Here is a 72089-nt window from a genome sequence, read left to right as displayed (position 1 = left end):
CTCCATAGAATCCTCATTTTCCTGGTCAAGAAAGAAGCAAAAGATCACGTATGAAAGCAAGAAACTTTCTCTACGGCCATGATTTTCCCCCTTTCCCTTCCCAGCTCATGTTGAAAATGGAAATACCAAAAAATGAAGACATGAGGGGCTTACGTGCATATGCAGATACAGTAGAGTCTCTCTTATCCAACTGAAGTAAAGATACTGTTACAGTAGATTCTCGCTTATCCAATGTAAACTTGCCGTCAGAACGTTGGATAAGCAAAAATGTTGGATAATAAGAAGGGATTAAGGAAAAGCCAATAAATGTCAAATTATGTTATGATTTTACAAATTAAGCACCAAAAACATCATGTTTTACAACAAATTTGACAGAAAAAGTAGTTCAATACGCAGTAATGTTATGTTGTAATTACTGTATTTACGAATTTAGCACCAAAATATCATGATATATTGAAAACATTGACTACAAAAATGGCTTGGATAATCCAGAGGCTTGGATAAGTGAGACTCTACTGTATTACAAAATAATAATATTAATATTATATGCATATACAATATACAGTAGAGTCTCGCTTATCCAATGTAAACGAGTCGGCAGAACCTTGGATAAGCGAATATGTTGGATAATAAGGAGAGATTAAGGAAAAGCCTATTAAACATCAAATTAGGTTATGATTTTACAAATTAAGCACCAAAACATCATGTTATACAACAAATTTGACAGAAAAAGTAGTTCAATACACAGTAATGCTATGTAGTAATTACAGTACAGTCTCACTTATCCAAGCCTCGCTTATCCAAGCTTCTGGATTATCCAAGCCATTTTTGTTGTCAATGTTTTCAATATATCATGATATTTTGGTGCTAAATTCGTAAATACAGTCATTACAACATAACATTACTGCGTATTGAACTACCTTTTCTGTCAAATTTGGTGTATAACATGATGTTTTCGTGCTTAATTTGTAAAATCATAACCTAGTTTGATGTTTAATAGGCTTTTCCTTCATCCCTCCTTATTATCCAAGATATTCGCTTATCCAAGCTTCTGCCGGCCCGTTTAGCTTGGATAAGTGAGACTCTACTGTACAATATAATACTAATAATACAATATAATAATATTAATAATATATTACATGTAATAATATTATTAATATCACAATATATAGATATAGTAGAATATGGTGATTTATTGCCAGTATTGTGCTATGCTAATAATATAATATTGTATGTAAATTTAATTTGTAAGCTGCTCTGAGTTTGATGTGTAATAGGCTTTTCCTTAATCCTTCCTTATTATCCAAGATATTCGCTTATCCAAGCTTTTGCTGGCCTGTGTAGCTTGGATAAGTGAGACTCTACTGTACAATATAATACTAATAATACAATATAATAATATTAATAATATATTATATGTAATATTATTAATAATATCACAATATATAGATATAGTAGAACATGGCAATTTATTGCCAGTATTGTGCTATGCTAATAATATAATATTGTATGTAAATTTAATTTGTAAGCCGCTCTGAGTTTGATGTTTAATAGGCTTTTCCTTAATCCTTCCTTATTATCCAAAATATTAGCTTATCCAAGCTTTTGCCGGCCTGTTTAGCTTGGATCAGTGAGACTCTACTGTACTGTATTTACGAATTTAGCACCAAAATATCACGATGTATTGAAAACATTGACTCAAAAATGTGTTGGATAATCCAGAATGTTGGATAAGCGAGTGTTGGATAAGTGAGACTCTACTGTATTATATTTTTCTGTCGATTTGTTGTAAAACATGATGTTTTGGAGCTTAATTTGTAAAATCATAACGTAACTTGACACTTAATGGGCTTTTCCTGAATCCCTCCTTATTATCCAACATTTCCGCTTATCCAACGTTCTGTGGGCCGTTTATGTTGGATAAACGAGACTCTACTGTATATTTTTTGTTATTAGAGAAGAAAGAAGACATAACAAAAAGAAATAAGATGAGGAAACAAGAAGGAAATAAGGAAGGAAGCGCTGAACAACCAAACCTACCTTCCTTCCATCTTCCGCTCCAAAGAAGACGTCACTTCATCCTCTCTCTTCCTTCCGGAGGGGGCGGGGCCTGAAATGACGCCATCATCTCGCTCCTGATTGGCCGCCCGGAAGGCAGGTAGAGTCTGGCTGGCTCTCTCAGCCCCGCCCCGCCCGCCCCCTGAGGAGATCATTTGCATATTTAAAGGGAAAGCGGCCCCTTCCCTCCTTCCTACTGACACACGTTTCCGCGCAGGCGCACACAGGCCTTCCTTTGTGATGTCCCTGTTTGTTTTCATTGCAGCATCAATGCAACAAGCATCCTTGTTTATCAATGAATGCACATGGATTTATAAATTTTAAAAAAACAAACAAAATATAAAACAAGAAAATTATCAAAAGTATTTTGAAAATAGAATAAAATATAAAATAAGAAAATCTAACGTGTGAAAGAACCATACACAGGATTGAATGTATAGGATAAAGGTAAAGGTAAGTATGTATAGGGTAAAGGTTTTCCCCTGACCTTAAGTCAATTCGTGTCCAAGTCTGGGGGTTGGTGCTCATCTCCATTCCTAAACCTATATTATACTAATATTATAATATATTGTATATACATGTAATATTAATAAGAATATTATTATGTAATACAATGTAGTAATTATTATAATTCACTATTATAATTGTATAATTATATTACATGCAATATTACTAATAATATTGCAATATAGTCGTGTAATACATGTAATATTAATAAGAATATTATTATGTAATACAATGTAGTAATTATTATAATTCACTATTATAATTGTATATTTATATTACATGCAATATTACTAATAATACTGCAATATAGTCATATAATATATTGTATGTATATATACTTGTAACCCGCCATTCGGGGTGAGAAGGGTGGGATATAAATGTCGCAAATAAATAAATAAATAAACAAACCGAAGAGCCGGTATTGTCCACAGACTCCTCCAAGGTCATGTAGCCAGCATGACAGCATGGAGCGCTGTTACCTCCCTGTCGGAGCAGTACCTATTGATCTACTCATATTTGCATGTTTTCGAACTGCTAGTTTGGCAGAACCCAGAGAACACTGTGAACCCAATTGATGATGGATTGGGACCACACTTGGCATACACCTCCAACATGGCCAACTTTGAATACTGGTGGAAGGCTATCCAGCCTCTGTTTATTCACTACAGAACGGGAGTGCTGGCATGTTCAAAAGTAGGTTCTGTTATAGCTTTTGTTATTTGCTCAATTTGTTAATTGAGTTGCAGTCAATTACCACACAAATTGATAAGTTTCTAATCAAGAAAATAAAATCTGTTGATAACCATGTTTGTGATGAACCACATGGAGCAGCTACAGAGGAAACCACAAGAATTGTTTATACAGTAAATCTATATATTTAAAAATGTAATGTGTGTTTTTCCCATGGAGTAAACAACAAAACCACTAAACCAAATCAAACCAAATTTGGCCACAAAAGGAATAGTCATCCAATCTATGACTTTCAGCAAAAAAAAAAAAAAACCCTAGAAAAATAAGAGTCCAAATTACAGAGGATGAGGAAGAGTCATTCTCCCCCTGGCTGCCAGTCAGAAAGGTAGCCCCCCCTTTAGACCCCGCTCCCTTCAGGTCATAGCAACCTCCTCAACAACAATGGCACCAGGAGGCAGGCAGGGTTCAATTAGGCCTCTTCTACACTGCTTATAACATACAGATTATCTGATTTGAATTGGATTATATGGCAGTGTAGACTCAAGGCCCTTCCACACAGCTATATAACCCAAAATGCCAATGTATATTCACAAGATTTAGGAAATAACATATACTAACTACCACAAGTTCCTTAATACTTTATTTCCCATACCAGCACACTTTGCCACAGTACCACATGGCCAAGCACAGCTAGTACTATATAGAATGATTGAATAGCATTATTGTCATTGTACATCAAAATTAAATGCTTTTCCCAGCACACACCACAAAAACAACACACCCATCCCTCCACACCCCAACCACTACCCCACAGCCCCCAATGCCACATCAATGCAAGACTGTGGAGTTCAGTATAGTTACAGCTCTGTGATAAAAACTATTTCTTAGTCTCATCTCTCGTATGAAACTTATCTCTATATAGTATTATTATATTATATAGATATTGAAAATCTTATATGGGGTTGGTTTAACCTCCAGCTTGCTAGTTGAACTGAATTACCATGTCACAAAAGGATGCATGGCTAAAAAGTGTGTCACCAACATGAAAAATCTGGAAAGCTCTATCTCTTGGGGGTCAAATACCAATGTTCTCTTCAACATGAATTCTATGTCTATGTAGATTTGAAATCTCAGAAAAGCTCTTTCCAAACATCATACATTCATAGAGTTTCTCCCCAGTGTGAATCCTTTGATGTGACTGTAAATTTGAACGGTGAGTGAAGCTTTTTCCACACTCCAGGCATGTATAGGGTTTCTCCCCAGTGTGAATTCTGTGATGTCTATGTAGATCTCCGCTCTGAGCGAAGCCCTGTCCACACTCCAGGCATTTATAGGGTTTCTCCCCAGTGTGAGTCCTTTGATGTGAACGTAAACTTGAACTGTGAGTGAAGCTTTGTCCACACTCCAGGCATGTATAGGATTTCTCGCCAGCGTGAGTCCTTTGATGTGAATGTAAACTTGACCAATGAGTGAAGCTCTGTCCACATTCCAGGCAAGTATAGGGTTTCTCCCCAGTGTGGATCCTTTGATGTGAACGTAGACCTGAACTTAGAGTGAAGCTCTTTCCACACTCCAGGCATTTATATGGTTTCTCTCCAGTGTGGATCCTTTGATGTGAGCGTAGACTTCCACTCTCAGTGAAGCTCTTTCCACACTCCAGACATTTATAAGGTTTCTCCCCAGTGTGAATCCTTAGATGTGAACGTAGACTTCCACTCTCAGTGAAGTTTTTTCCACACTCCAGGCATGTATAGGGCTTCTCCCCAGTGTGAGTCCTTTGATGTGAACGTAGACCTGAACTATGAGTGAAGCTGTTTCCACATTCCAGACATACATAAGGTTTCTCCCCAGTGTGAGTCCTGAGATGTCTAAGTAGGTTTCCATTCTCAGTGAAGCTCTTTCCACACTCCAGGCATGTATAGGGTCTCTCCCCAGTGTGAGTCCTTTGATGTTTATGTAGATCTGCAGTCTGAGTGAAATTCTTTCCACACTCCAGGCATGTATAAGGTTTCTCCCCAGTGTGAACCCTTTGATGTGAACGTAGACTTCTACTCTCAGTGAAGCGCTGTCCACACATCAGGCATGGATAGGGTTTCTCCCCAGTGTGAGTCCTCTGATGTGAAAGTAGATGTGCACTCTGAGCGAAGCTCTTTCCACACTCCAGGCATGTATAAGGTTTCTCCCCAGTGTGAGTCCTCTGATGTGAACGTAGACTTGCACTATGAATGAAGCTCTTTCCACACTCTAGGCATGTATAACGCTTCTCCCCAGTGTGAGTCCTTTGATGTGAACGTAGGCTTGTACTCTGAGTGAAGCTCTTTCCACACTCGAGGCATGTATAAGGTTTCTCCCCAGTGTGAGTCCTTTGATGTGAACGTAGGGTTCCACTCTGAGAGAAGCTCTGTCCACACTCCAGGCATGTATAGGGTCTCTCCCCAGTGTGAGTCCTATGATGTTTATGTAGATCTGCACTCTGAGTGAAGTTCTTTCCACACTCCAGGCATGTATAAGCTTTCTCCCCAGTGTGAGTTCTTAGATGTTGCTGCAGATGATCCCTTTGAGTAAAACTCTTTCCACATTCCAGGCATTTATATAGGCATTTCTCCTCCATGTCAACAGTGATATGGGTGTTTAATTGTAATACAGATACTTGGATCATCTTTTTTCCTTTGTTATCTGTATCCTTACTGCATTCAAGAGGTGGCTCCATAGAATCCTCATTTCCCTAGTCAAGAAAGAAGCAAAAGATGAAAGTATGAAAGCAAGAAACTTTCCTTACCGCCACAATTTCCCCCCTTTCCCTTCCTAGCTCATGTTGAAAATGGAAATAGAGTCTCACTTATCCAAGACTCCCTTATCCAAGGTTCTGAACTATCCAAGGCATTTTTGTAGTCAATGTTTTCAATATATCGTGACATTTTGGTGCTAAATTCGTAAATACAGTAATTACAGAAAAGCCTATTAAACATCAAATTAGGTTATGAATTTACAAATTAAGCACCAAAACATCATGTTTTAGAACAAATTTGACAGAAAAAGCAGTTCAATATGCAGTAATGGTATGTTGTAATTACTGTATTTACGAATTTAGCACCAAAATATCACTATATATTGAAAACATTGACTACAGAAATGGCTTGGATAATCCAGAGGCTTGGATAAGTGAGACTCTACTGTAATATATAATTAATATTATTATATTGTATTTTAGTATTATATTGTATTACAAAATAATATTAATATCATATGCATATACAATATACAGTAGAGTCTTGCTTATCCAATGTAAACAGGCCAGCAGAACGTTGGATAAGCGAATATGTTGGATAATAAGGCGAGATTAAGCCTATTAAACATCAAATTAGGTTGTGATTTTACAAATTAAGCACCAAAACATCATGTTTTACAACAAATTTGACAGAAAAAGTAGTTCAATACGCAGTAATGCTATATAGTAATGACTGTATTTACGAATTTAGCACCAAAATATCACGATGTATTGAAAACATTGACTCAAAAATGCGTTGGATAATCCAGAACGTTGGATAAGCCTTCGGAGATACAGTCATGAGGCCTTCGGAGATACAGTCATTAATTAATCAGCCCTAGAGAGTTTTTAATAATCTATACTGTATTTATTACGGTCTTACCTTTTATGTGTTTTTAATGTAATTTTTTATCTTGTATTGTTGTTTTAATTGATATATTGCATTACTGTTTTATCTGTTTTATATTGTGATTGTATTATGTTGCTTATATTTTGTCCTTGTGTTGTTTGGGCCTCTGCCCCATGTAAGCCGCCCCGAGTCCCCACGGGGAAATGGTGGCGGGGTATAAATAAAGTTTTATTATTATTATTATTATTATAAGCGAGTGTTGGATAAGTGAGACTCTACTGTATTATATTTTTCTGTCGATTTGTTGTAAAACATGATGTTTTGGCGCTTAATTTGTAAAATCATAACGTAACTTGACACTTAACGGGCTTTGCCTGAATCCCTCCTTATTATCCAACATTTTCGCTTATCCAACATTCTGCTGGATGTTGGATAAGCGAGACTCTACTATATATTTTATTATTAAAGAAGAAAGAAGACATAAAAAGAAGAGAGCGAAGGAAGGAAGGGAGGAAAAGAAGAGGTTCAAAGAGAGGAAGATTAAAAGAAGAAATAGAGCAAATTGAAGGGAAGAAGGAGGAGAAGATGAGGAAACAAGAAGGAAATAAGGAAGGAAGCGCTGAACAACCAAACCTACCTTCCTTCCTTCTTCCGCTCCAAAGAAGACGTCACTTCATCCTCTCTCTTCCTTCCGGAGGGGGCGGGGCCTGAAGTGACGCCATCATCTCGCTCCTGATTGGCCGCCCGGAAGGCAGGTAGAGTCTGGCTGGCTCTCTCAGCCCCGCTCTGCCCGCCTCCTTAGGAGTCATTTGCATATTTAAAGGAAAAGCAGCCCCTTCCCTGTCTCCCATTGACACACGTTTCCGCGCAGGCGCACACAGGCCTTCCTAGACGAAGTCCCTGTTTGTTTTTATTGCAGCATCAAGAGAAAGCCTTGAAGGCATCCTTGTTTATCAATGAATGCACATTGGATTTATAAATTTAAAAAAATAACAAAATATAAAACAAGAAAATTATCAAAAGTATTTTGAAAATAGGATAAAATATAAAACAAGAAAATCCAACGTGTGAAAGAACCATACACAGGATTGAATGTATAGGATAAAGGTAAAGGTATGTATGTATAGGGTAAAGGTTTTCCCCTGACCTTAAGTCAATTCGTGTCCAACTCTGTTGGTTGGTGCTCATCTCCATTTCTAAGCCAAAGAGCCGGCGTTGTCCATAGACTCCTCCAAGGTCATGTAGCCGGTATGACTGCATGGAGTGCCCTTACCTTCCCGCCAGAGCAGTACCTATTGATCTACTCTTGATAGCTTGCCATACTTTATTATTATTATTATTATTGTTATTATTTATTATTTATTATTATTATTATTATTATTATTATTATTATTATTATTATTATATACACAACAAGATTAGTACACAACAAACAAGATGACTATGCTGGCTGTTGTATTGTGATCCCACCAGTTCTTGGTCGCAGGCAGATGGTATTTGTGGCACAAGTTCCAATGAATCATCTGAGCAAGGTGTTATGCCTCTGCTTGTAGTCTGTCTGTGCAATCTTCTTGCAGCAGCTGAGGACGGGATCTATTGTTTTATCTGCTTCCTTGCAGAATCTACATTTGGGATCTGTTGTCGACTTTTCAATTTTGGCTTTGATGGCATTGGTTCTAATGGCTTGTTCTTGGGCTGCAAAAATCAGGCCCTCTGCCTCCTTCTTCAATTTATTATTATTATTATTATTATTATTAAACACTAATAATGAAATTTGAAAAATGTTCTGTTACTGGTTTGAAAGTGTTACGTCCTGTTTAATTGTGCTGTCCTTACTTTGAAAATAATTTTTCTACTCCGGAAATTTTGTTTTTGTGGCTGCCACAAATTATATTGAGTTAGTTGAGATTCAATGAGATATTCATTGATAAAGTAGAGCAAAATGTGCTGCAGGATGTCCTGTGAAAACAAAGTTTTTGCATTTTAACCAATTTCCCCTATGTTTTCATGATAGAACTAATTAGCAAATGACATGTATAACCCAGGAATAAAATATAGTGTAACTAGCCACTGAAACCAGGAGCTTTTGGGCCAAATTAATATGGAATTGAAAGCAAGACTGTTCTATTTCTTTGCCTGCTTTCTAAGTCCTTATATTTGCAGCACACAAACTGTTCCTTTGGACCGAAAGGATTATATGGATAAAAACCGAAGGCCAGATCCAGACACAGAGAAACACAGTTGAGGCACGAAACTCCCTTGTGAGAAAATCATATTGGGTTGGGCTGTGGCACAGGCTGGTTAGTAGCCAACTGCAATAAATTACTACTAACCAAGAAGTCATGAGATCGAAGCCTGGGTCGGATTAAGCTCCTGACCATTTAATAGCCTAGCTCGCCGTTGACCTAAGCAGCTCGAAAGACAGTTGCATCTGTCAAGTAGAAAATTTAGGTACCGCTTTACGTGGGGAGGCTAATTGAACAAATTTACGACACCATAAAACTGCCAGCAGGGTGCGGAAAGGAATGAGGAAGTACTACCATCAAGGACTCGGTGTCACAAGTGGACGATGAAGCAATAGTTCCCCCTGTGGCCGGAATCGAGCCGGAAGCCGGCTTCATGAAGCCGGAAGCTGGAAAATATCAAATTGCCTCTGTGTGTGTCTATATGTTATATGTCTAATGGCAGTGAATGTTTGTCATGTATATGTGCATTGTAATCCACCCAGAGTCCCCTTCGTGGTGAGAAGGACGGAATATAAATACTGTAAATAAATGAATGAATAAATAAATATTGGACCACATAGGGTTGCCTGATTTCCTCCTCCATTAAACACTCAATCTCACATTTTGTGTCATTTATTTGGCAAACCACACAACAGTTTCATATTCATTTTTTTTGGAACAACATTCCCCTTGGAAGAAATCCAGAGACATAACACACCGCGGTAATAAATAAAACCTTATTCAATATATATATATATATATATATGCACAGCAGTATCACAATTCAATGAATTGTAGAACAAGGTGGATCAGAAACGAGAAAACAATACATTCAAAATATGACTTACCTTAGCAGCAGCTGAATCTTTCCCTCCAAGCTAACACATTTTAATTTTTTGTTCAAAGGAGGAAAATCAGCTCCAGTGCTTTTGAAAAATATATATAACCAAACTCACCAACCAAAAGTTCCTGTCCATGCTCATTGCAAAAATTACACGTAATAGAGAAAAAATAAACACAGATCTGAATTCAGCACATAAAACTCTATAAGAATGACCTAAAATTATATCTGATGAAAAATACTTGTTGGCTTGTGTTACATGAATATGATGCGAAATGTGCAAAGTTTACAGTTGTCCGCTGCAATGTACCATTAGTTATATTTTTAAAAGTTGATATTTAAAAATTGATTTAAACACTGCTATTCTCATTTCTGATTATTATAAAAAGTTTTTCTTGGCTTGTGAAACTGAATTTGAGTCTCATCTCAGTTCTGCATTTCCATCAGTAGCTGCCTCTTTTTCGAACCAAATTGAAGGAGTGCAAATTGCCTCGGTTCTGACTTTGTTGCTCTTCTGTTATTATTCAGATGTCATTTACAACTTATGGAGACTACTATAACGCTGGGTTTTCCAGGATTGAGAACACGTGACTTAATGCTTATTAAGTTTCCAAGTTCTCATGGAGATTCGAACTCACATCTCGAGAGTCGTATTCCAATACTCAAAATTATTACACCATGCTAGCTTTTGCTGCTTTGCCGTGCCTTCATTTATGGTGCTATTGTTCCGCTTTAACTGCTACGGAAACCTGGATTTTGTAGCTTTTGAGGCTCCGTATTTTTCCAATCTCCTCTGTGGTTTCTTCTTTTCTGGCTCAGGATTCTTTAATGTTGAATCTGTGACTAAGAATAGCCTCGTCTCTCTTAGACAAAAGAAAAAAGCATCTTTGGCTCTCGCTCACTCAGCTTTTGCTCGACGGCCTTTGGGATCAGATTGTGCCACAAGCTGAAAACAAAAAGAGGCATGAATGTAGACCTTCCTGCAGCACTTTTCTGACGTTTCCAATAAAGAAAAGATCATGTTGAGCTCTCTCATCCCAAGTGAGACATCCCAGGATATTGTAGGAAAGGATGTTAGGCACAGACAGTCTCCAACTGTTAACCCTTCCTTATACAATCCAAAGCTAGGCATGTGCAAATTTTTTGTATCTCATCATCCGTCGGAACTATTTCGTTAGTTTTGTACTTACGAGGCAATATCCGACACGTGGGCATGGATCATGCCAAAAACTTAAGAATCAAAACTTATTGGGTTTTTTTGTTTTAAATTTGTAATGTTTGGAAGCCTCTCAAAATCAGTTTCATTTCATCATCATCATCATCATCATCATCATCATCATCATCATCATCATCATTATAATAAACTTGAACACGCCTATCTGTATTTTATAATGTGTTTTATGAATGTTTTATGTAAGTTAATTTTTAACTGATTTATAGTGTACTAGCTGTGCCCGGCCACGCGTTGCTGTGGCAAAGTGGTGGTGGTATTGGTTAAAAATTGTTGTGTAATTTTTATTTGACTTTATTTGCATTTTTATTCATTTTATTGTAAGTTATATTTTTATTTATTATATTTTATTATTTTCTTGTATTATTTTTAGTTATTTTCTGTTATTATAGTATTTTATTGTATTAATTTTTTAGTGTTTTTTATTATTTTTTATTGGGTTGCTCGGAGACCAAGTTGGAGGAGCTTAGCCTTCTAACTGGCAGCAATTGGATAAAAGCAATTATTCCTCTCTCTCTAATTAGGACTTTATTTTTCTTTTCTTTTTGTTGTATCAACCTAGAGGCGTGGATGATGGGTTGTGTTGTCAAATTTCGAGGTTGGGGGGCCTGTAGTTTTGTTGTTTTGTTGGTCGCCATGATGCCATCACTCTTTTATATATATAGATTGTACAGGTTTTATATGTGTGTTTTATTGTAAGCCGCCCTGAGTCCGCTGTTGGGTGAGAAGGGCGGGATATAAATGTTGCAATAAATAAATAAATAAATAAATAAATAAAATTATTATTATTATTATTATTATTAGTGACACAAAGACATAACACAGCAAACGAAATCTATATGCTGGATTTCGTATCAAAAAAATCACAAGTTGAACACTTCCCAAGTGTTTAGGACTGTGTAATGTATTTTCGGATGATGCGTGCAGATCCCAGTAAGGTGGCCTTTTGCAGTTGACATTATTATTATTATTATTATTATTATTATTATTATTATTATTATTATTATTATTAGCTATGTGCCCGGCCACACGTTGTTATGGCGTGGTCTGGTGGTATGGAAAATAAAGTCATGAGAATCAGCCAGGCTTTGAAGCTGCAAGGATATTCATTCCTGTTTATTTGTTTAGGTTATTTTGAGTGGAGGTCAGACCTTGGATTTGTTGGTGTATTGTGGCCAAATTTGGTGCCATTTGGTCCAGTGGTTTTGTTGTTAACTCGGTCCTACAAACGTACATTATATTTTTATATATATAGATTATTGTTATGTTTTTGAACTGCTAGTTTGACAGAAGCTGGAGCTAACAACAAGAGCTCACCCTGTCCCACGAATTTGAACCGCCGATCTTTCGGTCAGCAAGTTCTGCAGCTTAGTGGTTTAACCCGCTCTGCCACCACAACCCAGACATTATTATTATTATTTAATAAATCCTTGTTTTGATACCACTGTGGCTATCGTTTATTTTGATAGACCCCATATTCATGGTATCACTGACTCGGAGTACGGTGGAAATAATAATAATAATAATAATAATAATAATAATAATAATAATGCAATTATAGCAATCATATAATTATTAATAATTATTAATAAATATAATAGAATCATCAGTCATATTAATAATATTAATATCATCATCAACATCATCATCATGCGCCATTTCTTCTCTCTTAAAAAGTTACCATAAAATTACATTGTGAAACCCATATCCTTAGTTTCACTAACTTGCACCATGGTGGAAATAATAATAACAACAACAATACAACAACAACAATGTGTCACTTTCTCTCTCTTGAAAGAGACTTAAAGCAGACTCCTTAGAAATTTGTTAGGTCTTCAATGTGATTCTTTTCCAAACCATAGAATTGCATTGTGGAAGCCATATCCATGGTTTCACTGACTTGCAGCGTGATGGAAATAATAATAATAATAAGGACTTATTAATATAAAAATAAAAAATAAATGATTGATTTATTATTATATAATTTTGCCATCTTTGGAATTCCCCCATTGCAAGGCTAAGCTGTAGTTCATTCCTGATTGTTATCCAATATGCCAACCCTAAGGCCATAAACGTTTTACAGAACAACAACAACAACAACAACAGCAACAAGAATAATAATGTGCCACTTTTTCTTTCGTAATTGACACCTTGAGCTAATAATAATAATAATAATAATAATAATAATAATAATAATAATAATAATAATAATAATGAAAAGCAGATAAGGACAAAACCTGGCTCTGGCTCACGAATGGGACCCTGAAGAAGGAGACAGAAGGCCTGATCCTTGCAGCCCAGGAGCAAGCCATCAGAACAAAGGCAATTCAGGCCAAGATCGAAAAATCAGCTGATGACCCAAAATGCAGACACTGCAAGGAAGCTGACGAAACCATGGACCATATCCTCAGCTGCTGTAAGAAAATCACACAGACAGACTACAAACAGAGGCACAACTATGTGGCCCAAATGATCCATTGGAACTTATGCCTCAAGTACCACCTCCCAGCAGCAAAGAACTGGTGGGATCACAAACCTGCAAAAGTCTTGGAAAATGAGCACGCAAAGATACTGTGGGACTTCCGAATCCAGACTGACAAAGTTCTGGAACACAACACACCAGACATCACAGTTGTGGAAAAGAACAAGGTTTGGATCATTGATGTCGCCATCCCAGGTGACAGTCGGATTGATGAAAAACAACAGGAAAAACTCAGCCGCTATCAGGACCTCAAGATTGAACTTCAAAGACTCTGGCAGAAACCAGTACAGGTGGTCCCGGTGGTGATGGGCACACTGAGTGCCGTGCCAAAAGATCTCAGCCGGCATTTGGAAACAATAGACATTGACAAAATCACCATCTGCCAACTGCAAAAGGCCACCCTACTGGGATCTGCACACATCATCAGAAAATACATCACACAGTCCTAGACACTTGGGAAGTGTTCGACTTGTGGTTTTGCGAAACGAAATCCAGCATATCAATCTTGTTTGCTGTGTCATACAACGTCGTTGTGTTGATAATAATAATAATAATAATAATAATAATAATAATAATAATATGCCACCCAAAGCAGGTTTTTAAAGAATTTGTTAGGTCTTCAACGTAATCCTATTGTATCCTTCCCCGAAAGGAGGATCTAACCAATTATTAAACAACATCCAGAGGTGCGGAAAGAGAATATTTTATTCTATTGTGGACTGCAAAGCCCAGCATCCTCCAGCTGCCTGACAAAGCCACTTTCCCAAAGGTCAGGCTCCATTACCATACATTATAAAGACCTCTACATTGAGGGCTAAGTACCTACTAGACGTCTACGGTCATGAAAAGAAGGACAAAACTCACAGAAGAAAGCGAACGATGAGAAAGGCCCAGATTCCTCTTCGTCTATAGCCTCCAATGCACGAAAGACGGTGCCCGATTTGCCAACTTCTTAAAAATGAAAGTAGAAAATTTCTGGAATTCCCCCATTGCAAGGCTACGACAAAGTTCATTCCTGGTTGTGATCCAATATGCCAAACCCAAGGACATAAACACTTTATAGAACTGATATAAATATGGCAAAGGCTGCCTGACTTTCTGGGAAGTGGTCAAACTGTAATTTGCAATGGCGTTATGATAGTATTTACGGCAGATTTTCATTTAACAGGAACTTAAGCAACCCAATGGGAAATGGTGGTGAAATGTGACTTTATTTCCAAAGTACCCATTACAAAATACAGTAGAGTCTCAAAGTAGTTCAATATGCAGTAATGCTATGTAGTAATTACTGTATTTACGAATTTAGCACCAAAATATCACGATGTATTGAAAACATTGACTACAAAAATGCATTGGATAATCCAGAATGTTGGATAAGTGAGACTCTACTGTATTTAAAAAAATATTTACAGATTAGTTAAAAAAATCACCACAAAATTGCCACAAAATAGTTACTAATTATTTACAAATTATTTACAGATTAGCTACAAAATTGCCACAAAATAGTCACTAAAATGTTACTAAATATTTACTAAATAGTTACTAAATGGTTGCTAAATGGTTACTAAATACAAAATAAGGTATCCAAAAGTATTAGAATAAAAATATAAACATATAATTTGAGTTCGATTTTCCTTATGTATGGTGGTTGTACAGTAAAACGTATATACAGTAGAGTCTCACTTATCCAACATTCACTTATCCAACGTTCTGGATTATCCAACGCATTTTTGTAGTCAATGTTTTCAATATATCGTGATTTTTTGGTGCTAAATTCATAAATACAGTAATTACTACGTAGCATTACTGCATATTGAACTACTTTTTCTGTCAAATTTGTTGTATAACATGATGTTTTGGTGCTTCATTTGTAAAATCATAACCTAATTTGATGTTTAATAGGCTTCTCCTTAATCTCTCCTTATTATCCAATATATTCGCTTATCCAACGTTCTGCCGGTCCATTTATGTTGGATAAGTGAGACTCTACTGTATTTATTATTTCTCTGAATTTGCTTCTAATGACTGTATTTCAATATTAGGTCAATACAGAGTTATGGTATGGTGTAGTATGGGATGTAAATATGAGTTTGGCTTATTTTTAATAGTCAATCTCAAGCAACCAGAAACGACATTTATCGGAAACCGATAAATAAACTGGTACCCTGTTAGGAATTGTGGGAGTTGAAATCCAAAACACTTGGAGGGCCGAAGTTTATCCATGCCTGGTCTGCTGTATTCATTTAATTTCTATTTTCAAAAAATGATGAATGGATGCTTCTCATACAACCCAAAAAAGCAATCAAAACCATCTAAAATATTTTGAAATCAATTGAAGTATAATTGCTACAGGCATAGACGCAACAGTCAGAAAGCATTCGGCAAAATGCTTCCTGTTCAGAAAGTGCAATTTTCTGTGCAAATGTATAACAGCACAAGGATTTTGGATGAATGGATTTTAATCATATGTTTTATATTTTTATATTGTTTTAATTGGATTTTCATTGCTGTTTTAATTATGTGTAGGCATCGAATTTGTTGCCAATTTTGTACGCCGCCCTGAGTCCCTTCGGGTGAGAAGGGCGGGATATAAATGTTGGAAATAAAAACAAACAAACAAATAAATAAATAATGTGACAATTTTATTTATTTATTTATTTATTTATTTATTAGCGACATTTATATCCCGCCCTTCTCACCCCGAAGAGGACTCAGGGCGGTTTACAAGTATATATACATACAATATATTATATTATACAACTATATTGCAATATTATTAGTAATATTGCATGTAATATAAATATACAATTATAATAGTGAATTATCATTATTATTACATTGTATGACATCATCATATTATAATTAATATTACATGTATATACAATATATTATAATATTAGTATAGTATAATATTATTATATATCATTATATCATTAAATTGATACAGCAGACATGGTGGAAAGAAATTTTGAAAATTTTGCACAGAATAAATCCCAAATTACAAACATGGAATCTCCTCTCCAAGGCTTCCCAATTTTTTTACAATTTTGCCATCGAAGCATGTGCAGAGTGCATGCATTTCAAGATCCGGCACGATACTCAAGTCCGATTATATGCAACAGCATACTACAATTTAGTCACATATATTATATATATTTTTTATTTTTTAAAAAATTATTTTTATATTTTATATATTTTATAAAATATATAAATATACTAGCTGTGCCCGGCCACGCGTTGCTGTGGCAAAGTGGTGGTGGTATTGGTTCAAAATTGTTGTGTAATTTTTATTTGACGTTATTTGCATTTTTTTTATTAATTTTATTGTAAGTTATATTTTTATTTGTTATATTTTATTATTTTCTTGCATTATTTTTATTATTATTATTTATTTATTTGCGACATTTATATCCCGCCCTTCTCACCCCGAAGGGGACTCAGGGCGGTTTACAAGTATATATACATACAATACATTATATTATACAACTATATCGCAATATTATTAGTAATATTGCATGTAATATAAATATACAACTATAATAGTGAATTATAATTATTATTACATTGTATTACATCATAATAACATAATAATCAAATACAGTAGAGTCTCACTAATCCAAGCCTCGCTTATCCAAGCCTCTGGATAATCCAAGCCATTTTTGTAGTTAATGTTTCCAATATATCGTGATATTTTGGTGCTAAATTCGTAAATACAGTAATTACAACATAACATTACTGCGTATTGAACTACTTTTTCTGTCAAATTTGTTGTATAACATGAAGTTTTGGTGCTTAATTTGTAAAATCATAACCTAATTTGATGTTCAATAGGCTTTTCCATGATCAGTCCTTATAATCCAAGATATTCGCTTATCCAAGCTTCTGCCGGCCTGTTTAGCTTGGATTAGTGAGACTTTACTGTAACATCATTTTAGTTATTTTCTGTTATTATAGTATTTTATTGTATCAATTTTTTAGTGTTTTTTATTATTATTTTAATTGGGTTGCTAGGAGACCAAGTTGGAGGAGCTTAGCCTTCTAACTGGCAGCAATTGGATAAAAGCAATTATTCCTCTCTCTCTAATTAGGACTTTATTTTTCTTTTCTTTTTGTTGTATCAACCTAGAGGCGTGGATGATGGGTTGTGTTGTCAAATTTCGAGGTTGGGGGGCCTGTAGTTTTGTTGTTTTGTGGGTCGCCGTGATGCCATCACTCTTTTATATATATAGATAGATTTCATATTTATATTTTATATATTTCATTATATTTATTTTTATTATATATCCTCTTGCCAGCACTAGCAGACAGCCAAGAGGATGAGCAATGGAGCCCCCTCATGGCCAGTCTAAGTACTGCAGGCAGACCAAAGCTCAGCTCGTGTTTCCTCGCACTATCTTCCACAACCAGGTCTTCTCTTTCTGATGCAATCCATGCCTTCAATCTCTCTGTGCTTTCCTCACGTTCTCGGCTTTGATTTAGCCGCTGCAAAAGCCCCTTCCCGGCCACCTGCCCCTTCTCCTCACCTGTCATCTGCAGCACTTGCATCCAGGCAGAGGCTCTGCAACATGAAAGTGAAACTTTACTCGAGTTGCAAGAAACAGGCAATGCTTTGCCGGGAAATCATGTGTCCTCAGACAGGACGGTTGCTTTGATGTTTACTATTCAAAGAAGCCTAACCGATAATGACACCCAGCTCTACTACTCTTTTATTTGATATGTTAATTGGGTTTTTATATCGGGATATGATATTTTAACTGATTATGTATTGTGGTTGGATGCATTTGTATTAATTTTATATGTTGTACACAGCTTTGAATCCCACCCATGGGAGAAAAGTGGGATATAAATTTTATTATTATTATTTTATGACACAGCAAACAAGATAGATATGCTGGAATTATTATTATTATTATGGAACTGGACAATTTGAACAGAAAATCAAGAAAATTTGGTGGCAGAGGACTCTTACAAGTAAAACAAGCAGTCAAAGAAGAAGAACATGCCCTGGCAGAATATGTCAAGCAAAGTGAAGAACCTGCTTTGATTGAAGTCAAAAATCAGAAACTCCTCAAAGCACAGCAAACAAAAAACCAGTACAAGAAAGCCGCACTACAAACTAGAGCTGACAGCTGGCACCACAAAACATTGCATGGAAGGTTCCTTGACAAATAATAATAATAATAATAATAATAATAATAATAATTATTATTATTATTATTATTATTATTATTATTATTATTATTATGGCGCCTCTGTGGCGCCTTTGTTCCCGCCCAGCTCTCCAACTCTTTCAGCTCAGCCTAAAGGGATACTAAAGAAGAAGAACATGCCCTGGCAGAATATGTAAAGCAAAGTGAAGAACCTGCATTGATTGAAGTCAAAAATCAGAAACTCCTCAAAACACAGCAGACAAAGAATCAGTACAAGAAAACCACACTACAAACTAGAGCTGACAGCTGACGCCACAAAACATTGCATGGAAAGTTCCTTGACAAAATTGAAGGAAAATCTGGTAAGGAGAAGACCTGGCTCTGGCTCACAAACGGGACCCTGAAGAAGGAGACGGAAGGCCTGATCCTTGCAGCCCAGGAGCAAGACATCAGGACAAAGGCCATTCAGGCCAAGATCGAAAAATCAGCTGATGACCCAAAATACAGACTGTGCAAGGAAACCGACGAAACCATTGATCATATCCTCAGCTGCTGTAAGAAAATTGCACAGACAGACTACAAACAGAGGCACAACTGTGTGGCCCAAATGATCCATTGGAACTTATGCCTCAAGTGCCACCTCCCAGCAGCAAAGAACTGGTGGGATCACAAACCTGAAAAAGTATTGGAAAATGAGTACGCAAAGATACTGTGGGACTTCCAAATCCAGACTGACAAAGTTCTGGAACACAACACACCAGACATCACGGTTGTGGAAAAGAAAAAGGTTTGGATCATTGATGTTGCCATCTCAGGTGACAGTCGCATTGACAAAAAACAACAGGAAAAACTCAGCCGCTATCAGGACCTCAAGATTGAACTGCAAAGACTCTGGAAGAAACCAGTGCAGGTGGTCCCAGTGGTGATGGGCACACTGGGTGCCGCGCCAAAAGATCTCAGCCGGCATTTGGAAACAATAGACATTGACAAAATTAAAATTGACATTGACACCATTAAAATAGCTAACATTAAAATTACTCGAGATATTGTTGGAGGGGATGTTAAGAAGTGGGAACATATAAACATATATGGTGGCAATGTAAATATTATTATTACTATTATTATTATTATTATTATTATTAAATTAATGTGGAAATTGTATCTAACACCATTAAAATAGCTAACATTAAAATCACTCGAGATATTGTTGGAGGGGATTTTAAGAAGTGGGAACATATAAACATATATGGTGGCAATGTAAATATTATTATTATTATTATTATTATTATTATTATTATTATTAAATTAATGTGGAAATTGTATCTAACACCATTAAAATAGCTAACATTAAAATCACTCGAGATATTGTTGGAGGGGATTTTAAGAAGTGGGAACATATAAACATATATGGTGGCAATGTAATTATTATTATTATTATTATTATTATTATTATTATTAAATTAATGTGGAAATTGTATCTAACACCATTAAAATAGCTAACATTAAAATCACTCGAGATATTGTTGGAGGGGATGTTAAGAAGTGGGAACATATAAACATATATGGTGGCAATGTAAATATTATTATTACTATTACTATTATTATTATTATTAAATTAATGTGGAAATTGTATCTAACACCATTAAAATAGCTAACATTAAAATCACTCGAGATATTGTTGGAGGGGATGTTAAGAAATGGGAACATATACATATAAACGGTGGCAATGTAAATATGTACGGTAAGTAAATTTTGGAGAAATGTATTTAGAGAAACAGAAGATATTATGAAGATAAAACTGAAAAGAAGTCCTAGTATTGCTTTATTATCGTTGTGTAATGCTAAACAATTAAAAAAAAACATGAAAAAGATTGTGGGCGTTGAAGTCCAAAACACCCGGAGGGCCAAAGTTTGCCCATGCCTGATATATCCTATTATACTGGTGTTACTGCATTGCTTTGCTTTGTCTCTTTTGTCCGGTAGATCGGGAACAACGTGCGATTCCGTTTGTTTATGATTTATTCATCTTTATGTCATTTCATGTATTGTTTTCAAAAAACAAACAAATACAAAATTTCTCGTTAAGCCTCGTTGAGTCCCGAATAGGAAGCAATGGTGCCTTCTGTTGTTTTGAGGCCGAGCAGACTTTTTCCAAGGAAGAAAAGAGTTGCACACTGTGAGCATGAAGTTGCATTGCATCTCCTCCATGTAGTAGAGCATCAACCATAGTTCTAAGCCTGGAAAAAAACACCTTCAATGGGTGTTTTCCTTTGGTTTGGTGCAGGTTTTCCTTGCAAGGTGTCTTCTATAGCGCCGTCTTCAAGAAATCGATCAGCAAAGAGTGTGGAAAAGCAAAGTCCAACTGGATAATGAAGTAGCCCTGGAAAAGGAGGCAAAAGAGGCAGCAAAAGGGAGATACAGCTGCTATTATTAGTCATTTTCATTATTATAAATATTACTATTAGTGACATTATTACTACTACAGTAGAGTCTCACTTATCCAAGCTTCACTTATCCAAGGTTCTGTATTATCCAACGCAGTCTGCCTTTTAGTAGTCAATGTTTTTGTAATAAATGTTGCAATGTTTTGGTGCTAAATTCGTAAATACAGTAATTACTACATAACATTACTGTGTATTGAACTGCTTTTTCTGTCAATTTGTTGTAAAGCATGATGTTTTGGTGCTTAATTTGTAAAATCATAATGTAATTTTATATTTAATAGGCTTTTTTCTTAATGTTTCATTATCCAACATTTTTGCTTATCCAATATTCTGCCGGCCCGTTTACGTTGGATAAGTGAGACTCAACTATATTGTCATTAGTATCATTATTATTATTAGGGTTGATATTATTGTAAGGAGCCCCTGATGGCGCAGCAGATTAAACCACTGAGCTGCTAAACTTGCTGATCAAAAGGTCGCCAGTTCAAATCCGGGGAGTTGGGTGAGTTCCCACTATTAGCCCCAGCTTCTGCCAACCTAGGTAAAGGTAAAGGTTTTCCCCTGACGTTAAGTCCAGTCATGTCTGACTCTGCCAACCTAGCAGTTCAAAAACATGCAAATGTGGGTAGACCAGATTAGGACACAAATTGACTTTACCTACCTAATATTATTGTTAGTGCTATTATTATTACTATTATGATTAGTCTCATTTTTATTACTATTATTATTATTATTACTAGGTAAAGGTAAAGGTTTCCCCCTGACATTAAGTCTAGTTGTGTCCGACTCTGGGGATTGGTGCTCATCTCCATTTCTAAGCCGAAGAGCCGGCGTTGTCCATAGACACCTCCAAGGTCATGTGGCTGGCATGACCGAATAGAGCGCCGTTACCTTCCTGCCTGAGCGGTACCTATTGATCTACTCACATTTACATGTTTTCGAACTGCTAGGTTGGCTGAAGCTGGAGCTAACAGCGGATGCTCACCCCACTCACCGGATTCGAACCGGCGGCCTTTCGGTCAGCTCAGCGGTTTACCCCGCTGCGCCATCAGGGGCTCTGTCATTATTAGTACAGTAGAGTCTCACTTATCCAACGTAAACGGGCCGGATACGTTGTTGGATAAGCGAATATGTTGGATAATAAGGAGGGATTAAGGAAAAGACTATTAAACATCAAATTAGGTTATGATTTTACAAATTAAGCACCAAAACATCATGTTAGACAACAAATTTGGCAGAAAAAGTAGTTCAATACACAGTAATGCTATGTAGTAATTACTGTATTTACGAATTTAGCACCAAAAAATCACAATGTATTGAAAACATTGGCTACAAAAATGCGTTGGATAATCCAGAACGTTGGATAAGCGAGTGTTGGATAAGTGAGACTCTACTGTAGTACTATTCTTATTACTATTGTAAGTAGTCTTATTATTATTAGTGTTGTTATTAGTATTAGTGCTATTATTTATTTATTTATTTATTTATTTATTTATTTATTTATTTATAGTCTTTATATTCTTTCCTTCTCACCCCAAAAGGGAACTCACAGCAAATCATAGAACATACATATGCAGCAACCATTCAATGCAATTTTTTATAGACAGACAAGATAGACAATTGTACATAGATAGAGGTATATATAGGTTTTTCCCATCTTTGGCATCTTGGAGGCTTGTGCTCAGTTCCAGACACCGGGAAAGGGCAGGGTGCTGTTGCTCCATCTCCTTGATCGCCCGACATTTTTCTGGCATTTCCTTACAAGTGCCTTAATACCTCCCCATATTGCAATTAGTGTCATTATTATTAGTATCATTATCGTTATTCGTGTCATTATTATTAGTGTCATTATTGTTATTGTTATTGTGTCAGTATTATTTCTGTCCCAACTTGGGTTCCAGCTTTGCGTGGCAATATCAACAACAACAACAACAACAACTTTCTATGACTTACCTTTTCGGTTACGATCTCGGGATCTTTGATTTCGAACAGGTAGAGTCCCTTGCTGTCCATCAAAGAGGTGAGCACTGGTTCCAGTCCTATGGAGCCCAAAGAAACAATGAAAAGGTCTGATATCGCCATAATAGTTATACTTTCAGAAGGGAGAAAATATAGTACAAAAACCCTACCTGGTATCAACCTCCCCACAAAGTTAAAATTGCAGGAGAAACAGCCATATATATGTGTGTGTGTGTTTTCATATATGCTTTTAAGACTATTGAAATAATAATAATAATAATAATAATAATAATAATAATAATAATAATAATAAATATATTCATCACACAGTCCTAGACACTTGGGAAGTGTTTGACTTGTGATTTGGTGATATGAAATCCAGCATATCTATCTTGTTTGCTGTGTCATAATAAAATAAATATAATTAATATAATAATAATAATAATAATAATAATAATAATAATAATTTGCAAAGTGTTGAATATATTATACCCATTTGCAAAGTGTTGAATATATTCTCTACAAAGGTCTCACTCATCAATCCTTTGGAAGTTTGAAACAGGCTAGATGGCTATCTATTGGGAAGGCTTTGATTGTGTCTTCCTGCAGAAAGGGGTTAGACTACATGGTCTTTTGGGATCCCCTCCAATGCTAAGATTATCTTAAATCTATAGCCCCCAGATACAGTGTCCATTGAAAGGGCTACAGATCCCTGAACATTTGATTTTGAGCCATTAAATTCCAAAACTTACGTGAAATCACTTCTGGGATTCCAGCAACGGAAATTATTTTCTCCAAAAAGTGCCCAAGCGCCTCGTCATCCTGCAATTCAAGGTTGGACGTTATTAACTGTGGCAACTGTTAAAATTGCCTATTATTATTATTATTATTATTATTATTATTATTATTATTATTATTATTATTTTATTATAACACAGCAAACAAGATAGATATGCTGGATTTCGTATCACAAAACCACAAGTCGAACACTTCCCAAATGTCTAGGACTGTGTGATGTTTTTCGGATGATGGCCGCAGATCCCAGTAGGGTGGCCTTTTGCAGCTGGCAGATCGTAATTTTGTCAATGTCTATTTATTGTTTCCAAATGCCGGCTGAGATCTTTTGGCAATAATAATAATAATTATTATTATTATTATTATTATTATTATTATTATTATTATTATTATTATTATTATTTCAGACTTATGGTGATTCTAATGTAGTGGTTATTATTATTATTATTATTATTTCAGACTTATGGTGATTCTAATGTAGTGATTATTATTATTATTATTATTATTATTATTATTATTATTATTATTATTATTATTATTATTATTATTAAACTTACGGTGACCCTCAGGAGGTTGTGGCTATATCATCATCATCATCATCATCATCATCATCATCATTATTTCTAACCTATGGCGACCCTCAGGCGGTTGTGGTTATATTATTATAAAGTCTTTAGGCACTGCTCCCAGTGTGCCGATCACCACTGGGACCACCTTTGCTGGCTTGTGCCAGTGTCTATTGTTGTTGTTGTTTATTATTATTATTATTATTATTATTATTATTATTATTATTATTATTATTATTATTATTATTTAACTTACGGTGACCCTCAGGAGGTTGTGGCTATATCATCATCATCATCATCATCATCATTATTTCTAACCTATGGCGACCCTCAGGCGGTTGTGGTTATATTCTTATAAAGTCTTTAGGCACTGCTCCCAGTGTGCCGATCACCACTGGGACCACCTTTACTGGCTTGTGCCAGAGTCTGTTGTTGTTGTTGTTGTTGTTGTTGTTGTTGTTATTATTATTATTATTATTATTATTATTATTATTATTATTATTATTATTTCAGACTTATCGTGACCCTAAGGTAGTGGTTGTTGTTGTTGTTGTTGTTGTTGTTATTATTATTATTATTATTATTTAACTTATGGTGACCCTCAGGAGGTTGTAGCTATATCGTCATCATCCTCAACATCATCATCATCATCATCATTTCTAACTTATGGTGATCCTCAGGAGGTTGTGGTTACATCATTATCATCATCATCATTATCATCATTTATCCTCTAGACTGGTTCACTATCTGATGTCCCGTCCCTCGAGGTTTTATTCTGATCCCTTTCTCACCCAGAGTTTTAATTTTTAATCTAGTTTTTAAATGTATTCATGCGGCCCGCTCGTGTTATATTGCTGTTTTGATCTTATGTTGTACTGTTTATTTTATGTAATGTATTATTTAATTGTATTATGTTTTGGTTTATTGTATTGTCTTGGGCATGGCCCCATGTAAGCCGCCCCGAGTCCCCATTGGGGAGATGGTGGCGGGGTATAAATAAAGTTTTATTATTATTATTATTATCATCATCATTTCTAACCTATGGTGACCCTAAAGTCATTATTATCATCATCATCATCATCACCATCACCATCATCATCATTTCTAGCTTATGGTGAATGTGGTGGTACAGTAGAGTCTCACTAATCCAAGCCTCGCTTATCCAAGCCTCTGGAAAATCCAAGCCATTTTTGTAGTCAATGTTTCCAATATATCGTGATATTTTGGTGCTAAATTCGTAAATACAGTAATTACAACATAACATTACTGCGTATTGAACTACTTTTTCTGTCAAATTTGTTGTATAACATGAAGTTTTGGTGCTTAATTTGTAAAATCATAACCTAATTTCATGTTTAATAGGCTTTTCCTTGATCAGTCCTTATAATCCAAGATATTCGCTTATCCAAGCTTCTGCCGGCCCATTTAGCTTGGATTAGTGAGACTCTACTGTATTATTATTATTATTATTATTATTATTATTATTATTATTATTATTATTATTATCAACAACAGGCTAGATAAAAAAGCAAGACCTCTATGCTATTGCAAGAAGCTTGGGGTGCATCCTCTATTGATATTCCTGCACTGCAAGACCTTAATTTCAATAGGCTTTGCAACTTCACATATCATTGCAAAATCTCCCCTAATGATATCGGGATTGTACTATATATAATAAAAGGTTCAACTGCTCAGGTTCAAGACCATGAGGACTAGAAACTTACCACATCGATCTCTGGGGAGCTCTTAACTGTTCTGGGTTCTATCCTGCAGAAGAAAATACAAAAACAGATAGGAGGAGTCATTTACTCCCAACTTCATGTTGGGCTATACACCAGCTCAGACTGCAACTCCCATCGCTCACAGAAGGGAACAGTGTTGTTAGGACTTACGTTGCATGGGAGAGGTGCAAGACCAACTTCTTTTGCTCGTACGAAGCTTGGATCGTAACGGTGACATCCTGCAAAGACAGTGCATCAAATGTATGGAAGATTTCCACTTTCACGGGTGTCCTGTGCTCCATCCCAAGCAAAAGTAAATGTATATGGAAATATACTTCTAAAACTGTTAATAATAATAATAATTATTATTATTATTATTAATTATTAAGGAAAAGCTGATAAGGAGAAGACCTGGCTCTGGCTCACGAATGGGACCCTGAAGAAGGAGACAGAAGGCCTGATCCTTGCAGCCCAGGAGCAAGACATCAGGACAAAGGCAATTAATAATAATAATAATAATAATAATAATAGAAGACCTGGCTCTGGCTCACGAATGGGACCCTGAAGAAGGAGACAGAAGGCCTGATCCTTGCCGCCCAGGAGCAAGACATCAGAACAAAGGCAATTCAGGCCAAGATTGAAAAATCAGCTGATGACCCAAAATGCAGACTCTGCAAGGAAACCGACGAAACCATGGATCATATCCTCAGCTGCTGTAAGAAAATCGCACAGACAGACTACAAACAGAGGCACAACTATGTGGCCCAAATGATCCATTGGAACTTATGCCTCAAGTACCACCTCCCAGCAGCAAAGAACTGGTGGGATCACAAACCTGCAAAAGTGATGGAAAATGAGCACGCAAAGATACTGTGGGACTTCCGAATCCAGACTGACAAAGTTCTGGAACACAACACACCAGACATCACAGTTGTGGAAAAGAACAAGGTTTGGATCATTGATGTTGCCATCCCAGGTGACAGTCGCATAGATGAAAAACAACAGGAAAAACTCAGCCGCTCTCAGGACCTCAAGATTGAACTTCAAAGACTCTGGCAGAAACCAGTGCAGGTGGTCCCAGTGGTGATGGGCACACTGGGTGCTGTGCCAAAAGATCTCAGCCGGCATTTGGAAACAATAGACATTGACAAAATCACCATCTGCCAACTGCAAAAGGCCACCCTACTGGGATCTGCACGCATCATCAGAAAATACATCACACAGTCCTAGACACTTGGGAAGTGTTCGACTTGTGGTTTTGCGAAACGAAATCCAGCATATCGATCTTGTTTGCTGTGCCATACAACGTCGTTGTGTTGATAATAATAATAATAATAATAATAATAATAATAATAATAATTGCAATGATAATAATATATTTATTACTCTCCTCTCCTTGCAGTTTGAGGCAGGGCACAACATCATTAAAACGAAGAGATAAAACACTTTAATAATAATAATAATAATAATAATAATAATAATAATAATAATAATAATACATTTATTACCAGACTCTCTTTATGGCTCGAAGTGGGGCATAATATCATTAAAACAAAGAGATAAAACACTATTAAAGTAGTAATAATAATAATACAATTATTACCCGCCTCTACTTGCAGCTCGAGGCAGGGCACAATATCATTGAAACAAAGAGGTTAAACACTATTAAATATTAATAATAATAATAATAATAATAATAATAATAATAATAATAATAATAATAACAATAATCTGCCTCTCTTTGTGGCTCGAGGAGGGACACAACATTATTAAAACAATGAAATAAAACACTATTAAATAATAATAATAACAATTATTATTATTATCCACCTCTCTTTGCGGTTCGAGGAGGGGCACAACATTCTTAAAACAAAGATATAAAACACTATTAAATAATAATAATAATAATAATAATGATAATAATAATAATAATAATTCACTTCTCTTTGCGGCTCGAGGAGGGGCATAAAATTCTTAAAACAAAGAGATAAAAAACTATTAAATAATGATAATAATAATAATAATAATAATAAATAATCTGCCTCTCTTTGCGGCTCGAGGAGGGGCACAACATTCTTAAAGCAAAGAGAAAAACACTATTAAATAATAATAATAATAATAATAATAATAATAATAATATCCGCCTCTCTTTGCGGTTCGGGGAGTGGCACAACATTCTTAAAACAAGGAGATAAAACACTATTTAATGATGATGATGATGATGATACGCCTTAATTTGCGGCTCAAGGAGGGGCACAACATTCTTAAAACAAAGAGATAAAACGCTATTAAATAATAATAATAATAATTTGCCTCTCTTTGCGGTTCAAGGAGGGGCACAACATTCGTAAAACAAGGAGATAAAACGCTATTTAATGATGATGATGATGATGATGATACGCCTTAATTTGCGGCTCAAGGAGGGGCACAACATTCTTAAAACAAAGAGATAAAACGCTATTAAATAATAATAATAATAATAATTTGCCTCTCTTTGCGGTTCAAGGAGGGGCACAACATTCGTAAAACAAAGAGATAAAACACTATTAAATAATAATAATAATAATTTGCCTCTCTTTGCGGTTCAAGGAGGGGCACAACATTCGTAAAACAAAGAGATAAAACACTACTAAAATACAAGATACAGTAGAGTCTCACTTATCCAACACTCGTTTATCCAACATTCTGGATTATCCAACGCATTTTTGTAGACAATGTTTTCAATACATCATGATATTTCGGTGCTAAATTCGTAAATACAGTAATTACTACATAGCATTACCATGTACTTAAGTACTTTTTCTGTCAAATTTGTTGTATAACATGATGTTTTGATGCTTAATTTGTAAAAGTATAACCTAATTTGATGTTTAATAGGCTTTTCCTTAATCCCTCCTTATTATCCAACATATTCGCTTATCCAACATTCTGGCGGCCCGTTTATGTTGGATAAGTGAGACTCTACTGTATACATATTTAAAATGTTGGGTACCAGGGGCCTAGACTAAAAGATTAAACTAATAACCTTCTACTAACATAGAAATCATTTGATATCGAAATGTTGCTTGCTACCGTTTCATTGAATGTTTGATGATCACCCAGTAAAGTGGCCACTTTCACTAGGAAGGCAACGGCCACTGGACCCACCTTCTCAAAGTACAGGACCGCGGAAGGTCCTTTTCCCAGGGGAGAAATGCTCAGCTCCACGGCCACGGAGGACTCCACCACGGTCCCTTGGGGATGGAGGGAGATCCGTGGGGCATCCAGGCTCCACACTTTGGCCACCGAGTCGTTGTAGGAAGAGCCCTGGAAAATCTGGATGGGATACAGTTCAGTCAAAAAAAAAATTATGACGGTCCAGAGACCCAATTTGTTCAGTGGTAAAAATGCACAACAGATTCATAAACTGATCGGACCACTGAAACGCAGGACGAGTGCAATGCAAGATGCATAAAAAAATGCAAATACAGTAGAGTCTCACTGATCCAAGCTAAACGGGCCGGCTGTGATGTCTCATGGGCCTTGTAGTCCCGTTCCTAGTACCATTGTGGCAGACGAAGAGGAAAACATGGGATTTCCACCGGTTCAGCCAGAATCGGAGGCCCTGCACCTGGAGGATGTTTGCCCTCAAGAAGTCAGCCAAACAAGCCTTGGGCAGAATTCTCCCCCGTTTTCCCAGAGAGACAATTATAATAGAGATAGAGGAGCTAGGGAGGCGAATCGCCAGAGTGCCAGAATCGCAGCCAAACAATTAGCTGATTAGGTCTGCTTCCCTTGAGAAATTCTAAGGAGTCTTGCATCTGGACACAGTTTGGGTTTCACTTCTTGTTCTCCAGGGAAAGTGTTCCTTGGCGGGAAAACAAGATCCTATATAGGTGTTTTGCCGCAAGGAGATCCTTGCGGAGTCAATTCGTCAGCTCGAGGAGTGAGATCGTGCGTGGACTCCAGTTCCTTGTTTCCCGGACCAAGTTCAAGCCTGCCTTGTTTCGCGTTTGCCACGGACCTTGTTTTTGCTTCTTGTTGCCTTGTTTCAAGTCTTGTTCTAGCCAAGTATCAAGTTTGTTTTCCAGCCTAGTTGCCAAGTTTCAATGGACTAAAGGACCTTGTCTTCTCCCCACACTATTGCTTGGCAAAGTGTGTGTTTCGGTCATTGGATTATAACTTTGGACTCTAATATCTCATATTGGACATTATTTTCCTGGACTATATTTGACCTTTCCTGAAAGGTCTACTTCTGAACTTTATTCTTCACTTGTTTTTATTGACTTTATATATTCCTAAAATAAAGATATTAGATAGAATCTGGCCTCTGCGCATGGTTATTGGTGTTCTGTAGCCTGGGTCCTGACACCGGCAGAACCTTGGATAAGCGAATATCTTGGATAAGAAGGAGGGATTGAGGAAAAGCCTATTAAACATCAAATTAGGTTATGATTTTACAAATTAAGCACCAAAACTTCATGTTATACAACAAATTTGACAGAAAAAGTAGTTCAATACGCAGTAATGTTATGTTGTAATTACTGTATTTACGAATTTAGCACCAAAATATCATGATATATTGAAAACATTGATTACAAAAATGCCCTGGATAATCCAGAACCTTGGATAAGCGAGTCTTGGATAAGTGAGACTCTACTGTAATTATTTTGGTTTTACATTCACTTTGGGTTATTTTTTCCCTAAGAAGGGGGAGATGCAGATAATAACTGAGGAAAGTTGAAGAAATTCTGTTTTACATTTATTATTTTACTCTATTATTATTGTTATTATAACATTTTCATTATTTTACTCTATTATTATAATCATCATCATTATTATTACATTTATTATTTTACTCTCTTTATTGTTATTGGATGGATACATAAGCACATTCACAGTGAAGATGGTTAGAATAATGGTTTAATCAGAGCTGGACAGTCTTATCTTAAATTACAGTTTTATGTAAATATTCAAAAACTTTTAACCTACTGATGCCTCAGATAATGTAATTTTATTGGTATCTATTTTTATTTTGAAATGTACCAGTAGTTCCTGTATTTCCAACCCTCAGCTTACACTCAAGTCAATACGTTTTCCCAGCTTTTTGTGGTAAAATTAGGTGCCTCGGGTCAGCTTATATTCAAGTATATACGGTCATTCCTTCCCTGTTTGTCAATAAATAGTTTGGCATTTTCACTAAACAGTTACCTCTTGCAGGATCCCATGGTGAGCTTTCAACTCTTCACTTTCCAACATTCTCTGGAAATACAGAAAGAACGGGAATTAAAAAGGGAAGCAAGTAAGGAAGTAGAGATTGAGAGAGAATCTTATTGTTATTGAAGACAGGAAACAAACATAGCCACGTTATTCCAAAAGTTTAAAAAACCTACAGTGGAACCATATCAATGGAGTGACCAGCATAAGGTACATGGGGCCGGGCTGTGGCGCAGCTGGTTAGTAGCCAGCTGCAATAAATCACTACAGACCGAGAGATTATGAGTTTGAAACCAGCCCGGATTGGATTGAGCTCCTGACCATGAATAGCCTAGCTCGCTGTTGACCTAAGCAGCTCGAAAGACAGTTGCATCTTTAGGTATTTAGGTACCACTTTATGTGGGGAGGCTAATTTAACTAATTTACGACAACATAAAACTTTCCAGCAGCATGCAGAAAGGAATGAGGAAGTACTCCATCAAGGACTTGGTGTCACAAGTGGACGGTGAAGCAGCAGCTCCCCCTGTGGCCGGAATCAAACATACCCTCATGAAGCTGGAAGCTGAAAAATGTCAAATTGCCTTTGTATCTGTATGTCGTATGTCTAATGGCATTGAATATTTGCCATTTATTTGAGCATCGTGATCCGCCCTGAGTCCCTTTTGGGGTGAGAAGGGCAAAATATAAATACTGTAAATAAATAAATAAATAAATAAATAAATAAATAAATAAATAAATAAAATACACTACCTCTCTCCTTCCCAAGGAGAAGAACTTGGAGGGTGACCAGACTCCTTTGGTTTATCACAATTTTGGAATATTATAAAGGTTTCTTATATAGCATTATTGCTTGCTGATGTTGTTCCAAAGTTGTAAATGAACAGATGTTTTCCCAGCCTGAAATATCCTGACTTCCCAGTTCCTGGCAGATGTTGACTCTTCTTAATTGATGTTGGTAAACGTAAGGACCCTTGTAAAAATTTCCTTAACATAAAGAGCCATTGTTTCTGATCATGTAAACACGTTGTTTTTCACCAAAAGTTCAACAGTTAACCATTTGTCACAGTTCTCATCAGCAACTTTTAATTATTCTTCACTTCCTTCTTGTAGTTTTCCAGGATTCATCTTAGGATGGCATCTCTAGATTATATAGACCCCAACCATACATCTTTCATACAATTCATATAAAAGTTTGTTCTAAGTCTCCCCTCAAGACCCTATTAAATATCTACTAAACTCTACCAAAAGTAGTACAGCACCCCATTGGAAGTTCTTTCTTGGCAACCTCGAGTTGATACAAATGGTAGAATTCAGCCCTATGTTCCCACACAATGCTCTTCTGAAGATCTTCATATAGAAATAGGATGACCTGGGACTTACCTGCAATTCCTCCCCGGCGAGTGTCATTTCCAAGCGTCCGTCCAGAAAGGCTGCCAAGGCCAAAGAGTTCAGAACGTGGTCTGAAAACCAGAAGTAGAGCATTCGGGATTCCGAAAGCAGAGACGGTGCAAATGTCGACTTCTGTGAGGTGCCGGAATGGTTCTTGTACAGGAGAAGGCCCTTTGAGAGAGAAGAGAAGCCACTGTTTTTTTCTGGACAATTGCACAAAATGGCTAGAAGGCATTTTCCTATTATCAGTGCCGGAAACTATTAGCGAACCCTATGTTTTGGAAACAATAGACATTGACAAAGGTAATTGAAAATAAGGTAGCATGAACTCCAAAATACAACCCAAACACAGAATCTAGGCAGGAACAAAAGCCAGGATCTATTTTCATGAGCAAAGACAAGGCAGGAGTTAAGCTTCCAAAAATCAACGTTGCTCCATCTGAAGTCTTTCCCTGTTTCAACCTTTTTAACCATGCTTACAAACTAGTAAAGCATTCCTCTGACCTTAGGTTCCCACACCTTTACTAGCGATTCTCACAGAATGTCTGGGACGAACTCTTAACCTTAATCTTGTGTCTCTATCTAAGTAAATCTCCTCTGTCTCACTGCCAGAGCCACCTGGACTTTGTTGATGTTCTAAATCCTGTGAAAGGTCACCCTTATCACTAACTTCAGCTTCCCTGCTGGCCTGCGGCTTTTCTAACAATTCAGAGCCTTCAACATTTCCTTGGTCAGCCTGCATTTCTGACAATTCAGAGCCTTGAACATTTCCTTGGTCAACCTGCTGAAACCCAAATCGCCCCTCATCATCAGACTGAACCACAACACTGGAGGACCATTCTACACTGCAGAATTAATGCAGATTGACACCACTTGAACTGCCATGGAATCATTAGGAGTTGCAGTTTGACAAGGTCTTTGAATGAGTGCAGGTGAAGCACCCAACTGTAACTCATAGGATTCCATAGAAGTGAGCCAATGCAACTAAAGTGGTCTCAAACCACATTAATTCTGTAGTGTAGATATATCCCTAGACATGCTCACAAAGACTCACAAAGGGATATGTTTTGGAGACCAGAGTAAGTCAAGCATTAGATATCAAATGCATGGATAAAGGAATTATACTGTATATAATGTATAATAATAACATTGATGATGATGATGATGATTATGATTATTATTATTATATCATCATCCCTCTTTTTCTCTCATACAGATACTCAAAGTAGTTTGCAAAATGCAGATTGAAATACATGTAAAGATAATAATAACAAGAACAACAACAACAACAACGACAACAACAATATAATCCCTCTTTTTCTCCAATAATGAGACCCACTGTAGTTTTCAAAATACAGATCGAAATGCATGCAAAGACATAAAAAGAAATATAAATTATTACCTTGGGAACCCAGGTTATTTGTCTGGGTTATTTGAAAAGGGCATTTGATAGCTATAAGGAAGTATGAATTTTTGGTTTACAGATGTTATGTTTAATTGTGTGTTTGTGTTTTAAAAGGGTAAGTATTACAGTTATTGCATCTCAGCACTCGGAGGCTTGTTGCCATGGAGAAGTAGGCAGAGCCAACTGCCATTTTGTTGAAAAAGTGCAAAGTTTAAAAAAGGGATTCAGTCTGTGCTCTGATGAGGCACAGGGAAGATTGATCCTAGGTTGAGGGGATCAAGGGAGACTTGATTGTTCATTTTTTTAGTTGGTTTAAAATAAGTTTGGTAACTTATTTAATGTAGTCTGTGTCCTGGTAAGGAACAGAGAATCTGTGATCGTATATCACAGGGTGACTGCGGTTTAAAAGTAGCAGAGGAAGGAGTTCTAACTACTTTAAGTAAAAGAAATGACACTTTAGGGAGTTTGTCATACTTCATTCTAGTATTGTAACTGTTAATAAAAGTGCCTCTAAGTGAGAAACATCTTTTGTAACCACTAAGCTCTGTGTCTGAATAAACTTGTTATTGTTCCTCCAACATCTAAGCCTCTGTCGCATATATTATAAACCAAGTTGCGTTACCATCTAAAATGAATAAGAAGAAAGAAAGGGATTTTTTTTTTAAAGTCTCCTCTCTGAATCTTTTGGTGGTTGCATCTTTACAAATGGATGGCAGCGTTATAAATTCCTTACAACGGCTGGGTTAGTTCTCACCCGAGTTCAGAGCTCTCTGAATAAGGGTGAACTACAACTCCCAAATGCCAAGGTCAATCACTCCCAAACCAGGCCTGAATGCACAGTGGGTCGTGTAGGGTCTGTGTGCCAAGTTTGCTACAGATCTGACATCGTCTGGGTTCAGTGCTCTATGGATAAAGGTGAACTACAACTCCCAATATCAAGGAATTCCCAGAAACCCCTGCAGTATGTTCATGGGCCCTGGTCCATGAGGTCATCAAGAGTCGGAAGCGACTGAACGAATAAACAACAACAAAGAGCGATTTACCTGTCAAACCGCTCCTTCTTACCTTATGATGCGATTGCAGGTAGTTTGCATTTATCACCGGATGCGCCGTCAGGGAAATATCCATTCCGATATCTCCGTCTTGGAGGAAGTTTGCTGCCGGAAAAATACAAAAGAGGAGGATCACTAATATCTTCAAAATGATATGAATTGGTCGCTTTCAAAAGATACCCAGAAATCCCAATGATGGCTCAACATTTTTGAAAATTGCAGAGTTGGAGGACTACCTTCAAAACCTCTTCATTTTTTAATTCAGATTTTTATCCGAAAAGACACAAAGAAAGAAAGCAACAATACGCACGTACACATAAACACGACCTGAACAACATTTGCATAACTAACAAGACAATTTACCGTATATACTCGAGTATAAGCCGACCCAAATATAAGTCGAGGTACCTAATTTTTCCACAAAAAACTGGGAAAACATTGGCTCAAGTAGAAGCCGAGAGCGGTAAGTTTCAGAAATAAAAATAGATACCAGTAAAATTACATTAATCGAGGCATCAGTAGTTTAAATGTTTTTGAATATTTTCATGAAACTATCATTTAAGATAAGACTGTCCAACTCTGATTATTCTCATCTTCTTCAATGTAAATGTGCTTATGTATCCTTTTCATCATAATAGAGTAAAATAATACATGTAATAACAATAATAATACCAGAGTGAAATAATAAATGTATTAATAATAAAAAATAGAGTAAAATAATAAATGCAATAATAATAATACTAAGATCAGAGTGAAATAATAAATGTAATAATAATCAATAGAGCAAAATGAAACATGTAATAATTATAATAAATAGAGTAAAATAATACATGTAATAACAATAAAATAATACCAGAGTGAAATAATAAAGGTATTAATAATAAAAAATAGAGTAAAATAATAAATGCAATAATAATAATACTAAGATCAGAGTGAAATAATAAATGTAATAATAATCAATAGAGTAAAATGAAACATGTAATAATTATAATAAATAGAGTAAAATAATACATGTAATAACAATAATAATACCAGAGTGAAATAATAAAGGTATTAATAATAAAAAATAGAGTAAAATAATAAATGCAATAATAATAATACTAAGATCAGAGTGAAATAATAAATGTAATAATAATCAATAGAGTAAAATGAAACATGTAATAATTATAATAAATAGAGTAAAATAATACATGTAATAACAATAATAATACCAGAGTGAAATAATAAAGGTATTAATAATAAAAAATAGAGTAAAATAATAAATGCAATAATAATAATACTAAGATCAGAGTGAAATAATAAATGTAATAATAATCAATAGAGTAAAATGAAACATGTAATAATTATAATAAATAGAGTAAAATAATACATGTAATAACAATAATAATACCAGAGTGAAATAATAAAGGTATTAATAATAAAAAATAGAGTAAAATAATAAATGCAATAATAATAATACTAAGATCAGAGTGAAATAATAAATGTAATAATAATCAATAGAGTAAAATGAAACATGTAATAATTATAATAAATAGAGTAAAATAATACATGTAATAACAATAATAATACCAGAGTGAAATAATAAATGTAATAATAATCAATAGAGTAAAATGATACATGTAATAATTATAATAAATAGAGTAAAATAATACATGTAATAATACCAATAATAATAGAGAAAAATAATACATGTACCATATATACTCGAGTATAAGCCGACCCGAATATAAGCCAACCAGGACCCTCACCCGAGTATAAGCCGAGGGGGGCTTTTTCAGCCCTTAAAAAATACTCGAGTATATACGGTATATCCCCAACATCCTGCTTATATTTATTTACAGTATTTATATTCTTGCACAACTTTTATGTCTCACTAGCAATGAAAAGTTACACAATCGGAGCTTTTTGTAACAAAAAAAGCGGGGAATGGGATTCTTACTTGCTGTGCCCATAATAAAATCTGCCAGGAGTTGAGACAGGAAATTAATTTCTTTACACACCTATAAAGGGAAAAATATGTCTTTAAGGATTTAATCTGACCTGTTTTTAATACTGAAACTGTTCTAATATTTGTATATTTCAAATAGTATAGTAATAAGTCTAATATTCTATACTATGATTTTCGTTCCTGGGTTATTCATGTCATTTCTTCATTGGTTCTGTCGTAAAAACGTGGCAAAAGTTTATTAAACTGCAAAAACTTTGTTTTTGCAGGAGGGACATTGTCTTATAACACACTTTGTATGGTCTCAGGTCCACCAATTTAACATTGTCATCAACCCATTTAACAAAGTTTTTGGCATTAAAATATAGGTTCCCAGAGTAGAATCACTACTTTCAAAGTAAGGATTAACACCATTAAACAGGACATAAAACTTTCAAACTAAGAATATATTTTCCATATTATTAAAAAAAAAGTTGGATTGCTTTGAGTTTTCCGGGCTGTAAGACCAAGTTCCAGAAGCATTCTCTCCTGACTTTTCTCCCACATCTACGGCAGAGTTTATGAGGTCTTGGAAACTAGGCAAGTTTATATATCTGTGGAATAATGTCCAGGACGGGAGAAAAAACTCTTGTCTGTTTGAAGTAAGTGTGAATGTTGCAATTGGCCACCTTGATTAATAATAATAATAATAATAATAATAATAATAATAATAATAATAATAATAATAATAATAAAAAATATACGAATATACATTGATATAATATATTTAATATATTAATATTATATATATATAAATCATATATATAATATATTAATATATTAATATAATAATACTATAATATAAGTATTAATATAATAATACTATAATATAAGTATTAATATAATAATAATATATTGATATATTTAATATATAATATTAATATATTAATATAATAATGATATAATATAAGTAATATAATATAATCATAATAGTAATAATATTAATAATAATATATTTCTACCCTGCCACCATCTCCCCAAAGGGACTTGGGGCAGCCAACAAAACTCAGCAAAGTGCTGCATACAGACAATATATAGATCCGAAACAACAAAAAACCACAGAATTACAACCACACACATACATAATTACAATGTAAAGCATTAAGCACTGAATGGTCTTGCAGCATCAAAGCCTGGCTGCTTCCTGTCGGGGGGGGGATCCTTTGTTGGGAGGTGTTAGCTGGCCCTGATTGTTTAAAAAACTCTAAAATGAGGACAGTAAATAAAGAACACCACTCAGAAAAGACAGGAATTCCAGACAGGAAACAATCAGGGCCAGCTAACACCTCCCAATAAAGGATTCCCCCAGGCAGGAAGCAGCCAGGTTTTGAAACTGCAAGGCCATTTAATGCTAATCAAGCTGGCCAATGGAAACATTCACACTTGCCTCTAACAAACAAGAGTTCTTTCTCCCACCCTGGACATCATTTCATAGATATATAAACCTGACTTGCCTACTTTCTATTTATCTATTTATCTATATATATAAAATGATAAAGTTGTTTGCGCAGTGACTATAACAACAAAACTAAACATCCCAGAAATACGAAATTTGGCAACACAATGCAAAAGGCTTGCCTCCAGGTTACAACAACACAACCACACCACAAAACCACAATCCGGACCCACAAAACTCACAACAACGCATCATGCGATAACAACACAACTAAACGCCCCAGAAATACAAAACTTGGCAACACAATGCAAAAGCCTTCCCTCCAGGTTGTAACAACACAACCACACCACAAAACCACAATCCGGACCCATAAAACTCACAACAACGCATCGTGACTATAACAACACAACTAAACACCCCAGAAATACGAAACTTGGCACACAACTAAACACCCCAGAAATATAAAACTTGACAACACAATGCAAAAGACTTGCCTCCCGGTTGTAACAACACAACCACACCACAAAACCACAATCCGGACCCACAAAACTCACAACAATGCATCGTGACTATAACAACACAACTAAACGCCTCAGAAATACGAAACTTGGCACACAACTAAACGCCCCAGAAATACAAAACTTGACAACACAACACAAAAGCCTTGCCTCCCGGTTGTAACAACACAACTACACCACAAAACCACAATCCGGACCCACAAAACTCACAACAACGCATAGTGACTATAACACAACTAAACGCCCCAGAAATACAAAATTTGACAACACAACGCAAAAGCCTTGCCTCCCAGTTGTAAGAACACAACCACAACACAAAACCACAATCCGGACCCACAAAACTCACAACAACGCATCATGACTATAACAACACAACTAAACGCCCCAGAAACACAAAACTTGGCAAAACAATGCAAAAGCCTTGCCTCCCAGTTGTAACAACACAACCACACCACAAAACCACAATCCGGACCCACAAAACTCACAACAACGCATAGTGACTATAACACAACTAAACGCCCCAGAAATACAAAATTTGACAACACAACGCAAAAGCCTTGCCTCCCAGTTGTAAGAACACAACCACAACACAAAACCACAATCCGGACCCACAAAACTCACAACAACGCATCATGACTATAACAACACAACTAAACGCCCCAGAAACACAAAACTTGGCAAAACAATGCAAAAGCCTTGCCTCCCAGTTGTAACAACACAACCACACCACAAAACCACACTGGACCCACAAAACTCACAACAACGCATCATGACTATAGCAACACAACTAAATGCCCCAGAAATATGAAACTTGGCAACACAACATAAAAGCATTCCCTCCCGATTGTAACAACACAACCACACCACAAAACCACAATCCGGACCCACAAAACTCACAACAGTACATCGTGACTATAACAACACAACTAAACGCCCCAGAAATACAAAACTTGGCACACAACTAAACGCCCCAGAAATATAAAACTTGACAACACAACACAAAACCCTTTTCTCCCGGTTGTAACAACACAACTACACCACAAAACCACAATCCGGACCCACAATCCGGACCCGCATTGTGACTATAACAAATACAAAATTTGACAACACAACTCATCCACCTCCCCAATCCCTACATTCACACTTGGCCTCCAAAAAAACAATTACAATAATAACAATAACAACAACAATAAGAATCAACACCATCACAGGCAAGAAACAGCCAGGCACTGAGGCTGAGAGGCTAGTCAGTGCTACACTAGGCCTCCAAAAAACAATACAGTAGCATCTAACTTATCCAACTTTCATGACCACTACAACAACAATAATAATAAACACCTACACAGGCAAAAAAAAAAGACTATTGTACCACAATAAAAATATAAACCGCACTCAGCAGAATCAGACATTGCAATTAACAACAAACCAAAGACAACAGGGATCTCAAGCAATTATCAATCAACACGAAAATTGAAGAAGGTAACAGACTTCAAATACTACTACTAATGTGAGTATAAAGAAGGGTGGAGGTCACAGCATCAATACAACCTAATGTAGACTGACCAACACCACCAGACTCAGACACAGCAACGCGTGGCCGGGCACAGCTAGTCTAATATAAGTATAGAGTAAGTAAATGTTTATGTATATTGAATAAGTATATAATATTTAGAGATATAATATAAGAATACCTTATTCTTACCTGGTTTTTGAGTACTAGCTTCAAGGTGAACGAGATGAAGTTTGTAAAAAGCTGCTTTAACCATCCTGGACTGAATGGGGACAAAAGGAATGTGAGCATGAAAAGCAATATTTAAACCAAAATACAGTCCATTTTAAGGACAAAACAGTGGGTAAATCTATGGAGGAAAACATCAGACCAGTAGTGGTCAGTTGCTCAGTTGTTCCCATGCAAGTAAGAATGGATTACACATGCCACGGATGATGGGACTTGCAGTAGCTTCACTGATACTGTGATCCCCACCAACAATGGACTGGGACCAAACGTGGTACAGAGAAGCCCCATGACCAACTGAACATACTGCAGGGGTTCGTGGGAATGGATCTTCATTTTGGGAGTTATAGTTCACCTGCATCCAGAAAGCACTGAACCCAGCTGACGTCAGATTTGGACCAAACTTGGCACACAGACCCAACATGACCAACTGTACATACAGTCCTTCTTTGAGGGTGATTGACCTCAGATCTGGGAGTTGTAGTTCACCCTTATCTAGAGAGTCTTGAACCCAGTTGACGACAAATCTGGACCAAACTTGGCACACAGACCCAACATGACCAACTGTGCATACAAGCCCACTTTGGGGGTGATTGACCTTTCATCTGGGAGTTGTAGTTCACCCTTATCTAGAGAGTCCTGAACCCAGTTGACGACAAATCTGGACCAAACTTGGCACACAGACCCAACATGACCAACTGTACATACAGTCCTTCTTTGAGGGTCATTGACCTCTCATCTGGGAGTTGTAGTTCACCCTTATCTAGGGAGTCCTGAACCAAGTTGACGACAAATCTGGACCAAACTTGGCACACAGAACCAACATGACCAACTGTGCATACAAGCCCACTTTGGGGGTGATTGACCTCTCATCTGGGAGTTGTAGTTCACCCTTATCTAGAGAGTCCTGAACCAAGTTGACGACAAATCTGGACCAAACTTGGCACACAGACCCAACATGACCAACTGTGCATACAAGCCCACTTTGGGGGTGATTGACCTTTCATCTGGGAGTTGTAGTTCACCCTTATCTAGAGAGTCCTGAACCCAGTTGACGACAAATCTGGACCAAACTTGGCACACAGACCCAACATGACCGTGTATACAAGCCCACTTTGGGGGTGATTGACCTTTCATCTGGGAGTTGTAGTTCACCCTTATCTAGAGAGTCCTGAACCCAGTTGACGACAAATCTGGACCAAACTTGGCACACAGACCCAACATGACCAACTGTACATACAGTCCTTCTTTGAGGGTCATTGACCTCTCATCTGGGAGTTGTAGTTCACCCTTATCTAGAGAGTCCTGAACCAAGTTGACGACAAATCTGGACCAAACTTGGCACACAGACCCAACATGACCAACTGTGCATACAAGCCCACTTTGGGGGTGATTGACCTTTCATCTGGGAGTTGTAGTTCACCCTTATCTAGAGAGTCCTGAACCAAGTTGACGACAAATCTGGACCAAACTTGGCACACAGACCCAACATGACCAACTGTGCATACAAGCCCACTTTGGGGGTGATTGACCTTTCATCTGGGAGTTGTAGTTCACCCTTATCTAGAGAGTCCTGAACCCAGTTGACGACAAATCTGGACCAAACTTGGCACACAGACCCAACATGACCGTGTATACAAGCCCACTTTGGGGGTGATTGACCTTTCATCTGGGAGTTGTAGTTCACCCTTATCTAGAGAGTCCTGAACCCAGTTGACGACAAATCTGGACCAAACTTGGCACACAGACCCAACATGACCGTGTATACAAGCCCACTTTGGGGGTGATTGACCTTTCATCTGGGAGTTGTAGTTCACCCTTATCTAGAGAGTCCTGAACCCAGTTGACGACAAATCTGGACCAAACTTGGCACACAGACCCAACATGACCAACTGTACATACAGTCCTTCTTTGAGGGTCATTGACCTCTCATCTGGGAGTTGTAGTTCACCCTTATCTAGAGAGTCCTGAACCAAGTTGACGACAAATCTGGACCAAACTTGGCACACAGACCCAACATGACCAACTGTGCATACAAGCCCACTTTGGGGGTGATTGACCTTTCATCTGGGAGTTGTAGTTCACCCTTATCTAGAGAGTCCTGAACCCAGTTGACGACAAATCTGGACCAAACTTGGCACACAGACCCAACATGACCGTGTATACAAGCCCACTTTGGGGGTGATTGACCTTTCATCTGGGAGTTGTAGTTCACCCTTATCTAGAGAGTCCTGAACCCAGTTGACGACAAATCTGGACCAAACTTGGCACACAGACCCAACATGACCAACTGTACATACAGTCCTTCTTTGAGGGTCATTGACCTCTCATCTGGGAGTTGTAGTTCACCCTTATCTAGAGAGTCCTGAACCAAGTTGACGACAAATCTGGACCAAACTTGGCACACAGACCCAACATGACCAACTGTGCATACAAGCCCACTTTGGGGGTGATTGACCTTTCATCTGGGAGTTGTAGTTCACCCTTATCTAGAGAGTCCTGAACCAAGTTGACGACAAATCTGGACCAAACTTGGCACACAGACCCAACATGACCAACTGTGCATACAAGCCCACTTTGGGGGTGATTGACCTTTCATCTGGGAGTTGTAGTTCACCCTTATCTAGAGAGTCCTGAACCAAGTTGACGACAAATCTGGACCAAACTTGGCACACAGACCCAACATGACCAACTGTGCATACAAGCCCACTTTGGGGGTGATTGACCTTTCATCTGGGAGTTGTAGTTCACCCTTATCTAGAGAGTCCTGAACCAAGTTGACGACAAATCTGGACCAAACTTGGCACACAGAACCAACATGACCAACTGTACATACAATCCTTCTTTGAGGGTGATTGACCTCTCATCTGGGAGTTGTAGTTCACCCTTATCTAGGGAGTCCCGAACCCAGTTGACGACAAATCTGGACCAAACTTGGCACACAGAACCAACATGACCAACTGTGCATACAAGCCCACTTTGGGGGTGGTTGACCTCTCATCTGGGAGTTGTAGTTCACCCTTATCTAGAGAGTCCCGAACCCAGTTGACGACAAATCTGGACCAAACTTGGCACACAGACCCAACATGACCGTGTATACAAGCCCACTTTGGGGGTGATTGACCTTTCATCTGGGAGTTGTAGTTCACCCTTATCTAGAGAGTCCTGAACCAAGTTGACGACAAATCTGGACCAAACTTGGCACACAGACCCAACTGCGAATACTGTCAGGATTCGGAGTGATTGCCCTAGGAATTTGGGAGTTGTAGTTCACCCTTATTCAGACAGCACTAAACCCAACCAACGATGGATCTGGACCAAACTTAACTGATATTATCTAACAACCCAAAATAAACAGTGCCTTCTTGTAATAACTCAGGCACCGCTGGGTCCCTAAGCTAGTTTCTAATAAATAGCCTTACAAAAGGCCTAACCTGGGCATCGCCGGGTGCTAAAGCTAGTATAGTAACACATTACTATTAATAATACTAATACCAACAAACCCAGGTCTGCACTATGTAAGAAGGCACATACTCTTTGTCTCCTTGGAGGTGCAGGGTCAGTTCATGGAAGGTGAGGTAACAGTTGGACGTGTGCACCACCATCTGCCCGTTTTCACAAACTGTTCGAGAGAAAGAGAGACTGCCTGAGTTTGGAAATTGTACAGTGTTCTATGACTTTTTTTGCAAAATTACGCATCCCAATTGTTCCAAAAATTTGCCTCCTTATTTCGCAGCTACTTACTCACCCAATTTCGTGTCTATCTGGAAATCGATGGAGGAAGCGATTTCGAAGTCAATGGAGTGGACGAGTTTCAACCTGGGGCCACATTTAAAAAGACACAAACATTATGGCAGGATATCTGCTAGGATACATAGACACCTCCAAGGTCATGTGGCCACTGGCATGACTGCATGGACTGCCGTTACCTTCCTGCCGGAGCGGTACCTATTGATCTACTCACATTTGCATGTTTTCGAACTGCTAGGTTGGCAGAAGCTGGGGCTAACGGTGGGAGCTCACTCTGCTCCCCGGATTCGAACCACTGACCTTTAGGTCAGAAAGTTTAACAGCTCAGAGGTTTTACAAGCTGCGCCACCAGGGGCTCAACAATAATAATAATAATAATAATAATAATAATAATAATAATTCTTAATAACAATAATAATAAAAATGCTTAAGTATAATAGATGTAGATTAAGGATGTAGAATGAGGATCTCGGACGAATGTAATTAATTATATATATGTTTTAAGGTTTTATAATGTGTTTTAACAATGTTATTAATAGATCTGTTATTGTTTTGTTTTTATGATTGTATTTTGGGCATTAAATTTTGCCAATTTTTGTAAGCCGCCCTGAGTCCCTTCGGGTGAGAAGGGCGGGATATAAATGTTGTAAATAATAAATAAATAAATAAATAAATAAATAAATAAAATAACAATATCAAAACAATAACAATAAATGAATAAACAAATAGCAGTAATAGTAACTAGATGCTATTATTACTATTATTATTGGGTTGCTATGAATTTTAGGGCTGTATGGCCATGTTTCAGTAGCATATTCCAGTGGCTGTACAGCCAGAAAAACTCACAGCAATTTAGTGATTCCAGCCATGAAAGCCTTCAACAAATATTATTGTTATTGTTATTATCCGGTATCATCAAGAAACAATAAAGCAGTAACTTCCCCAAGATCAAGGGGTGGAAGGAAATCTTCTTCTTCCACTGAGTGACAAGGAGTTGAGTGTGATTTATGATTTTGGGAATAATTGACATGTAAGCCTTTATCAAAGTGTGTATTTGCTGCCTTGAGTCTCTTATGGGGAGAAAGGCAGAATAGAAATAAAGATGCGGATAACAACAAACCATAGGGAGACCTTCCCGTCTTCATGGAGCCTGGAGACACCTATCTATCTATATATATAAAAGAGTGATGGCATCATGGCGACCCACAAAACAACAAAACTACAGGCCTCCCAACCTCGACATTTGACAACACAACCCATCATCCACGCCTCTAGGTTGATACAACAAAAAGAAAAGAAAAATAAAGTCCTAAATAGAGAGAGAGGAAAAATTGCTTTTATCCAATTGCTGCCAGTTAGAAGGCTAAGCTCCGCCCACTTGGTCTCCTAGCAACCCAATAAAAATAATAAAAACACTAAAAATTAATACAATAAAATACTATAATAACAGAAAATAACTAAAAATAATACAAGAAAATAATAAAATATAATAAATAAAAATATAACTTACAATAAAATTAATAAAAAAATGCAAATAAAGTCAAATAAAAATTACACAACAATTTTCAACCAATACTACCACCACTTTGCCACAGCAACGCGTGGCCGGGCACAGCTAGTATATATATATAAATGTAGTGTGTGTTTTACTATGGAGTAAACAACAAAACCACTGAACCAAAACACACCAAATTTGGCCACAAAAGACATAGTCATCCAAAATATGTCTTTCAAACAAAAAAACCTAGAAAACTAAAGTCCAAATTAGAGGATCAGGAAAAGCTGGGTTTTTTTCCTGGCTGCCAACAAATGATTCCCATAAGTCACAGCAACGCGTGTCAGGGCACAGTTAGTAGTTTTATATGGGGCTTGAACATATATATATACTCACAGCCAGGCGCCTACATATCCATAGCTCAGGGTCCCTTGGAAGGAGGCCGAAACGTTGTGGATTTCGATATCGATGGCGTCGTCTTCCTTAAAGTTGACCTTGCTGTCTTCTATGGACAAGTCATTGATGTGGATGCTGTCAAAAAGGAATAGGTGGTTGGTTCAGTACACATCAACACCAAGTATTTGGATTTTTTTTTCCTCTATTGGTTAGTGAATTCATTCTGATTTTTAGTTGTGAACTTCAAAGGAGCTCACAAATGTGCTTACTCTTACCCCTTCCTTTTTTCTTTCTTCTCCAATAATAATAATAATTATTATTATTATTATTATTATTATTATTATTATTATTATTATTATTTATTTGTTTGATGGGAGCCCCTGATGGCGTGGCATGTTAAAGCGCTGAGCTGCTGAACTTGTGGACTGAAAGGTTGCAGGTTCGAATCCAGGGAGCAAAGTGAGCACATGCGCTTAGCCCCAGCTTCTGCCAACCTAGCAGTTCGAAAACATGCCAATGTGAGTAGATCAATAGGTACCGCTCTGGTGGGAAGGTTACGGTGCTCCATGCAGTCATGCCTATGGCCATATGACCTTGGAGGTGTCTATGGACAATGTTGGCTCTTGGGCTTAGAAATGGAGATGAGCACCAACCCCCAGAGTGTGAGTAGATCAATAGGTACCGCTCTGGTGGGAAGGTTACGGTGCTCCATGCAGCCATGCCTATGGCCACATGACCTTGGAGGTGTCTATGGACAATGTTGGCTCTTGGGCTTAGAAATGGAGATGAGCACCAACCCCCAGAGTGTGAGTAAATCAATAGGTACCGCTCTGGTGGGAAGGTTACGGTGCTCCATGCAGCCATGCCTATGGCCACATGACCTTGGAGGTGTCTATGGACAACGCCGGCTCTTGGGCTTAGAAATGGAGATGAGCACCAACCCCCAGAGTGTGAGTAGATCAATAGGTACCGCTCTGGTGGGAAGGTTACGGTGCTCCATGCAGACATGCCTATGGCCACATGACCTTGGAGGTGTCTATGGACAATGCCGGCTCTTGGGCTTAGAAATGGAGATGAGCACCAACCCCCAGAGTGTGAGTAGATCAATAGGTACCGCTCTGGTGGGAAGGTTACGGTGCTCCATGCAGCCATGCCTATGGCCACATGACCTTGGAGGTGTCTATGGACAACGCCGGCTCTTGGGCTTAGAAATGGAGATGAGCACCAACCCCCAGAGTGTGAGTAGATCAATAGGTACTGCTCTGGTGGGAAGGTTACGGTGCTCCATGCAGTCATGCCAATGGCCACATGACCTTGGATGTGTCTATGGACAACGCCGGCTCTTGGGCTTAGAAATGGAGATGAGCACCAACCCCCAGAGTGTGAGTAGATCAATAGGTACTGCTCTGGTGGGAAGGTTACGGTGCTCCATGCACTCATGCCTATGGCCATATGACCTTTGAGGTGTCTATGGACAACGCCGGCTCTTGGGCTTAGAAATGGAGATGAGCACCAACCCACAGAGTCAGACACGACTGGACTTAAAGTCAGGGGAAAACCTTTACTTTTACCTACAAACATACTTTGACATATGTGTGCATGTGTGTGTCCTTAGCTAGTCTTTACAAAGGGTTTCTTCCTGTGCAATTCCTAGAAATTCCTAGAGAAGGGTTCTCTCTAAGAATCTGTAGTTCAATTTCAGGCAGAAATTTAAAGAGTCACATTGGTTGAGCTAGAGATTCCTATGGAAAACATGGGACAAACTCTAGTCTCTATCACAAATGGAAAATGAGCTTTCCAAGGTGCTAAGCCGCATTCCTCCTTGGCTTCAGCACCATGGAGAGTTCATACATACATTACATACTTTGTTAATCCGTAGGCGATTTTGCCCAGGAAATTCATAGACTTCTCCCCTTTGATATCCGGATAGTCCGCATGTCGGAACGCCGTCTGAATGACCTGCGCAGTTTGCTCATTCACTGTTGGGAGAGAAGGAAGGATGTTGCAATTAGCAAGCTTGAATAGCATTGGGTTGCCATGAAGCTACAAAGTCAATCAGTGAGGGTCAATCTGCATAGAGGTGGCCTGGCCTCTGTTGCCTGGAGGCATCTTTCGTTTGGGAGATGTTAACTGGCCCTTGATGAATATCATAATATATGATACTAATATTGTGCTATACTAATAATATATTGTACGACGGCTATCCAGTAAGTAGGTTACGTTTTGGAATTAAAAATGAACAAAGTATAGGAGAAAATATTTACTATATGCAGTTGAAAGCCACACCCAAATACCACATCTCACGTAGTCGCCATTCAAATCTAGGCACTTATCATAGGGATGAATGAGCTTGGCAATTCCTTCCCCACAAAACTCTGCCACTTGCGTCCTCAAAAAGTATAGGAGAAAACATTTACCATATGCAGTTGAAAGCCACACCCAAATACCACTTCTCAACATAGTCGCCATTCAAATCTAGGCACTTATTATAGCGATGAATGAGCTTGGCAACTCCTTCCCCACAAAACTTTGCCGCTTGTGTCCTCAACCAGCCGGTCACCCCTTCCTGCAGCTGTGCATTGTCGCCAAAACGCTGTGTTGAGAACGCAAGCGGCAGAGTTTTGCGGGGAAGGAGTTTCCAAGCTCATTCATCGCTATGATAAGTGCCTAGATTTGAATGGCGACTATGTTGAGAAGTGGTATTTGGGTGTGGCTTTCAACTGCATATGGTAAATGTTTTCTCCTATACTTTGTTCATTTTTAATTCCAAAATGTAATCTACTTTCTGGATAGGCTTCGTATATACATATAATATTGATAATATTATTATAATGTAATGCAATATAATAATAATAATACCATATATACTCGAGTATAAGCCGACCTGAATATAAGCCGAGGCACCTAATTTTACCACCAAAAAACTGGGAAAACATTGACTCCAGTATAAGTCGAGGGTGGTAAATTTCAGAAATAAAAATAGATACCAACAAAATTACATTAATTGAGGCATCAGTATGTTAAATGTTTTTGAATATTTACATAAACCTCAAATTTAAAATAAGACCGTCCAGCTCTGATCAAATCATTATTCTCATCTTTTTAATGTAAATGTGCTTATGTATTCTTTTAATAATAATAGAGTAAAATAATACATGTAATAATAATAATAAAGACAGGAAAATAATACATGTAATAATAAATAGAGTAAAATAATAAATGCAATAATAATAATAATAATAATAAGATCACAGTGAACCTTGGATAAGCGAGTCTTGGATAAGTGAGACTCTACTGTACTTACTTTGAAAGAAGTTGTTCTACTCCAGAAACTTAGTTACAAACTATGCTGAATTTGTTGAGACTCAATCAGATATTCCTTGAATAACTATAGCTTCAGGATGTCCCACGAAAAACAAAGTTTTTGCAGTTTAATAAACTTTTTCCTATTTAGGAAACAACATTCGAGGAGAAACAAAGTTTTTGGGATAAGATTTTGAAATTGGAAAGGAAAACAATATCCAAAATTTATGAGAAATTACTAGAATGGGAAACAGAAACTGAACCAATTAAGGAGTACATGATAAAATGGGCGAAAAACTTTGGGAAACCGATACAATTGGATGAATGGGAAAAAAGTTGGAATACCAGGTTAAAATTTACCTATGCGACGGACATGAAAGAAAACTGGATAAAAATATTTTATAGATGGTATTGGACACCACAAAAAAAATTCAAAATTCCATTAAAAAAATCAAACAAATGCTGGAAATGTGGGGAACAGGTAGGGACCTTTTTCCATTGTTGGTGGACCTGCAAAAAGGCCAAGGCCTATTGGAAAGAAATTCATTACAAAATCCAAAAGATGTTGCAGATTAGAATAGATCTGGACCCAAAGTATTTCCTCTTAGGGATGTTAAATATAGAAAAAGATAGAAATAAGGAAATCCTATTTTACTATCTTACTACCGCAGCGAGAATGGTTTTTGCCGAATACTGGAAAGACAAAGAAGTATCGGAAATAAGATGTTGGACAAATAAGATCTGGGAAATAATGAATATGGACAGGTTAACATACTTATTAAAAAACAATCAAGGAAGACCAAAAAAAAAAAAACAAATAGACTGGGAAATGGTCAAAAATTATTTAAAAGGAGAAGAATTCATAGTAATGATTTAAATTGAGACAGATGATAAAGTCTGCCAAATATAAGAATATGTAAATAATAGGCATTGTGTGAAATAGATACCAGAGTGTGATGGTGGAGGAAAAGATGGTAAAATTTCTATTATGCAAGACACCGTGTATAAGATGGAAGTCAATTTTATGTAACTGGTGTGTTTTGTTCTCTTTATCTTTATTTTTATTTCTTTTTGTTACTGATTTTTTTCTTTCTTTCATGTTGTTGCAAATTTTTCTTTCTTTCTTTCTTTCTTTTTTATTTTTAACTCTATGTTGAAAAGCATTAATAAAAACTTATTAAAAAAAAAAAAAAGGAAATGACATTTATGACCCAGGAACAGAAATCGTGTTAGATAGTGTCATAACGACAACAATAGCAGCCGCTGGGGCTACTCTTGGACAGCAAAAACGCAAGCAAAGGGAAATGAAGAAAAGAGAGCAGAAAGGAAGAAAAGATGACAGGTGGATGGAGAGCATTCCCCAGTTCATCCCAAATGGGATCTTGATGGAGACTTGCCGAGACTTACGCACGAGCGCGCCTGCCTTGGTGAGCCTGCAGACAATCCCCGTGGCATTGAAGGAGGAAGAGGATGGGTCATCCCCGCAAGCCAAAGCCCTGCTGACCACAAGAGCTGCCAAGACCACCAGGAATGTTGGCTCCATCTCCAACGTGTCCCCCAAATCCACAGCCTGCTTTACGGAGGAAGAACGAAGAGCAGCCGGAGTCTCGTCGGCTCTCGTTGTCCTTACAGCGAAGGGCACCGGCCATTTGTACATCCCTGGACAGCACAGGACATGACCCACTTCCTTGCGCCGAACCAGCCCCAATTGTTTCCTCTTAACCCTTTCAGACCGCCTTCTGTGTGCAAATATTTTCCCTTGAGCAGTTGTCCCCAAACTGTGCTCCGGAGAGGCCGTGGGGCTTTGCAGGTGATTAAAAGCATGGCTTTTTAAAGGTGCATTTGAACAATCAATGACATGTAAGACCCATCTCATTGACATACTGTTTCGTTGCACTTTATTTCCCCCCTGGCCTACCCTAATCCAAATTTATCTCAGGAAACATTGTGACACTTGTCAATATGCTTTATTAAAGGTCCTGATACTACTGTTTGATGGAAGTACCAACTATACCGCTCCAGGGCATTGAACATGTTTTGTTTTTAAATTGTTGTTGTATGCTTTTTTTGATGTATTTATTGTTGTGTTTGGATTTGTTTTTACTGTTGTATTTTTATATTGTTTGGGCATGGTCCCTTTGTAAGCCGCCCCGAGTCCCCTTGGGGAGATGGGGTGGGATATAAGAATAAAGTATTATTATTACAGTAGAGTCTCACTTATCCAACACTCGCCGCTTATCCAACGTTCTGGATTATCCAACGCATTTTTGTAGTCAACGATTTCAATACATAGTGATATTTTGGTGCTATGGAATGGAATGCTATGGAATCTTGGGAGTTGTAGTTCTGCAGGGTCTTCTTGAGCCTTCTCTGCCAAAGAGTGTCGGTGCCTTGCCAAACTACAACCCCATCATTCTGTAACTAAAGTGGTGTTAAACCGCATTAATTTTACAGTGGAGATGCACCCGGGGAGGGCCTCAATAAAGTCCCGACTTGGAAAAAGAATTACAGTAGAGTCTCACTTATCCAACACTCGCTTATCCAACGTTCTGGATTATCCAACGCATTTTTGTAGTCAATGTTTTCAATATATCGTGATATTTTGGTGCTAAATTCGTAAATACAGTAATTACTACATAGCATTACTGCGTATTGAACTACTTTTTCTGTCAAATTTGTTGTATAACATGATGTTTTGGTGCTTAATTTGTAAAATCATAACCTATTTTGATGTTTAATAGGCTTTTCCTTAATCTCTCCTTATTATCCAACATATTCGCTTATCCAACGTTCTGCCGGCCCGTTTACGTTGGATAAGCGAGACTCTACTGTATTATTATTATTATTATTATTATTATTATTGTTATTGTTATTATTATTATTTTATTATGTCACAGCAAACAAGATAGACATGCTGGATTTCGTATCACAAAATCACAAGTCAAACACTTCCCAAGTGTCTAGGACTGTGTGATGTATTTTCGGATGATGCGTGCAGATCCCAGCAGGGTGGCCTTTTGCAGTTGGCAGATCGTAATTTTGTCAATGTCTATTGTTTCCAAATGCCGGCTGAGATCTTTTGGCACGGCACCCAGTGTGCCCATCACCACCGGGACCACCTGCCCTGGTTTCTGCCAGAGTCTTTGAAGTTCAATCTTGAGGTCCTGAGAGCGGCTGAGTTTTTCCTGTTGTTTTTCGTTAATGCAGCTGTAATCTGGGATGGCAACATCAATGATCCAAACCTTGTTCTTTTCCACAACTGTGATGTCTGGTGTGTTGTGTTCCAGAACTTTGTCCGTCTGGATTCGGAAGTCCCACAGTATCTTTCTGTGCTCATTTTCCAATACTTTTGCAGATTTGTGATCCCACCAGTTCTTTGCTGCTGGGAGGTGGTACTTGAGGCATAAGTTCCAATGAATCATTTGGGCCACGTAGTTGTGCCTCTGTTTGTAGTCTGTCTGTGCAATTTTCTTACAGCAGCTGAGGATATGATCCATGGTTTCATCGGTTTCCTTGCACAGTCTGCATTTTGGGTCATCAGCTGATTTTTCGATCTTGGCCTGAATTGCCTTTGTCCTGATGGCTTGTTCCTGGGCTGCAAGGATCAGGCCTTCTGTCTCCTTCTTCAGGGTCCCATTCGTGAGCCAGAGCCAGGTCTTCTCCTTATCAGATTTTCCTTCAATTTTGTCAAGGAACTTTCCATGCAATGTTTTGTTGTGCCAGCTGTCAGCTCTAATTATTATTATTATTATTATTATTATTATTATTATTATTATTATTTTATTATGACACAGCAAACAAGATATATATGCTGGATTTCATATCACAAAACCACAAGTCGAACACTTCCCAAGTGTCTAGGACTGTGTGATGTATTATTATTATTATTATTATTATTATTATTATTATTATTATTATTATTAAAAGGATGCATGAGGGCATTTACATTGAAGAAGATGAGAATAATGATTTAATCCGAGTCGGAGAGTCTTGTCTTAAATTTGAGTTTTATGTAAATATTCAAAAACATTTAACCTACCGATGCCTCAATTAATGTAATTTTATTGGTATCTATTTTTATTTCTGAAATTTACCGCTCTCGGCTTATACTCGAGTCAATGTTTTCCCAGTTTTCTTGTGGTAAAATTAGGTGCCTCGGCTTATATTCGGGTCGGCTTATACTCGAGTATATACGGTACTTTTTGTTTTGGCTCTTGGCGAACTGCAGACTTTGGCCCAGGTCCTCCAGCAATGAATTCCAAATAATGATCCAATTTGGAACTTCCAGGAATCTTATAAGAAGGCCATTAAGAAAGGATCCTTCCGGTGCTAGTTCCAAAAGGAACAATATTGCCGGGCCAGGAATAGCTGTAATCTCTTCCTGCCATCGTGGGTTGGCCTGACCCAAGCGCTAGGCTTTCCTTGCTGGACGCGGAGAAAAACGTCTTCCTGTGGGACGTCCCCTTGTCTCTTGAGCCACAATGTAGTTGCCTTCCACAAAGAAACTAAGAGTCAAAGAGGAGAATGACCGGCAGTAACCTCTTCTTGGCGATTCTGCCTTTCGTGTTGATAAAGAAGGGAGAATGGTTGCTCTCTCTTGCTGATCCATGGATGTTTTTTCTTTGCAAGATACCCAAGGTCTAGGACACTATCAGCACAGTAGTTGGAATAATTTATAAGACTTTCTCCATATTTGGTTTTTGACTGAGACTGTTTAGTTCTAATTCACGTTTAATCCAGTTGAAGTCCACAGGAAATCCTTCCAGGACTATAGAGAGACTGAGACTGTTTAGTTCCAATCCGTGTTTAACTCGGTTGAAATCTATAGGAAATACTCCCAAGACTGCGGAGACTTGTATATCTACTTGTTTGTTTTGATATACAGTAGAGTCTCACTTATCCAAGCTAAAGGGCCGGCAGAACCTTGGATAAGCAAATACCTTGGATAATAATAAGGGATTAAGGAAAAGTCAGCAATAATAATAATAATAATAATAATAATAATAATAATAATAATACAGTAGAGTCTCACTTATCTGAGCTAAAGGGCTGGCAGAACCTTGGATAAGCAAATACCTTGGATAATAAGGAGTGATTAAGGAAAAGTCAGCAATAATAATAATAATAATAATAATAATAATAATAATAATACAGTAGAGTCTCACTTATCTGAGCTAAACGGGCCGGTAGAAGCTTAGATAAGCAAATTTCTTGGATAATAAGAAGGGATTAAGGAAAAGTCAGCAATAATAATAATAATAATAATAATAATAATAATAATAATAATACAGTAGAGTCTCACTTATCCGAGCTAAATGGGCTGGCAGAACCTTGGATAAACTAATATCTTGGATAATAAGGAGTGATTAAGGAAAAGTCAGCTATAATAATAATAATAATAATAATAATAATAATAATAATTGCAGTAGAGTCTCACTTATCCAAGCTAGACGGGCCGCCAGAACCTTGGATCTTGGATAATAAGGAGGGATTAAGGAAAAGCCTATTAAACATCAAAATAGGTTATGATTTTACAAATTAAGCACCAAAACATCATGTTATACAACAAATTTGACATAAAAGGTAGTTCAATACGCAGTCATGCTATGTAGTAATTACTGTATTTACGAATTTAGCACCAAAATATCACGGTGTATTGAAAACACTGACTTCAAAAATGCTTTGGATATTCCAGAACGTTGGATAAGCGAGTGTTGGATAAGTGAGACTCTACTGTATTTTGGTACATTGTTTATAATAAACATCTGTGTTCTTCACTAAGGTGAAAAGATAACCAAAATGAGTTTACTGAAATCAGGATGAATAAAGGGTTAACTCCACCCGGGGCTTTTATAAGATAGCTTAGAACAATACATTACAAGAGAAGATTTTGCTGGTTGCAGTCATCTCTCTGGAGTCCTTGAAAGTCTTTTGCCTCTGATGCAAAGTGATAGTTTATGAGCTGGTACTCATAAGATGTCTTAGCCTTATGCCTTGTGAAGCTTATACTGGCCAAAAGCTTCTGTTGTCTCTGGGACTGGTGGTATATGAATACTGCTGAATGCAGTTTTTAGTGCTAAGGATGCCTGTTTTGGATTGCTTGGCCCTAGGATTACCAGACAATGTCAAAGCCTCTAAACACCGTAGTTCTGCTGCAGAAAAGGAGGAGTCTAGCAAGAGAACTTTGTATAGGCAAATGGACTAAATCAACTAAGGCTGGTCAGCACTAAAATGACTGTATGACGCAAATCTAATGTGTATCCTAAGTCTGGAGAAGTCATTTAGCCAAAAAAAAAAGTGAGCATTAGATTCGAGTAAATATGGTACTTTGAGTAAGCGAGCTAAGTTGACAGAAATGGGACATTTGGTAAAGCAGAAGCCAAGAGGAAAAGTAGAAGTCCATATTGGAAATGGATTGACTAACCGTAAGTCTGAGTTTGCAAGACCTGAGCAGGGCTGTCGGAGGACTCTCATGGATAAAGTCTCCAAAAATCAAAATTTGGGAACTCTATAAAGATAATATGTATATAAAGACACCAATGTGGGTATCACCTCTTGAGGCAAATCAAAAAATACATTTGGATTGGACAGACTGGCTGAAATACAAAGAGATATTATCTAAGAAAAATGGCACTTATGAATTAAAAATGCTAGAGGAAATAAGGCAAAAATTTAACCAAACGTCATGGTTTCAATACGCGCAAATCAAAGAGCAATATGTAAAAGATGAAAAGATAGGTTTCAGTGATGTGGAAAACTTCTGGGACAAAATATTACAAAATGATAAGAAAGAAATTACAAAGATTTATAACAAGTTTTTAGACTGGTCCACGGAGATGGAAGGAATCAAAAATTGCATGATTAAATGGGCAATAAATTTTGGACATGAAATCAAACTAACTGAATGGGAAACAATATGGAATAAAAAATTAAAATACACTTATTCTTTGGACCTCCAAGAAAATTGGATGAAAATGTTTCATTGATGGTATATAACACCGGAAAAAATTGGAATAATGTACAAAAACGCCCAGAATCTCTGTTGGAAATGCAAAAAACAAGTAGGAACATTTTATCATGCCTGATGGACCTGCCCTGAATCGTCCAAATTCTGGAGACAAATACACGATGAGACACAAAAAATCTTAGGAAAAACCTTCCCGATGAAGCCTGAATATTACCTTCTAGGTTTAATGGAAACTATAACGGAATAAGATGATATCTTATTAACTTTTATAACAACGGTGGCAAGAATTATCTTTGCAAGATTTTGGAAACTACAAAAAATACCTACGAAAGAGTTATGGATTGAAAAATTAGACAAAATGTATGATATGGACAGGTTAACCTTTCTTTTAAAAGAAAATACTGGAAGAATTTTTAAGAACAGCAGATTGGAAAGCGTATGAGGACTATAGGAAGAAAATAAAGATTTATTTTAAAAAAAACAAGAGTCAAGTCGTGAGCTCATTGAAGAGTCTAAAAAATGTAAAATATTTTTTTTTGATTATATTAGATGATTGACGACGAGAAGAACAAAGAATGGAAGACCAATTTATCCCTAAATTTTCCTAGGATTTTCTTCTTCTTCTTCTTTTTTCTTCCTCTTTTTTTTCTTAGTCATTCTCTCTTTTCTATTTTACAATATTGTTCCCCTACTTTTTATGTAGTAAAATCTTTTCTTTGATAAAAATTAAAAAAAAAAAAGATAAAGTCTCCAAAAATCCAAGCTAAATCGATGGGAAATGCAACAAAGCGGTTCTCTTCCTAGCAGCTCTGCTGATCTTCAATAGTAATGTTTAGGTTTTGTGATAGGCATGGGCCCAATTGCAATGATAACTAATTTCAGCTGGATTCAGGCTGCTTTTCCTCAACAGGATCTCTCTGTTTTTCCTTGTGGAAACAGACATCCTGAGTTGAGAAAGTGAACGGCCTCGGATAACCCCTGCTCTCCCGTTAGTAGGTTACTGCTGGTCATTTACCTTTCAAGGAATTTGAAGGCTGGAGCACAATGTACAGAACGGTTAAGGCAAGGAGCACAGATTCCTCAATTTCCTCCCAAACACATTGCCTTCCATCTCGATTGTTTTTATTTTTAGAGTTGATTTTTTTTCAGAATCCCAAATAAACACTTGGCAGGTAAGGCTGCCTTCTTGCACACATGAAGCAGCTACCAGGCAAGATATTAAAAATAAAAATGGATGGAAATCACACAGATCCCCAGTTGTTGCCAGATTGTAATTCCCATCATCCATAGCCAGGGCAGTCAAGGGCTGAAAAACAATGGGAGCTGAAATCTAAAAAAACCCAAAGAGCAGCCATTTACCTTGCTGTTGTTATTTCACACCTTGAAGTTGACTCCAACTCCTGATGATCCTTCTCAAAGAGTTTAGCTTCTAAAAATATAATAATCTTAATAATAATAATAATAATAATAATAATACAGTAGAGTCTCACTTATCCAACACTCGCTTATCCAACGTTCTGGATTATCCAACGCATTTTTGTAGTCAGTGTTTTCAATACATCATCATATTTTGGTGCTAAATTTGTAAATACAGCAATTACTGCATAGCATTACTGCGTATTGAACTACTTTTTCTGTCAAATTTGTTGTATAAAATGATGTTTTGGTGCTTAATTTGTAAAATCATAACCTAATTTGATGTTTAATAGGCTTTTCCTTAATGCCTCCTTATTATCCAACATATTCACTTATCCAACATTCTGCCTGCCCGTTTATGTTGGATAAGTGAGACTCTACTGTAATAATAAAAATCCGAATCCAGACTGACAAAGTTCTGGAACACAACACACCAGACATCACAGTTGTGGAGAAGAAAAAGATTTGGATCATTGATGTTGCCATCCCAGGTGACAGTCGCATTGACGAAAAACAACAGGAAAAACTCAGCTGCTATCAGGACCTCAAGATTGAACTTCAAAGACTCTGGCAGAAACCAGTACAGGTGGTCCCGGTGGTGATGGGCACACTGGGTGCCGTGCCAAAAGATCTCAGCCGGCATTTGGAAACAATAGACATTGACAAAATCACCATCTGCCAACTGCAAAAGGCCACCCGACTGGGATCTGCACGCATCATCCGAAAATACATCACACAGTCCTAGACACTTGGGAAGTGTTCGACTTGTGATTTTGTGATACAAAATCCAGCATATCTATCTTGTTTGCTGTGTCATACAATAATAGTAAAAACTTTATTTATATCCCGCTCCATCTCCCAAAGGACAGATAATTATGAAACAAGGTACACACTCTATTAGTCTTACAGTATATGTTTCAAGTGAAGAAAGGCCCAAGAACCGGAAATTACAAGCAACCTCGATGCCTGTAAGTAAATAATCATAAGCATAAGCATAATAATGTAATGGTTATAACTGTTTAATACTTCCAATGCTGAATCTTATTTTAACGTTTGTACGTTTTTAGGTTTTAAATTGCATATTCTATTGTTCTTAGTCTTGTTTTAGAGAGATAAAGCATAATAACAACAACAACAACAACAACAACAACAGCCCAGGAGCAAGCAATCAAAACAAATGCAATTAAGGCCAAGATCAAAAAATCAGCTAATAACCCAAAAAGCAGACAGTGCAAGAAAGCCGATGAAACCATTGATCATATCCTCAGCTGCTGTAAGAAAATTGCACAGACAGACTACAAACAGAGGCACAACTATGTGGCCCAAATGATTCATTGGAACTTATGTCACAAGTACCACCTGCCAGTAGTAAAGAACTGGTGGGATTATAAACCTGCAAAGGTAGTGGAAAATGTACACGTAAAAATACTGTGGGACTTTCGAATCCAGACTGACAATGTTCTGGAACACAACACACCAGACCTCACGGTTGTGGAAAAGAAAAAAGTTTGGATTATTGATGTCGCCATCCCAAGTGACAGTCGAATTGACAAAAAACAACAAGAAAAAATTCAACCATTATCAAGACCTCAAGATCGAACTGCAAAGGCTCTGGCAAAAACCAATACAGGTGGTCCCAGTGGTGATCGGCACACTGGGTGCTGTGCCAAAAGATCTCAGCCAGCATTTGGAAACAATAAACGTTGACAAAAAAAATTCTTGAGTGCAGGGATATATAGGGGTGCAAATATGCACATTTTAGGTTCAAAATCGGATTTTAAGCTCACTTTTTTAACACATATATTTTGGCATGCACTTTCAGCAAATGTTGTTTCACCACTTTTATCCCGGTTTCTTCCACATTTTAGGCCCCCCAGAATGTACTTGGCAATTATCAGCTACCATTTTGAGCTGACAATGAATCCATTCCAGGCTTTAAAAGATCTATCTATGGCAGGGGTCCCCAAACTAAGGCCCGGGGGCCGGATGCGGCCCTCCGAGGTCATTTACCTGTCCCCCATCCTCAGTTTTATAATATATTGTATATACATATAATATTGATAATATTATAACGTAATACCATATAACACTAATAAGAATACCACATAATAATATTAATTATATATTCTATATTACGTATAATATTACTCATAATATTACAGTATAGTGGTATAGTTCAATATAGTAATATATAATGCTAATATTGTGCTATGCTAATAATATAATATATTGTATGTACATATAATTTGTAAGCCACTCTGAGTCCCCTTTGGGGTGAGAAGGGTGTGATACAAATGTAGTCAATAAATGCAGTCAATAAATAAATAACACATGAATAAATTTTAGACTTAGGCTCACCCAAAGTCTGAAATGACTTGAAGGCACACAACAACAACAACAACAACAACCTTAATTAACTTGACTATCTCATTGGCCAGAAGCAGGACCACACTTCCCATTGAAATCCTGAGAAATGTATGTTGGTTAAAATTGTTTTTATTTTTAAATATTGTATTGTTCTTCTTCTTGTTGTTGGTTTTTGCACAACAAATAAGACATGTGCAGTGTGCATCGGAATTTGTATTTATTTATTTTTTCAAATGATAATCCGGCCCCTCAAGAGTCTGAAGGATTGTGGCTTAAAAAGTTTGGGGACCCCTGATCTATGGTGATGAATATATTTTGGAGGTAGAGTTCGGTAGGGCTCGGGCTGTGGCGCAGGCTGGAGAGCAGCTGCAATGAATCACTGCAATGAATCACTCTGACCAGGAGGTCATGAGTTCGAGGCCGCTCGGAGCCTATGTTTGTTTGTCTTTGTTCTATGTTATATGGCATTGAATGTTTGCCTATATGTGTAATGTGATCCGCCCTGAGTCCCCTTCGGGGTGAGAAAGAAGGGCGGAATATAAATACTGTAAATCTATATATATAAAAGAGTAATGGCATCACGGCGACCCACAAAACAACAAAACTACAGGCCACCCAACCTCGAAATTTGACAACACAACCCATCATCCACGCCTCTAGGTTGATACAACAAAAAGAAAAGAAAAATAAAGTCCTAATTAGGGAGAGAGGAATAATTGCTTTTATCCAATTGCTGCCAGTTAGAAGGCTAAGCTCCTCCAACTTGGTCTCCTAGCAACCCAATAAAAAATATTAAAAACCCTAAAAAAATAATACAATAAAATACTATAATAACAGAAAATAACTAAAAATAATACAAGAAAATAATAAAATATAATAAATAAAAATATAACTTACAATAAAATTAATTTTAAAAAATGCAAATAACGTCAAATAAAAATTACACAACAATTTTTAACCAATACCACCACCACTTTGCCACAGCAACGCGTGGCCGGGCACAGCTAGTAAATAAATAAATGTGTTGTCGAAGGCTTTCATGGCCGGGATCACAGGGTTGTTATATATTCACAGATATATATTCTTTCCTTTCCTTAATTAGTTTATCCATACCTCACAACCTCTGAGGATGCCTGCCATAGATGTGGGCGAAACGTCAGGAGAGAATACTTCTGGAACATGGCCACAAAGCCCGAAAGACATACAACAACCCAAATAAATAAATAATAGTATCTCGGAGAGTTCCTTTAACCTGTGGAGGTGAATAAAACAACATACAAGATACATGTACATATATTGTTGATGCAATGAATTATGTATGGAATAGAAGAATATGTAATGTACTGAGGTAGTGATGTATTTCAAGAAAATTAATAAAATTTTATAAAAAAAAAAACCTGTGGAATAAACTCTGGACTAGACTCACAGCCCCACTGACACGGAGGCCACGTCTTCCAGCCTGGATCCATAAACCCAACAATTGCCCATTTGTAGAAACCACAGTGTCTATTATTTTAGAACAGGCAGAGCAGACCTCCTTGGGGACGTCAAACGGGAACGCTATGTTATCCTGCTCAAATCCCAGACACACGTTTCCCTCAACATACACAAAAAGGCAGTAAAAGGGAGTGTCCGCAGGAGCCAATAAAACGACTGATACTTGGGGCCAAGACTTCATTGTTACCAAGCAATCTGTTTCCTGAGATAGTTGCTTCAAGTACTGGAAAAAAGATCATTCTCTACCCCTTCTGTATCTTGAGGTTGGTTATGACAGAGATCACACAAATCAGAGCCATGTCCTAAGAAGGTTTGCCAGCCTGGATTGTTGTATTGTCTCCTAGCTTTTAGAAAGGCTATGGCTTTGGAAGCAGGCCTTTGATAAATAGCGCAGGGCAATAATTTCACCTGGAAATTGTGCAGTGCATTATGGAACGGCTTAGGCCCTGTCTTTGGATGACGTGTCTTATACTGGAATGTATTTTAATTATGCTTTTATGTCTGTATCTGTTAGGAATTCCTCTTCTTCAGAAGAGGAAGGGGAGCAGGAAAGTGTTCATGAATCTGAGTTTGAGTTGGAATCTGAGGAGATTTTGCAAGTACCCACATTTCAGGAGAGGTGAAAGGAAACAGAGCAGAGACATCATTCAGCTAGAATAGTTGCCAGAAATGCAGCTGAGTAATTAGGAAATGTCCTAGCAACTGTGAGGGGACTCAGGGCTATAAAGCAGAAGCAGGTGCAGCCAGCTCTTGCTGGTAACAAACTGACTCTTTGTTCCCGTTGTGCCTGCTTCAAGTCTGCATCTGGGAAACTTCTCCTAAGGGTTTATTGTTGTTTCTTTTTCTGAAGTAAGACTATTTGATTTGGGAATTTAACAGAGACTAAGAACTGTGTTTACCTTAAGACTTCCTTGCTTCCTTTTGCATTATTCCACTGAATGTGCTGTGCTGTACTTTATGTTTTGCTGAAGTAAAGCAGTTTTCATTTACTTACCACAGTGTTTTAAGGCTGTTCTTGAAAGACAAAACAGGACAGTATCAATTTTTAATAATTCTATTTCATGTTTGTGTTTTATGCCTAAGGCACTGCACAAATGCCATTTGTAAGCCACCTTGAGTTCCCCTCGGGGTAGAGAAAGGCAGGATATAAATATAGTAAATAAATAATAAATAAATTTACGGACCTACTACCAAGACTCTTCCTTGGGAAGACAATCAGACCCACAGGTCACAAGGGATCGCCTATGATGACCACTGGATTAAGAACTGCATTCACCCTGAACATTCAACTAACAGTGGACTCCTATCAGTGGGAAGGTGACAATTGTGCTTCCTTCGGTCATGCACAAAATGTGCACTTAATACCTTGGAACAGACAAACCCTGCTTCTGTCCCAGTTTGGCACAGAGAGTCCTTTCTTCATCCTCTCCTCCCACTTCTTCAGCTGCTTTTAAAATGTTCCAGTCTTGTAGATGCTTCCCAGGATTAGAAGTACAGTGTTCCCTCACTACTTCACGGTTCACTTTTTGCGGATTCGCTGTTTCGCGGTTTTCCAATAAATTCTAAAACAATATTATAAATAATAAAAATTTACAATTTACAGCCTAGGGAAGGGAGGAAGGAGAAGCCAAAGGGAGAGAAAAGGAGCCCAAGCGGCAACGGGAGGAGAAGGAGGCGATTTATCAACACATGATTGATTGATAAAGACTTAAAATAATGTATAACTACTAAAATAATGTAGAAATATTAAAATAGAGTGTCCCTACTTGCAGATTTTCACTTATTGCAGGTGGTCCTGGAACATAACCCCCGCGATAAGTGAGGGAACACTGTACATTACTACCTCCAACCAAGAGATGTTTTGACAATTTTTTGCTGGAAGCGGCGGCACATTTTTCCCAATGTCTGCTTACAAATCTTAGCAAGAAAAGAGCTTGCCAAGGTGGCTTTTGTGACTGTGCTCACTTCGGCAGCACATAAGAGTCTCGCTTATCCAACATAAATGGGCCAGCAGAATGTTGGATAAGTGAAAATGTTAGATAATAAGGAGGGCCTAAGGAAAAGCCTATTAAACATCAAATTACATTATGATTTTACAAATTAAGTGCCAAAACATCATATTTTACAACTAATCGACAGAAAAAGCAGTCCAATACACAGTAACGTTACGTAGTAGTTACTGTATTTACAAATTTAGCATCAAAACATCTCAATGTATTGGAAACATTGAATACAAAAACATTGTCTACTAAAAGGCTAACTGTGTTGGATACTACAGAACGTTGGATAAGTGGACGTTGGATAAGCGAGTCTACTGTATACTAAAATTGGAACGATGCAGAGGTGGCTTTTGTGACTATGCTGCATCTGCAACTTGGCGGCTAAAAAACAACAGACCCTAAGAAGCTTTTGGAGAACATACATATTATCACAGAGAGCAGCTGGCCAGCTTGGGCAGCCCAAAGAGCAATTACCCATCTGAAGACAAAACTAGGATAATTAGTTATCCTGATAGCACTGGAATGCAAATACATTGTGCAACAACAGCAACAACTTGCTGTTTCAAATTCCAAACTGGCTGCATTGCTCCGTCTAGTGGTTGCAATGTTGAAATTCACCTTGCGCTGGATCACGCCTTTGAATGCAGTTGTATGGGCAAACTTGGGCCCTCCGGGTGTTTTGGACTTCAACTCCCACAATTCCTAACAGCCTACTGTTAGGAATTGTGGGAGTTGAAGTCCAAAACACCCGGAGGGCCCAAGTTTGCCAGTGCCTGATCTATACACACAATAAAAGGGAAAATACCACTTACACAGACAAGCTCCTGCCTCCACAAACAGCTATAGTTCCCACAACTCAGGAGACACCAATGGCCTCCCTCCAATGACATTGCAGGTTATAGTGAGCACCATAAAAATGTCCAAGAACCCATATATAAAAACCCACTTGCCTAGTTTCCAACAGACATCATAATCTCTGAGGATGCCTGTCATAGATGTGGGTGAAATATCAGGAGAGAATGCTTCTGGAGCATGGCCATACAGCCCAGAAAACACAGCAATCCAGTGATTCCAGCCTTCGACAACACAAGATGCTCATTTATGCCAACTGTTTATCTGAATCCTATCCTGGTACTAAGAAAAGAGTCCGTTAGCAGTATATGACTTTTAATAAAATTAAGCCATCATATATTAAACTTTTTATGACAATATACAAGAAAGGTCTGCAGACAGTTCTCTGTACAAGTAAAATTTACAATATACATTAGATATGAATGGGAGGTTCAGTTTCATGATCTAAAATGGTGAAAATACAATTTCAGTATCTTTTTTTGGGGAGCAGATTACATACACAAGAAAACGGTCCCTATATGCAGGTGGTCTAAGGAAATGATCCCTGAGCAGCAAAGATTCCCATTGCAAACTCATGGCATGTTTTGGAAGGAGGCATAGGCCAAAGAGGAGCGGAAAGAGATGCATTTTAACTGCCTCTAAAAAAGACCAAGGAGCAAAGGAAAATATCTCAGTACAGCTGCCAGCTATTTTAAAGATGATTCCAAAGGCACTAAATCATCATATCATACTTATAAAAGCCACAAGCTTTAAAACGCACATGAAAGTAAGCACACATTCTTTCCCTCCCCTTACAGAACTCCATGCATTTCTTTAAAAAATTATAATCCACCGGGAAAATAAGTATATTCCCTCACAAAGAATTGAAGGTTTTTTTCTATTTGCACCTATGCATCCAACCCAAAAGCATTATTTTGCAGAGGCAGGACTGGAAGACGTCTTCAACATATAATCCGTCTGCAGTGTAATTGCAAAGATGGAAGTTTAAGGCTATGGCGTCAGAGAGAAAAGCATTTTCTCCAACTCTTCAGCACACAGAACCCCCTTCAGTTTGTGACACAAATATATATTTTTTACTATATTCCACTGAATGCAGAATCTTTCTTACAGGAATACCAGGGAATGTTCAGCATTTACAGAAGTGCTCCATGTAAGACTCAAGACATCTGGACTCAACTGGTGACAGAAAAACAGCCCTTGTTCTCAACCCGGAGAAAAATTCTGATAAGGAATGGTTTCTTCTGTTGGAAGCTATTTTCATCCACTGGGAGGAAACAATGTGGTCGCTTTGTCTTTGGCATACATTCTCCCTGTAAAATCCTTACCATATATATCTAAATTCACTGGCTGCATTAGATAATACACTCAGTGTATTTAAAGAATATGAGGATATATTCCAAAAGGAATAGTCACACTGGCAGAAGCGATTGGCTTCTCTGCCTCTGGTCCACTTGTGGCTTTACTTGCATTAAGTAAAGAATTACACATTGTCATAGATCCTGTTTTATGCATCGACTTGGGGGACCAGCCTGTTTTGACTTGTGTCATGTTCCTCTTCGGTATTCTTTTGGCTGACAACACCAGGCAGCTTTGGCCTCCCAGCTTAGGTCCAGTATCTAAGTGCGGTCATTTGATTCGTAAGGAAGAGACCAGTCAGTTTTCCACCGCAGGAGGGCCCTCCGGCAAAAGCGAGGCAAAGAAGGTCCTGATAAAGAGCCAGGCGGTGCTCGCAAAGGAAGGGGCAACTGGCTGTGTTTCGGGTACAACGTCCACTGCGTCAGCTTCCTCTGGTCTGCCCACATTTTCTCCTTGCTGCTGATCCAGGAAAAATAAAAAAAAATTAAATATTTCTGACAAGTCTTAACTAGATATTTTTAATTACAAAAATGTGAGTCAAGCACTGAAAGGGTTCAATAAGCTAGTTAGTGAGTCAAAGCTAGTGTCGTCCTGAGGAGTGTGAGAGAAGACCTTGTGTGTAAAGCTCCAGTGTGAAGGCTGCTGTGTGTAAAGCTATTGTGTTATGGAAACCTTGTAAGGTAAAGGTTTTCCCCTGACATTAAGTCTAGTCGTGTCCTACTCTTGAGGGTTGATGCCCATCTCCATTTCTAAGCCGAAGAGCCAGCGTTGTCCATAGACACCTCCAAGGTCATGTGGCCACTGGCATGACTGTATGGAGCGCTGTTACCTTCCTGCCGGAGCTGTACCTATTGATCTACTCACATCTGCATGTTTTCGAACTGCTGGGTTGGCAGAAGCTGAGGTTAACAGTAGGCGCTCACTCCACTCCCCAGATTCAAACCTTTGGCTTTTTGGTCCACAAGTTTAGCAGCTCAGCGCTTTAACAAGCTGTGCCACCAGGGGCCCCCATTTTTTCTTTTTATAAATACTGCAACCATATTATCCATCTATCTGTCTGTCTGTCTATAATAAAAGTTAGTGTTTGTATACTGATCAAAACCAAACTTGGCACATAGAGCCCCCATGACCTAATTCTATATCCTGATGCTGTTTGGAGGGGGATGGACCATGGACAATGGGACTTGCATATGGGAGTTGTAAACGTTTAGAAAAATGAAGCTTATGACTGAAAGCACAACCCAACAGGAACCCACCTGCAAGTTATTGTTTTGGTCTTGGTTAACCGCTGCTTCAGGTGGAATGTTGTTCTGAGCAGGCTGAACTGGCCCTCGCCTGAATGGAAACCAGCCCACATGGTGCCTAGGAAGATAAACCATTATTTATTAGCTATCTCCTCGAGGCTTTAAGAATAAAGCTATGGGGATGCAATTCCGATCGTCCGAGGTGCTGTGGCTTCTGAGAGAGCTCTCCTGACTCCATGACCACATTATTTATTAATTATTCCTCCGAGGCTTTAAGAATACATTCTAGGCAATTATACAATGAACACACACTGAGAGATGACTATGAAAATTGAAGTAGCCTATTTCTGAGAGACTTTGGCATGAAGAACCTCTGCTTGACTAGTTTCCGACATACCTCACAACCTCTGAGGATGCCTGCCATAGATGCAGGCGAAATGTCAGGAAAGAATGCTTCTGGAACATGGCTAGACAGCCCGGAAAACTCACAGCAAGTCATAGTCATAATACATCCACAGAAGCATGTATTAAAACATACACATATTGAAATACATGTAAAAAGCTCAAACACAATAAACATAGAATGTGATTTTAAAATTCATAAATGAGGAGAGTACCTGGGGAGACACGCTGCCCAGTAATTGAAGGAAAAGCTGTGTTTTTTGAGCACAACACTCAGATCACCCATTTAGTTCCAGCAACAGAACCGTGGTCACTGTAATTTCACTAAGAGGAGACTCTTCAAAGTTCAATCATTACAAGAATCTATCTTGAGATGGGCTCATTTCCATTGCTCAAAGTACAAATCTACTGCACATCAGTCAAATAACTATTCCTTTCCCTTTTTCTTTCTGCCAGAAGACACAGCTGGCCTTGCTAGATAAGTTGACAGCTAATCTGCCCTCTCAATATCAAAATTCAAATGATGTGAACTTGCAGTATTTTCTTTATGAATTGAAAGGGGGCTATGGGGCTGCAACTTGTGATCAATACATCCCACATGATGCTCAAAAGAAAAACAAGCTCCACTGTCCAGATACTTACAGATACATCAGAAGGGTGCCCACCAGCACCATAACAAGCCGGCTCATGCTGGAGTAGAAATACACAATATTGACGAAAACGTAGAAGAGGGTGGCAGAATAAAGCCAGTCCAGCCAGTCCCGATGGGCCTCCTCCTCTTCTTCCATCAGGGCCCCGCCCTGGGCGTTCACACGGAGATTGGGATTGACACCCAGGTTGGCCGGAGCAGGGGCGTTGGGATTCCCGGGTTGGTTTCCAACAGGAAAAGGGTCAGGAAGGGGAGCAGGTGCTGCCACCGGGGCGACTGGGATCTCTTGCGTGCTTCGTGTGGAGGAGGCATCGTTGGACGCAGCATTGGCAGCCATGCTGTACAGAAAGTAAGAAGAAATGAGATTAACTTCGAAGGAATGTAAATACTTTGCCAGGGAAAGGGTGTGCCGCGAGCAGAAGTCAAATAATGTAATGCTGTTTGGGCATAACCACAGTTTTAAGTAAACACAGTAGAGCTAGGAATGCATCTCCTGCCAATATAGGTGTCTTCCTGTAGTGATAAAATAACAACAATGGAAGGCCAAGTCTTTTAAACTTCATTTGCTAAAAAAATTAATCTGGCTGGCTGGTAGTCTGCTACAGCCTTGAACATGTTACCAGGAAAGGTGGGGTATAAATAAATCAATATAACCAATCTATTCATAACAAAGTAATCAATCACCTGTACGTTTTTAAGACTAAATTTGCTTCAGAGAGTGCTCAGACATTCATGTAGCCATTGAAATATTTGAGAAGGTTAAGACTTAATACCATATGGCATTTCAGTCTCATTGAGAACAGTAGCCATCAGCTCAGACACTGGACTCTCAATAAAACATGGCAAGGCAAAGTACAACTTACTATTGCATATAATATTGTCTGGCATAAATCTGATGGAACCAGAACTGCAGCATTCGGTATGTTGCATAAGAGTAGCCAGGGTTCATGCCTTGAAATGGAATCTGTGTCGGTGGAGATCTAGTACAAAAGCAAACATAAAAAGATTTTATCAGAACAGGTCTGCTGGTATTCTCCCCCGTTCCCAGATAATTTTAGATGTACTGCAAGGAAGTTTATGTGCTTCAGCTTCAGGGCAAGAATTTCGCAGATATGTTGTCAAAGGTTTTCATGGCCGGAATCACTGGGTTGCTGTGAGTTTTTCAGGTTGTATTGGCCATGTTCCAGAAGGATTCTCTCCTGATGTTTCGCCCACATCTATAGCAGGCATCTTCAGAGGTCTGTTGGAAACTAGGCAAGTGGGGTTTATATATCTGAGGAATAATGTCCAGGGTGGGAGAAAGAACTTTTGTCTGTTTGAGGCAAGTGTGAGCGCTGCAATTGGCCAGCTTGATTTGCGTTGAATGGCCTTAGAGATTCAAAGTCTGGCTGCTTACTGCCCAAGGGAATCCTTTGTTGGGAGGTGTTAACTGGCCCTGATTGTTTGTCTAGAACTCCCATTTTTCTGAATGTTATTCTCTATTTATTGTCTTGATTTTAGAGTTTTTTAAAAAAATACTGGTAGCCAGATTTTGTTCATTTTCATGGTTTCCTTCTTTCTGTTAAATTGTCCTCATACTTGTGGATTTCAATGGCTTCTCTGTGTAGTCTGACATGGTGGTTGTTACAAGTGGTCCAGCATTTCTGTGTTGTCAAATAATATGCTTGGAGAAAATGGCCTGATGTCAAACATTAAGGTCCCATCTAACCTTCCTCGACCAGGAATGTCTCCTCCTGTTTCTCATCTAATCTGCCCATTTTCTCTGTCCTTTTTTCTTGAGCTTTCTTTTAACAACAGTTTAAAGGAAAAGGAAGAATTCCCCCCACTTTCACTGCTATTTCTTACAGTTTCATTCAAACTAGAGTGAAAAGGAAGCCTCATGGAAGATGTGCATTTTTTTTAGCACATCCTGCCAGGAGCTTTGGCTTCTGGCAAGTATCATTCCAGAGATATACACATGCAAGTGCAAGCATTTAAGGGGCAACTCAAGGCATAACCAAGTCACTCAGCTTTCATCACATACATACCGATCACCAGCATCTCCTGCTGGATGAGGCTGGTTGCAAACATTTCCACTCTGACTCCATGCAGAGACTAAAGGATGTACAGGGCTAGATGGAACGGGCTGGCGCTCAGTATCTGCAGTCTGAATAAACAGAGAAAACTAGAGATTTATAAACCTGCTTTCATGAAGATATTCCACAGTTAAAAATAGAATAATATAATAATAAACTTTATTTCTAGACTGCCCTCTTCCCCCAAAGGGATTCAGGGAAGTTAGCATACATATAAACGGCAAACACATTCAATGCCACAACTACTTCACTTAGTATCAAAGGTATAAAATGATGATACCATACTCATTATAATAAAAATTCCAAATTAGAAAAAACAATACATTTAAACAGGACACTCAGTAAAAACATTGCAGAGTGAGCGTATACCTGGACCGAATTAAATGACCAAGTATGGAGTGTGAGATGAAACACTTCCAGCGCAATGCAAAGCAAGTTTTAGCACAGTCTGTTTCATCACTTAAGGCAGGTTATGTTAAATCCCCAAAAAAGAGATATGACAGTTCCTGAGTTTAGTAACTGCAACAAATGTAGATTTGCTGTTGATAATTCTAACTTCCAATAAGCATCACAACAGAGGCCCCACAAACACAACAAAATTATTCTTCCCTTTGGTCCCCAACTACTCAACCATTTCTTGTTAATTTTATGGCTCTTAAAGACTCATGATATGGCTAACATGTTTTCCAGGATCTAACTAGAGGCATGTGCCAAAGAAGAAAAATCTTGGACTTGTATCCAAAACAATCATGTTGCTCTTACAAGGCTGCACTGACACTTTTCAAAATAACCATCAGTAGACAATCCTCCAATCACTCTAGGTTTCCTGATGTCTAGTTTGAAATGAGTGAGCTAGAAGTATAATTGACTGCTTATTAATACCTTAGTGTCAGCCTCTTGCATTTTTGGTTGATTCTTTACATTGCACACCAGGTGTAGAACATGCACCATCTCCTGCTGAAAATGAAACAAAGTAAGGTTTCAAGAAAGGTTTTGGTCGTTTACATTTACTTGATGTTGCTCCACTTCTACCCAAAGCAATGCTAGTACCAAACAGGACATACCTTACTGAAAACTTCTTGCAAGCACAGATGGTCATGCAAAAGCTTCCCGGAATAAATCAACCTCTGAGTGTCTTCAGGCTTTAAAAGAAAACAGGAAACAGTGGTCAAAAGCCAGTCTCGGTTGACTCGAGCAGAGGATTCATGTTTTCGTTCTTTGCAAATACATAACATGATTTGGAACTTCATCTTCAACATACCTAGACTCAAAAAATGGACTGTACACAGAGCTGACTCTCCCATCTTCCCAATTATAACCAGATTTTACAATAAAGACTTTATTTATGCTTCAGACCAA

The 72089-nt window shown here is 37.7% G+C and overlaps 4 protein-coding genes across 13 annotated transcripts in view; all 4 read right to left on the bottom strand.

Moving 5' to 3' along the window:
- Positions 1-2642, bottom strand: part of LOC100559701 (zinc finger protein 135) — an 11047-nt gene extending 8405 nt beyond the window's left edge. The window contains exons 1-2 of one of the 4 annotated variants that reach the window (XM_062961761.1): positions 2041-2642; positions 1-21 (exon numbers count right to left, since the gene is read on the bottom strand). The exon at positions 1-21 is cut by the window's left edge and continues 16 nt beyond it. In XM_062961761.1, the coding sequence (XP_062817831.1) occupies positions 1-21; positions 2041-2318 (299 nt within the window). In that variant the 5' untranslated portion in view covers positions 2319-2642. Of the gene's footprint in view, positions 22-153; positions 380-2040 lie in introns of those variants that run through there. The other 3 variants (XM_062961757.1, XM_062961760.1, XM_062961758.1) reach the window with 3 other exon arrangements.
- A 1235-nt stretch (positions 2643-3877) lies between these two features.
- Positions 3878-7655, bottom strand: LOC103282201 (gastrula zinc finger protein XlCGF57.1-like). Its single transcript, XM_062961756.1, has 2 exons — positions 7510-7655; positions 3878-5980 (listed from the first exon to the last, which is right to left on the bottom strand). The coding sequence occupies exon 2, from the start codon at positions 5963-5965 to the stop codon at positions 4331-4333; it is 1635 nt and encodes a 544-aa protein (XP_062817826.1). The 5' UTR covers positions 5966-5980; positions 7510-7655; the 3' UTR covers positions 3878-4330.
- Positions 7656-20607: 12952 nt separating this feature from the next.
- On the bottom strand, positions 20608-51584 carry cetp (cholesteryl ester transfer protein). Of its 2 annotated transcripts, XM_062961747.1 has the most exons (16): positions 51313-51584; positions 48467-48581; positions 46603-46737; positions 44710-44780; positions 44496-44583; positions 40929-40998; positions 37268-37328; positions 35342-35433; positions 32863-33042; positions 31477-31527; positions 29434-29601; positions 26458-26525; positions 26290-26332; positions 23957-24026; positions 23199-23284; positions 20608-21181 (listed from the first exon to the last, which is right to left on the bottom strand). In XM_062961747.1, the coding sequence occupies exons 1-16, from the start codon at positions 51560-51562 to the stop codon at positions 21107-21109; spliced, it is 1623 nt and encodes a 540-aa protein (XP_062817817.1). In that variant the 5' UTR covers positions 51563-51584; the 3' UTR covers positions 20608-21106. The 2 variants fall into 2 exon arrangements, with proteins under 2 accessions (XP_062817817.1, XP_062817818.1); XM_062961748.1 differs by lacking the exon at positions 29434-29601.
- Positions 51585-65302: 13718 nt separating this feature from the next.
- herpud1 (homocysteine inducible ER protein with ubiquitin like domain 1) overlaps positions 65303-72089 on the bottom strand; it is an 11659-nt gene continuing 4872 nt past the window's right edge. For 2 of the 6 annotated variants that reach the window (XM_062961602.1, XM_062961605.1), the window contains exons 2-8: positions 71795-71872; positions 71613-71687; positions 70683-70801; positions 69519-69635; positions 68649-68993; positions 67617-67722; positions 65303-66819 (exon numbers count right to left, since the gene is read on the bottom strand). In XM_062961602.1, coding sequence (XP_062817672.1) covers positions 66658-66819; positions 67617-67722; positions 68649-68993; positions 69519-69635; positions 70683-70801; positions 71613-71687; positions 71795-71872 — 1002 coding nt within the window. In that variant the 3' untranslated portion in view covers positions 65303-66657. The remainder of the gene's footprint in view (positions 66820-67616; positions 67723-68648; positions 68994-69518; positions 69636-70682; positions 70802-71612; positions 71688-71794; positions 71873-72089) is intronic. The other 4 variants (XM_062961604.1, XM_062961606.1, XM_062961603.1 and 1 more) reach the window with 2 other exon arrangements.

This window comes from Anolis carolinensis, unplaced genomic scaffold (genome assembly GCF_035594765.1).
Source record: "Anolis carolinensis isolate JA03-04 unplaced genomic scaffold, rAnoCar3.1.pri scaffold_9, whole genome shotgun sequence".
In the NCBI taxonomy this organism is placed as follows: domain Eukaryota; kingdom Metazoa; phylum Chordata; class Lepidosauria; order Squamata; family Dactyloidae; genus Anolis; species Anolis carolinensis.
The sequence above is the reverse complement of the archived record's forward strand: the minus strand, read 5'-3'. Positions and strand labels throughout refer to the sequence as shown.

Excerpts from the sequence above, each read along its gene's own strand:
- cetp (XM_062961747.1), bottom strand. The coding sequence starts at position 51,562 with ATGTACAAATGGCCGGTGCCCTTCGCTGTAAGGACAACGAGAGCCGAC. Across the intron at positions 46,738-48,466 it reads ATCGCCTACGGATTAACAAA|CATCCACATCAATGACTTGT; the intron begins GTATGTAATGTA and ends CCTTTTTGACAG. Across the intron at positions 24,027-26,289 it reads GCTCCCCAGAGATCGATGTG|GATGACGAGGCGCTTGGGCA; the intron begins GTAAGTTTCTAG and ends CTTGAATTGCAG.
- LOC103282201 (XM_062961756.1), bottom strand. The coding sequence starts at position 5,965 with ATGGAGCCACCTCTTGAATGCAGTAAGGATACAGATAACAAAGGAAAA.